The sequence below is a fragment of the Hemitrygon akajei genome, chromosome 11 (genome assembly GCF_048418815.1).
Source record: "Hemitrygon akajei chromosome 11, sHemAka1.3, whole genome shotgun sequence".
NCBI classification, from domain to species: Eukaryota; Metazoa; Chordata; class Chondrichthyes; order Myliobatiformes; family Dasyatidae; genus Hemitrygon; species Hemitrygon akajei.
The window spans coordinates 84345228-84417316 of NC_133134.1; the positions used below are offsets into that span (position 1 = coordinate 84345228).

A 72089-nucleotide genomic window follows, 5' to 3' on the forward strand; every position below is an offset into this window, starting at 1 on the left:
AAAACATAAGGTTGTGATAGTAGGTGATTTTAACTTTTCACATATTGACTGGGACACCCATACTGCAAAAGAGCTGGATGGGAAATACCTTGTCAAATGTGTTTAGGAAATCCCAACTAGAGAGAGTGATACTTGATCTCCTATTAGGGAATGAGACAGGGCAGGTGACAGAAGTATGTGTAGGGGAACACATTTGCATCCAGTGCCATTAGTTTCAAGGTAATTAATTGTGGTAAAGGCGAGGTTTGGTTCTCAGGTTGAGATTCTAAAATGGAGAAAAGCCAGTTTTTTTTGGGCATCAGAAAGGATTGGACAGGCTGTTTTCTGGCAAAGATGTAATTGGTAAGTGGGGGGCCTTCAAAAGTGATGTTCTGAGAGTTTAAAGTTTGTATGTTCCTGTCAGAATAAAAGACAAGGATAACAGGTTTAAGGGACCTTGGTTTTTGAGGGATATTGAGGCCCTGATTAAGAATACAGGTCCATGATTCCTTGAAAGTGGCATCACAGGTAGTTAGGGTCATAAAGAGAGCTTTTGGCACATGGGCCTTTATAAATCATTGTATTGAGTACAGGAGATGGGATGTTACGTTGAAATTGTGTAAGATATTGGTGAGGCCTAATCTGGAGTATTGTGTCCAATTTTGGTCGTCTACCTACAGGAAAGGTGTAAATAAGATTGAAAGAAGAATGCAGAGGAAAATTACCAGGATGTTGCGGAGACAAGGACCTGAGTTACAGGGAAAGGTTGAATAGGTCAGGACTTTATTCCCTAGAACATAGAAGACTGAGGGGAGATTTGATAGCGCTATACAAAACTATGAAGGGTACAGATAGGGTAAATGTAAGCAGGCTTTCCCATTGAGATTGAGTGACATTACAACAAGAGGTCATGGGTTGAAGGTGAAATGCCAATGTCAAACAGGCTCTGGATGATCTGAGCAACGTGCATGAATCAGCACACCCTGACACCTTCTCCGTCATTTTGGGGGATTTTAACCAGGCCAGCCTAAAAAAGTCAATAATTACCATCAACTCGTACCAGAGGAAACAACACACTGGACCACCACCATGCTATTCCACGCCCCCTCACTTCGGGAAGTCTGATCACCTGGCTGTACGTCTACTCCCTGAGTACAGGCAGAGACTGAAGACTGCAGTGCCAGTAGTGAGGATCAAGAAGGTATTGATAAGGAGCGCCTACAGGACTGCTTTGAATCAGTGGACTAGAGTGTATTCATCTTCAGATCTGGATTGGTATGCTGCAATTGTTATCAACTTCATTAAAACCTGTGTGGATGAGTGTGTGCCTATGAAACCTTGCTGTACATTCCTAAACCAAAACCCATGGATGAACCAGGAGGTACGTCGTCTGCTGAAGGCAAAACCTGTGGCATTTAAATCTGGTGACCCAAGTCTGTACAAGAAAACCAGATATGACTTGCGGAGGGCTATTTCAAGAGCCAAGAAACAATTTTGGGAGGGGTTCCAGCGTCCACTCTGGCAGGGTCTGCAAAGCGAAACCCAATAGCATGAATGGTAGCAATGCTTCACTACCAGATGCCTTCTGTGCTTGCTTTGAAAGGGAGAATATCGCTACAGCTGTGAAGATCCCTGCAGCACCCGGTGACCCTGGATCTCTGTGTTGGAGGCTGAGGTTAGGCTGGCTTTAAGGAGAGTGTATCCTGCAAGGCAACAGGACCCCATGGAGTACCTGGTAAGGCTCTAAAAACTTGTGCCAACCAGCTGGCGGAAGTATTCAAAGACATTTTCAACTTCTCACTGCTACAGTCAGAAGTTCCCACTTGCTTCAAAAAGGCAACAATTATACCAGTGCCAAAGAAGAATAATGTGGGCTGCCTTAATGACTATCGCCCGGTAGCACTCACATCGACAGTGATGAAATGCTTTGAGGGGTTGGTCATGACTAGACTGAACTCCTGCCTCAGCAAGGACCTGGACCTATTGCAATTTGCCTGTCACCACAATAGGTCAACAGCAGACGCAATCTCCACGGCTCTCCACACGGCTTTAGACCACCTGGACAACACAAACACCTACGTCAGGATACTGTTGATCGACTATAGCTCAGCATTTAACACCATCATTCCCTCAATCCTGATTGAGAAGTTACAGAACCTGGGCCTCTGTACCTCCCTCTGCAATTGGATCCTCAACTTCCTAACCGGAAGACCACAGTCTGTGCAGGTTGGTGATAACATATCCTCCTCGCTGATGATCAACATTGGCGCACCTCAGGGGTGTGTGCTTAGCCCACTGCTCTACTCTCTCTATACCCATGACTGTGTGGCTAGGCATAGCCCAAATACCATCTATAAATTTGCTGATGATACAACCATTGTTGGTATAATCTCAGGTGGTGACGAGAGGGCGTACAGGATTGAGATATGCCAACTAGTGGAATGGTGCCACAGCAACAACCTGGCACTCAACGTCAGTAAGATGAAAGAGCTGATTGTGGGCTTCAGGAAGGGTAAGGCGAAGGAACACATACCAATCCTCACAGAGGGATCAGAAGTGGAGAGAGTGAGCAGTTTCAAGTTCCTGGGTGTCAAGATCTCTGAGGATCTAACCTGGTCCCAACGTATCGATGTAGTTATAAAGAAGGCAAGACAGCGGCTATACTTTATTAGGAGTTTGAAGAGATTTGGCATGTCAACAAATACACTCAAAAACTTCTATAGATGTACTGTGGAGAGCATTCTGACAGGCTGCATCACTGTCTGGTGTGGAGGGGCTACTGCACAGGACCGAAAGAAGCTGCAGAGGGTTATAAATCTAGTCAGCTCCATCTTGGGCACTAGCCTACAAAGTACCCAGGACATCTTCAGGGAGCAGTGTCTCAGAAAGGCAACGTCCATTATTAAGGCTCCCTAGCACCCAGGGCATGCCCTTTTCTCACTGTTACCATCAGGTAGGAGGTACAAAAGTTTGAAGACACACACTCAGCGATTCAAGAACAGCTTCTTCCCCTCTGCCAACCGATTCCTAAATAGACATTGAATCTTTGGACACTACCTCACTTTTTAAAAAATATACTATACAGATCTCTGTTTTTGTATATTTAAAAAAATCTATTCAATATACGTAATTGATTTACTTGTTTGTTTACTATTGTTTTATTCTATTTATTTTTTTCTCTCTGCTAGATTATGTATTGTATTGAACACACACACGCACACACACACAGACACACACACGCACATGCACACGCGCGCGCACACACACAGACAGACACACACATACAGACACACACCAAGTTACAGAGGTACACAATTAGAAACATGCAGTTACACATGCACACATACAGTTACAAACAGATACAGATACACAAACAGACACACACACATACAGTTACAGACACAGTTACCCAGACACACACATATAGTTACATACGCTTTGAAACTACAGCTGTGAAGATCCCTGCTGCATCTGATGACTCTGTGATCTGTGTTTCAGAGGCCGATGTTAGGCTGTCTGTAAAGAGAGTGAACCCTCGCAAGGCGGAAGGTCCCGATGGAGTACCTGGTAAGGCTTGAAAACCTGTGCCAACCAACTAGCATAAATATTCAAGGACATTTTCAACCTCTCACTGCTACGGGTGGAAGTTCCCACTTGCTTCAAAAAGGCAACAATTATACCAGTGCCAAAGAAGAATAATGTGGGCTGCCTTAATGACTAACGCCCGGTAGCACTCACATCGACAGTGATGAAATGCTTTGAGGGGTTGGTCATGACTAGACTGAACTCCTGCCTCAGCAAGGACCTGGACCCATTGCAATTTGCCTGTCACCACAATAGGTCAACAGCAGACGCAATCTCCACGGCTCTTCACACGGCCTTAGACCACCTGGACAACACAAACACCAATGCAAGGATGCTGTTCATTGACTATAGCTCAGCATTTAACACCATCATTTCCACAATCCTGATTGATAATTACAGAACCTGGGCCTCTGTACCTCCCTCTGCAATTGGATCCTCAACTTCCTCACCAGAAGACCACAATCTGTGTGGTTTGGTGATAACTCCTCGCTTACGATCAACACTGGTGCACCTCAGGGGTGTGTGCTTAGCCCACTGCTCTACTCTCTATATACCCAAGATTGGGTGGCTAGGCATAGCTCAAATACCATCTATAAATTTGCTGATGATACAACCATTGTTGGTATAATCTCGGATGAAGACAAGATGGTGTACAGGAGTGAGATATATCAACTAATGGAATGGTGCCACAGCAACAGCCTTGCACTCAATGTCAGTAAGACGAAAGAGCTGATTGTGGGCTTCAGGAAGGGTAAGGCGAAGGAACACATACCAATCCTCACAGAGGGATCAGAAGTGGAGAGAGTGAGCAGCTTCAAGTTCCTGGGTGTCAAGATCTAATCAAGAACTAAAACAAGCAAAAACTTCTATAGATGTGCTGCAGAGAGCATTCTGACAGGCTGCATCACCATCTGGAATGGGGGGTGGGGGGGGGAGGCTACTGCACAGGACCAAAATAACCTACAGAAAGTTGTAAAATTAGTCAGCTCCATCTTGGGTACGAGCCTCCATAATATCCAAGACATCTTCAAGGAGCAGTGCCTCAGAAAGGCAACGTCCATTGTTAAGGACCCCCCCATCTTAATTCAGTGGTTGGTTAGTAAGTTGATGGTCTTACCTCAGTGGTTGGTAAGTTGTTGGAGAAGATCCTGGGAGGCAGGATTTATGAACATTTGGAGAGGCAGAATATGATTAGGAATAGTCAGCATGGCTTTGTGAAAGGCAGGTCATGCCTTACGAGCCTGATTGAATTTTTTGAGGATGTGACTAAATACATTGATGAAGATAGAGCAGTAGATGTAGTGTGTATGGATTTCAGCAAGGCATTTGATAAGGTACCCCAGGCAAGGCTTATTGAGAAAGTAAGGAGGCATGGGATCCAAGGGGACATTGCTTTGTGGATCCAGAACTGGTTTGCCCACAGAAGGCAAAGAGTGGTTGTAGATGGATCATATTCTGCATGGAGGCCGGTGACCAGTGGTGTGCCTCAGGGATCTGTTCTGGGACCCCTACTCTTTGTGATTTTTATAAATGACCTGGATGAGGAAGTGGAGGGATGGGTTAATAAATTTGCTGATGACACAAAGGTTGGAGGTGTTGTGGATAGTGTGGAGGGCTGTCAGAGGTTACAGCGGGGCATTGATAGGATGCAAAACTGGGCTGAGACGTGGCAGATGGAGTTCAACCCAGATAGGTGTGAAGTGGTTCACTTTGGTAGGTCAAATATGATGGCAGAATGGTAAGACTCTTGGCAGTGTGGAGGATCAGAGGGATCTTGGGGTTCGAGTCCATAGGACACTCAAAGCAGCTGCGCAGGTTGACTCTGTGGTTAAGAAGGCATATGGTGCATTGGCCTTCATCAATCATGGGATTGAGTTTAAGGGCCGAGAGGTAATGTTGCAGCTATATAGGACCCTGGTCAGACCCCACTTGGAGTAATGTGCTCAGTTCTGGTCACCCCACTACAGGAAGGACGTAGAAACCACAGAAGAGATTTACAAGGATGTTGCTTGTATTGGGGAGCATGCCTTATGAGAATATGTTGAGTGAACTCGGCCTTTTCTCCTTGGAGCAATGGAGGATGAGAGGTGACCTGATAGAAGTGTACAAGATGATGAGAGGCATTGATCGTGTGGATAGTCAGAGGCTTTTTCCCAGGGCTGAAATGGCTAGCATGAGAGGGCATAGTTTTAAGGTGCTTGGAAGTAGGTACAGAGGAGATGTCAGGGGTAAGATTTTTACACAGAGTGGTGAGTGCATGGAATGTGCTGCCAGCAGCCGTGGTGGAGACAGAAACGATAGAGTCTTTTAAGAGACTCCTGGATGGCTACATGGAGCTTAGAAGAGAAGAGGGCTACGGGTAAAGCCTAGGTAGTTCTAAGGTAAGGACATGTTCGGCACAGCTTTGTGGGCCAAAGGGCCTGTATTGTGCTAATACGAGGAAATCTGCAGATGCTGGAAATTCAAACAACACACACAAAATGCTGGTGGAACACAGCAGGCCAGGCAGCATCTATAAGGAGAAGCACTGTCGACGTTTCGTCAGGATGAAGGGTCTCGTATTCCTGTGCTCCTGTATTGTGCTGTATGTTTTCTGTGTTTCTATCACCCAGGACATGCCCTCTTCTCATCACTACCGTCAGGTAGGAGGTACAGAAGCCTGATGGCACACACTCAGCCATTCAGTGCCTCTTCCCCTTTGTCAATCGATTCCTAAATGGACATTGAACCCATGAACACTACCTCACTTTTAAAAAAATAGATATTACTTCTGTTTTTGCACTATTTTAATGTATTCAATATACATATATATATTTACTGTAACTGATTATTTATATATATGTTTCTATATTATCATGTATTGCATTGAACTGCTGCTGCTAAGTTAACCAAAATTCATGAGACATGCCGGTGATAATAAACCTGATTCTGAAATGTCTAAGGCGAGCTTTTTCACTGTGGTGTGTGTTTGGAACAAGCTGCAGGCTCAATTCCACCATTTAAGAGAAGCTTGGATAGGTACGTGGATGGGAGATTATGGTCCGGGTGCAGGTTGATGGGACTAGGCAGGGTAATAGCTCAGCACAGACTAGATGGGCGGTAGTTTTCTGTGACTGACCATTAACCTACCGACCTCCATTTCTCTGGAACATGGGAGGAGACCCTTCAGGTGGTGGGGAGTGAACTTGGGTCGCCAGCACTGCCAAGTGTTACACTAACCACTATGCAACCGTGCCATCCTCCGGTGATGAGAAGGCAGGCATTTAAGGCAAGAGTAAAGTTCTGAGAAGATATGTCCATTTTTTTAAAATGCAGATAATGGTGGGTGCTTGGAGTGCACTGCCAGAAGTGACGGTGGTAGAGGCAGGTACGATAGAGGTGTTCGAGAGGCCCTTAGACAGACACGTGAATGGAGGGATACGGACATAGTGTAGGGAGAAGAGATTTGTTTAGTTGGACATTTAATTAGTAGTTTAATTAGTTCTGTACAACATTGTGGGCCGAAGAGGCTGTTCCTGTGCAGTACAAGATGCTATGATAGACCGTGTACACACAAGTATATCAAGGTAGTACAAAGGAAAAGCAATAACAGAACACAGAATACAGTATATTTACTTGTTTATTTATACATTCACTGTGGAACTGGCCCTTCGAGCCATGCAGCCTAGCAATGCCCCGATTTAACCCTAGCCTAATTACAGAACAACTTACAATCGCCCGGTACATCGTTGGACCAGGGGAGGAAACCAGAGCACCTAGAGGAAACCACTTTCTTACAGAGGACTCCGGAATTAAACTCCAAACCTTGACGCCCGGAGCTGTAATAGTGTCGCGTTAACCACTACAGTAGCATGTTGTCTTTCTTAGTGTCTCTGCTACAGAGAAAGTGCCATGCAGTCAGTAGGGTGCAAAGACCACAGTGGGATAGATAGATTGGGAGAAAAATATATTTAATATATATCCGCTACATTTTGTGTGCATAACCACAAGCTAAAAGTTCAGCATTCCCAGCAATACATATTGCTAATACCCAACAATTACTTCTAAATCAAGTTATTTCTTTATGTGAATAATGCTATCATTGCTTTGGAGATTCTAGGAAAAGATGGAATTAAAACAAATAGCAGCAGTGCCACCTCAAGCTCAACGGTATTCCAAACCCTCACTGGCAGGGACGAATAAAAATAATTACTCCCCCCCGCCCCCTACACATGATGCAAACAGCATTTGTTCAGCTCTGCCTTTGTTAAAAAATAAAAACAAGGATCAAGCTAGTTGCAAGACACATACAGTATTAGGAAGAAAATGAACTTCGTTCGGTTTCTACGTATGTTCCAAGTATCGAACATAGTCATTGACATCGAGCAGGAAGGCTTCCTTCTCTAGACGCACGGCTTCACTATTCAGCTCGCTCACTGTGTCCCTAAAGACCCTCAAAGTGAGCATTAAATACTGGGCAAAAGTCTTGTACAGAGCTAGGGTGCCTAAGACTTTTGCACAGTACTGTAGTAATTTTATGTATTGCACTGTAGTGCTGCGAAAACCCCCCACAAATTTCATGACATGTGTGAGTGATGATAAACCCGATTCTGATATGGGTCTCCATTGTGGGACTAAGAGTGGGAAGGGGGCAGGGAGAGGGGAATCATGGTCGAAAAAAGGGGAAGAGAGAGGGGAGGGAGCGGGAAGCATCAGAGAAGCATTTTGCAATGCTCAATAAACCAATTGTTTGGAATTAAATGACCTTGCCTGGTGTCTCAGGGCTGGGTGAGTCTTCACCCTTCCTCTGCCATCTGTCCACAGCATTCCACCCTCGCCGTTCCCAAAATCCTTTGCTCCCACTAAATTTACAAACTCACTCTTGTATCACTCTATGGGTCTAAATACATCAAGTTTTTAAAAATCCTTAACATATGAGATCATTTGATGTCTCCAGTCCTGTACACGAAGGACTGAATGATGGATGGGGGTGCGGAGGGTGTGGATCCCATTGAAAGCTTCCAGATACTGATGTTTCCATCAGTTGGCAAGTCTAAAACCAGAGGGTGCAGCCTCATAATAAAGAGATGCCCCTTTACAACAGAGATGGGGAGGAATCTCCAGCCTGAGGCTGCTGAATCTGTGCAATTCGTTGCCACGGCTGGCTCTGGAGGCCAAATCATTAAGCCTTGATTGGTGGGGGGGGGGGGGGGGGGAGAAGAATGAGGTTGAGGAAAATAATCAGCCATGTCTGAATGGCAGAGCAGGCCACTCAGCCCCTCAATCCTGTACCACCATTCAACATAATTGTGGCTGATCTGCCACAGGACCGAACTTTTGTGTCAACTTAAAAAAATCACCACCTTACATAGCTCCAGATTCCACAGATCTCCAGGGTAGGGAGATATTCACCACCCTCTCCCAAGAAGAAAATTTCTGCATACCTCTGTTTTAAATGACTGACCCCAACTACGAGATCATATCCCTTCATTGGAGACTCTCCCACTGGTGTACACATTTCCACATCTCCCCTGTCATGTCCTCCACAGGCTCTGAGATTTCAATAATCCTTCTAAACTCCAAGGACTTCTGATTCACTCTGTCATCCCAGGGACCGGGCAGTACAGCAGCTAGCGGTCAGCATAACGCTTTACTGTGACAGACGTAAGATGGCATTCAATTCCCACAGCTGTCTGTAAGGGGTTTGCATACCGTGTGGGTTTTCCCTGGGTGCTCTGGGTTGATGTATAGGTTAGTAAGTTGTAGGTATGCTATACTGGTGCTGATAGCATGCGCTCCCCCAGCAAAGGGTCTCCGTCCAAAATGTCGACCGTTAATTTCCCTCCATGGATGCTGCCTGACTCCCAGAATTTCTCCTGCATTTTAAAGTGGGGTGTTAATACAGCTCAATTTGTAAAGCTGCCCTTTCCTTTTCTAAATTTGTAGAATATTAATATGGTCAGTTAGTTCAATTGGCTAGAGTGTGGCGTTAATACACTAAGGTCCAGTGTTTGATCTCCCGTAAGTGTTAGGGCATATTTTGGAATTAGGGTAAATAGCAAATATTAACTTCAGCAACCTATTTATTTTTTGAGATATGGTGTGGATCAGGCCCTAACAGCAACCCACTGATTTAACCCTAGCCTAATCATGGGATAATTTACAATGACCAACTAACCTTTGGACTGTGGGATGAAACTGGAGCACCCGGAGGAAACCCACAGGGTTACAGTGACAACTTACATTCTCCTTACAGGCAGCGTCAGAAATTGAACCTGTGTCACCTGTACTCTAAATGTTGTGCTGATCACTACAGTACTGTGCCATCCCAAATCTTTACACCTGAACATGGATTGCAGATGAAATTTAAAATGCAGCCCTGGACAATAATCAGCTGGAGTTGTGAACATCATTTAGTTGAAAAACCAGACAACACTGATTAGCATTCAGTTTGGGTGTCTGGAGTGTGGGTGCGAAGAAGGTGGTGTGAAAATTAAGTAATTCAGAGGAAGCATTGTAGATACATTGTAACTACAGAATTGTCCTTTGATCTTTAGCAAAATATCATGTAATATTGAGTCAGACAGACCTCTTCTTCCGGAGAGTGTCTCATTTTGTTGAATAAAGGACTACTTTATATTTACTAGCTGGGTTTCTTTGGTTCACATTACAACAGTGAGGGCCACTGCTTTGGATGTTTGGTGGGTACATTTTTTACGTAGAGGTTGGTTTTATCAATGCAACAGAGCCCGGGTCTTGGAGTGAGGAACAACCGATGTTTGGATGATTTAAATGCTGGACTGGATGGATTGAAAAGGCAGGGTGTCAGGATCGGAGGTGAGGGTCAGGCCGGTTCTGCTCTTTGTTGTACTAAGGCTGAGAACTTGGACCTTTTCTATGGCTTCGTGTCTATGAACTCACTTTCATTCTGAATGCTATTGCTTGCAAGATTTGTTTTTTTCCCCACTATTTTTTGTTGGGTCTTCTAATGGGTTCTTTTAGGTTTCTTGTTTTGTGGCTGGCTGTAAGTTGACAAATCTCAAGGTTGTATAATGTATACATACTTTGAACTTTGGTTACCTGGACTGAGTAGAGGCAATTGCAACATCTAAAAGGCATTACTCCAGATTTGGAGAGGTAGAGGCACATGGGTTTAATTAACTGTAGGTAAATATGATTAGCATAGGCATCAGAGTCAGCAGGAACGGGCTGGGTTACAGACTTGTTTGTCACACAAAATGCTGGAGGAACTCAGCAGGCCAGCAGCATCTATGGAGAGGAATAAACAGTTAATTTTCAGGCAGAGTTGCTCTGAATTTACAGCATCTGCGTTGTTGATGGCATCTGACGCACAAGAGGCGCAGTAAAGAAACTCCCATCACTTCAAGATTTAAGGACTTACCTGCTAACATCACTCCCAGCTCTATCACAGAGCTTCCATTCAGGAATGTTGGCTGGTTTCCCTCGGGATCAATAAAGTATGTCTGTCTGGTTTCCAGAACAAAATAGCCTCCACTTAGACAATTCTGTTCAAAAAGTTAGCATCAGTTATTAGAGACCCCCATCATATATTCTCTCCTTATTGCTACCATTAGGGAGGAGTTAAATCTGCACAGTTTTAGTAAGTCTTGCCCCACTGCCATCAGTTTTCTGAATGGACAATGATTTCAAATATCTCATTTTATTCCTTGGGTATTCTCTTTTTGCACTACTAATTTAATATGTACATTACTTATTGTAATTTATAGTGTTTAATGTATTGCAACATCCTGCTACTGCAAAACAATATATGCCAGTGATAGTAAACCTGATTCTGATTCCTTTTCAAGGAACATTGCAGTAGGTAGAGATGCTGCCAGAGACCTGGGTTTAATCCCGGATTTTGGCAGAGTATGTTTGTGTGTCCCAATGAAGTCTTGGCCCAAAAATGCTCTTTTCCATAGATGCTGCCTGCTGAGTTAGGAAATACAGCAAATATTAATTTCACCAGCAACCAATCTTCAGATTATAAAACGTGGATTGCAGATTGGATTTAAAACGCAACTCAGAACAATTAGGCCTCAGATGTGCATGAATGCAGCCTAGAAACAGTGGGGTGTCTGGAGTGTGGGTGTGAAGGTGTCTAAAACCTATACGTAATTCAAAGGAAGCACTGTAGATACATGGTAAATATAGAATTGTCCTGCTGTTACCTTTGACCTAAAGCACATAAAAATGCCATGTGATATCAGGTCGAGCAGTCCTCTTCTTCCAAGAATGTCTCAGTACGATGCCTGTGGTTCACTTTTGATGAACACATCCACTCGTTCCAGTTTCTCTGGTGACTTTGTTCACATCACAGCGGAGTCTGGGGAGGGAGGTGGACGTACACGGAGAATGAGACAAAGGAAACTAGGGAGACATGCAGAGAGGAAAAGTCAGAAAGAAATGAAAGACAAATAGACAGAGGAGAATAGAGTAGGAAAAACCGAACTGATTCATCAAGGAAATGAAAACAGCCCTGCACAGAAACTGACTTTGAAACATATGGGCATGATTTGAGACAGATGGTAGTCAGGAACCCTTTATATTGGGTAAGGGCAACTGAAGTGAACTTTGCAGTAACTGTCTTTGAATTCCTTATGTCCAGGTTTTCATCAGGCACTTTATGTATTCTAGTTGATTACACAAGAAATCAGGGAAGGAAGTGACTAATTTAGGATCTGGCCCACGCCCATAGTGAATGCTATTGATGTGGTTGACTATTATAATGGTTCTGGTTTTAATTTTTCGGCAACTAACACTTTTTTGCACTACTTATTTTAAGTATGACAGATATACAGTACCTACTATAATTGTTTTTCCCTCTATTTAGAATGTATTTCATAGTTCTGTTGCTGTAAACACGTTTCATGACATATGCTGGTAATATGAAATCTGATTTTGATTCATGTCTCAATGTGCAGCTTAATATTGTCTCAATACTGAGCTTAAATCCAGTGGAAAAATAAACTGCTAGCAATCACCATTAGCTGGTTTATATTAGGAAATTGTTTAGAATCAAATGATCCATAGCAACACACTCAAAATTCTAGAGAAATCAGCAGGTCTGGCATCATCTATGGAAAGAAATAAACTGTTGATATTTTCCAGTGAGACCCTTCATCAAGACTGAAAAGGAAGGGGGCTCATGTAGATTCATTCTCGGGTGGTGGCGCTGTGTGTGCAGGAATTCACATGGACAGGATCGTGGAAGTATCCTCTTTGATGCACTTGGTTAAAGGCCTGGAAAACTACTGCCATGGAAGATTACCAATCAGAGGTTTGGTCTGGCTTATACAGTTATACAGCACGGAGACAGGCCGAGCAGTGCAGTGATGCAGATGGTGAGGAATCAGAAAAAGTCACTTAGATAGGCACGACCATAGAAGAATATTGTCCTATTACAGGCAAAAGGGTCAGCATGGATGTAGTGGGCTGAAGGGCCTGTAGCTGTTCATAAAATCAGTTATACAGTACACAAAAAGGCCCTTCAGTCCAAGTTAAGGTGTCTGAGGTAGTCCCACTTGCCTGTGTTTAGTTCAAATCCCTCTGAACCTTTCCTATTCTTTGTACCTGTCCAAGTGTCTTTTAAATGTTGCTAATGTACCTGCTAGAATCACTTCCACTGGCAGCTCGTTCCATATACTGACCAACCTCTGGGTGAAAAACATTTCCCCCACTCTCACCTTAAAACTACACCCTTTAGTTTCAGACTCCCCTACCATGGGGCAAAAGTTATGACCAACCACCTTTATCTATACCCCCCCCCCCCACCAAGTTAAATGTTATAACTCAGGCTCTGCAGTCCAGGAAACAGTCTCATTACTCTTTTTGTGTGTTGTATGTTGCTGCTGGCCAGCACAATCCTTGCTGATTTGATCTGACACAAAATGATGCATTTCCTGTTTGTCTCGAAGATGTGACACGTAAAGCTAATCTTATCAAGACCTGATAACTCCTGACCTTCATTCATTTGGGATTATATAAAGGCAACCGGGGGAGGAAATGGGGTAAACTCCCTCTCCCAATTAAATGCTTCCAAGGGTGTGCATCTCAAAATAGCCTCTGACAACAAAGTTCAGCTCCTGGTCTTACATGAGTCTTAGCTACTAAGTCCAGCATAACCATTTCTACTGACAAGGGGAAGACAGGTCACTGGTGCCTTAAAGCCAGTCAACTTCAGGCAAATGGGCCTGTCAGCCATGATTGGCAGCTCATCTAGAAGCCTCCACTGCTTTACGGCTATACCCACTCACGGGGAAGGCTTCGGGAGTAAACACTGTGGAGAAATTCAGAGCTGGGGTCCCTAAGGCACACCTCTGCTGAGTTCAACGGGCAACTCTTGCAAACTGTGCTGGTGTCTGCTGTTCCTTTGGTGTGCCTGATGAATGGACGCAGGATGCAGTATTCACGGTCACCCCTGACCAGTGGAGGGCCTCAACTGTCCCGAGAATCCAACAGTCTAGACCATAGTGAAGAAAACACAGCTGGGAACTGAATACTCAGTGAGCAGTACAGTCAGAACCCACGGCAATGGAGACTGAGGGTAAAGAGCAAAAATCCACCCCAGCAGTTTGCTTCAGAAAGTACAAGCAGCCCAGTGGTTGCTACGCGTACAGCTTCTGCCTCACAGCTCGAGACCAGAGCTCGGTCCCGACCTCAGGTGCTGTGGGTGGGGGGGGGAGGGTATTTGTCGGCGTAACATCCCAGTTCTACCACCACTCCGGCAGTGCACTCCACGCAGCCACCACTCTGTGTGAAGAATCCTGCTCTGACATTGCCCTTATACCGTAAATTTTTGCACCCTCCCATTAGCTGCTTCCACCATGGAAAAACTCATTGGCTTTTCACTCTACCAATGCCTCTTAACATTTTACACACCTCCAAGAGGTCACTTCCCATTCTCCCTTCTTCCAGTATCAAAAGCCCCATCTCCTCAACCTTTCCTCATAAGCCATGCTTTCTAATCCAAACAGCTTCCTGGTAAACCTCCTCTGCACCCTCCCTAAAGTTTCCACATCCTTCCTATGAGTCAACCAGAACTGAACACAATATTTCAAAAGTGTGGCTTTTCAACCAGATCTCAATACAATACTCCAAGAGTGGTCCAAATGGAATTTTATAGAGTTGCAACATTAACTTGCAGCTCTTGAACTCAATCCCCGACTAATGACAACTCTATCGACTTGCACGGCAACTTTTGAGGATTCTGTGGATCCCTCTGCTGGGATGTGGGAGCAAACTAGGGCATCCGTACTACTTGCAGAAGTTGAATACCTACAAGGGAGAAGCTTTGCAAGCACAATTCCCATAATCCTCAGGCTCTGGCCAGGCTCACGGGCAGGGTTACATTCCAACATTCCTCTCTGCTGCCATCACGAGGCCACTGTCAGGTTGGAGGAGCAAAACTTCATATTCTGTCTGGGTATTTCAAGTATTTCAGTTCATTTATTATCAACCAATGTATAAATTAATTATACAACCTTGAGATTCCCTTGCTCACAAAGCACGAAACCCGAAAGAATCCAATTAAAGAAAAACAAGAATAAAAATAAAAAGACCAACACTCAATGTGCAAGAGAAAGGAAGAAAAAACAAATCATGCAAACAGCAGCAACCCAAACCAAAGCTGAGTCCTCAGATCCTAACCCCAGAGCAGTCTGGAGCAGGCCCAAAGCCTCACTTATCAGTTCATTATAGTGCTGGGCCTGGAGCACAGCAGCCAGGGCAGTCTTCACAGCCTCAGTGACCATCACGGAGAACGTGCAAAATTGGCTCTTGTCCCAACCGTCAGCCTGTCTTTTCATTCTACCTGGGCCGGCATTGAAATTGAACCAACGATGGAACAGTGAAAGGCTCTGTGACCTGGACAGGGCAGTGAACATTGTGGGGAGCAAGTGAAATCTGCTCTCGCCTTCGATCGGGGCCGGCATTTAAATAGTCTAAACAGTGTATTGAGCCTCACTCTAGAACCCAGACAGCACGGCTGCGATAGGCCCCAGGCCTAGATCACGCTGCCCAGTGACTTGCTCCAGGCCTAGATTTAGTCGCGTGGCCCAAATCCATTCTTAACTTCCTCAAATCAGCTTGGTGCCTAGAGTGAACCAACCTCACACCCGAGCATCAAAATAGTATTTCCACCACCCAGGCCCTGCCTTCTCCTTATGGCGCCCAGAGAAATCCAACTTTACTCCCAGGCCAGTTGTACAGGCATCGGAAGTCCATCTGCATCAACTCATTCCCCGAACTTCCCTCGCCACCACTCGCCCCTTCACTGCTCACGGCGATAATGTAACACAATTTACCTCAGAAAAAGTGTCTCAGTGGTATTTAGTTTGATTTCTTAGCTTTCTGACTACCAGGAAGCTGTCGCACAGGTTGTGGCACCATCTTAACCGAAAGCCTCCAACCTGATGGTATGAATGTCGACTTCTAACTTACAATAATTTCTCCCCCCCCCCATTCCAGCACTCCTCTTACCCCTTCTTTTCTCACCTGCAAATCACCTCCCTCTGATGCCCCTCTTCCTTCCCTGTCTCCCATGGTCCACTGGTAACAGATGCTTTCTTCTTTAGCTCTTTATCCCTTCCAACTCTTAGACCCCAGCTTCATTTCATCCACCCCCCCACCCCCCATTCCCACCCACCTGAAGCCTGCCAGCTTGTACTCCTTCCCTTCCACCCACCTCCTTATTCTGGCTTCTTTCCCCCAACCTTCATTTTCAGTCCTGAAGGTCTAGGCCCGATATGTCGACTGTTTATCCCTCTCCACAGATGCTGCCTGACCCGCTGAGTTCCTCCAGTGTTTTGTGTTTGCTGAGCTTCTTCTGCTCGTTAACCCGCGGCGTGGGAGAGGGTGGAGGCAGACTGGGTCGAGTTTAAATAAAAGATTTATTTCTGAGAAACCACAGCATTGCTTTTGCATGCTGACCCCACTCCTTTCCCCATTCCTCTGACTCCTGGTCCACTACAACTCAGCCTGGACAAAACAGATCACTGGCAGCTCTCCACCACAGGAGTTTCATCCCATCGGATCCCGGTCCACTCCAGGGTCAATGACGCTTCCTATCCGGACTCCGGCTTCTCCTTCGTCCACTCCTACAGACATTGGAACAGAGAGGGGTGATAGATGTTTCCTTATTTGGGAGTTGGAGAGGGGTAGGAATGCAAGGAGGGTCAGAGGAGATGGTGGAGAGACTACGGTGGACCTCTTCACGGAAAGCTGGGGTGAGTAGGGAGGGGGAACGGGGGTGGGTCGGGCTGGTGAAAGGGTTTAGTGTCAGAAGGGGGATGGCGTGGGATTCAGAGCAAGAGCAATGAGGGACACATCTTCCCAGGAAACTGGTGTCAGGAGAGGGGGAAGAGGGAATTGACAGAGGGAGAGAGGGAGGCAGGAGAAGTGGTGTGGGGTTCAGACAAAGGATGATGGGAAATGGGTTGGAGGGGAGGGACATGGACGGAGACACCACTTGCTAGAAAATGGTCCCACGCTTCAACCGATACTCACCGTCTCTTGCTCCGGGGAGGCCCTCTGACGAAGCCCCAGTCTACACTGATGGGCTGTCCCGCGAGCTCTGAACCATTTAATCCCTCCATTGCTGCCTGGGCCTCCTTGTACGTCTCGTATTCCACCAGAGCGTAACCCTGGGGGTGGGATTGAGAGACACGAACTTCAGGACCATGGCACCACCTTGTCTCACAGAAATCCCTGTCAATTTGTTTGGCATCACCCTCACCTCACCATCCCCCAACACATGCCTCCCCCTCACCTCACGATCCCCCTCACCTCACCATCCCCCAACACATGCCTCCCCCTCACCTCACCATCCCCCTCACCTCACCATCCCCAACACATGCCTCCCCCTCACCTCACCATCCCCCTCACCATACCATCCCCCTCACCTCACCATCTCCCTCACCATACCATCCCCCTCACCTCACCATCCCCCTCACCTCACCCTCCCCCTCACCTCACCATCCCCTCACCTCTCCATCCCCAACACATGCCTCCCCCTCACCTCACCATCCCCCAACACATGCCTCCCCCTCACCTCACCATCCCCCTCACCTCACCCTCCCCCTCACCTCACCATCCCCCTCACCTCACCATCCCCCTCACCTCACCATCCCCCAACACATGCCTCCCCCTCACCTCACCATCCCCCTCACCTCACCCTCCCCTCACCTCACCATCCCCCTCACCTCACCATCCCCCTCACCTCTCCATCCCCAACACATGCCTCCCCCTCACCTCACCATCCCCCAACACATGCCTCCTCCTCACCTCACCATCCCCCTCACCTCTCCATCGCCCTCACCTCACCATCCCCCTCACCTCACCATCCCCCAACACATGCCTCCCCCTCACCTCTCCATCCCCCTCACCTCACCATCCCCCTCACCTCACCATCCCCCAACACATGCCTCCCCCTCACCTCACCATCCCCCTCACCTCACCATCCCCCAACACATGCCTCCCCCTCACCTCTCCATCCCCCTCACCTCTACAGCCCCCTCACCTCACCATCCCCCAACACATGCCTCCCCCTCACCTCACCATCCCCCTCACCTCTCCATCGCCCTCACCTCACCATCCCCCTCACCTCACCATCCCCCAACACATGCCTCCCCCTCACCTCACCATCCCCCAACACATGCCTCCCCCTCACCTCTCCATCCCCCTCACCTCACCATCCCCCAACACATGCCTCCCCCTCACCTCACCATCCCCCTCACCTCACCATCCCCCTCACCTCACCATCCCCCTCACCTCTCCATCCCCCTCACCTCTCCATCCCCCTCACCTCACCATCCCCCTCACCTCTCCATCCCCCTCACCTCACCATCCCCCTCACCTCACCATCCCCCTCACCTCTCCATCCCCCTCACCTCTCCATCCCCCAACACATGCCTCCCCCTCACCTCTCCATCCCCCTCACCTCACCATCCCCCAACACATGCCTCCCCCTCACCTCACCATCCCCCTCACCTCTCCATCCCCCTCACCTCACCATCCCCCAACACATGCCTCCCCCTCACCTCTCCATCCCCCTCACCTCACCATCCCCCAACACATGCCTCCCCCTCACCTCTCCATCCCCCTCACCTCTCCATCCCCCAACACATGCCTCCCCCTCACCTCTCCATCCCCCTCACCTCACCATCCCCCTCACCTCACCATCCCCCAACACATGCCTCCCCCTCACCTCACCATCCCCCTCACCTCTCCATCCCCCTCACCTCACCCTCCCCTTCACCTCACCATCCCCCTCACCTCTCCATCCCCAACACATGCCTCCCCCTCACCTCACCATCCCCCAACACATGCCTCCCCCTCACCATACCATCACCCTCACCATACCATCCCCCTCACCTCACCATCGCCCTCACCTCACCATCCCCCAACACATGCCTCCCCCTCACCTCACCATCCCCCAACACATGCCTCCCCCTCACCATACCATCACCCTCACCATACCATCCCCCTCACCTCACCATCGCCCTCACCTCACCATCCCCCAACACATGCCTCCCCCTCACCTCACCATCCCCCTCACCTCACCATCCCCCAACACATGCCTCCCCCTCACCTCACCATCCCCCAACACATGCCTCCCCCTCACCTCACCATCCCCCTCACCATACCATCCCCCTCACCTCACCATCCCCCTCACCTCACCCTCCCCCTCACCTCACCCTCCCCCTCACCTCTCCATCCCCAACACATGCCTCCCCCTCACCTCACCATCCCCCTCACCTCACCATCTCCCTCACCATACCATCCCCCTCACCTCACCATCCCCCTCACCTCACCATCACCCTCACCATCCCCCAACACATGCCTCCCCCTCACCTCACCATCCCCCTCACCATACCATCCCCCTCACCTCACCATCCCCCTCACCATACCATCCCCCTCACCTCACCATCCCCCTCACCTCACCATCCCCCTCACCTCACCCTCCCCCTCACCTCACCATCCCCCTCACCTCACCATCCCCCAACACATGCCTCCCCCTCACCATACCATCCCCCTCACCTCACCATCGCCCTCACCTCACCATCCCCCAACACATGCCTCCCCCTCACCTCACCATCACCCTCACCTCACCATCCCCCTCACCTCACCATCCCCCAACACATGCCTCCCCCTCACCTCACCATCCCCCTCACCATACCATCCCCCTCACCTCACCATCCCCCTCACCATACCATCCCCCTCACCTCACCATCCCCCACACCTCACCACCCCCCTCACCATACCATCCCCCTCACCTCACCATCCCCCTCACCTCTCCATCCCCCTCACCTCACCATCCCCCTCACCTCACCATCCCCCTCACCTCTCCATCCCCCTCACCTCACCATCCCCCTCACCTCACCATCCCCCTCACCTCTCCATCCCCCTCACCTCACCATCCCCCTCACCTCACCATCCCCCTCACCTCACCATCCCCAACACATGCCTCCCCCTCACCTCACCATCCCCCTCACCTCACCATCCCCAACACATGCCTCCCCCTCACCTCACCATCCCCCTCACCTCACCATCCCCAACACATGCCTCCCCCTCACCTCACCATCCCCCTCACCATACCATCCCCCTCACCTCACCATCTCCCTCACCATACCATCCCCCTCACCTCACCATCCCCCTCACCTCACCCTCCCCCTCACCTCACCATCCCCCTCACCTCTCCATCCCCAACACATGCCTCCCCCTCACCTCACCATCCCCCAACACATGCCTCCCCCTCACCTCACCATCCCCCTCACCTCACCCTCCCCCTCACCTCACCATCCCCCTCACCTCACCATCCCCCTCACCTCTCCATCCCCAACACATGCCTCCCCCTCACCTCACCATCCCCCAACACATGCCTCCTCCTCACCTCACCATCCCCCTCACCTCTCCATCGCCCTCACCTCACCATCCCCCTCACCTCACCATCCCCCAACACATGCCTCCCCCTCACCTCACCATCCCCCAACACATGCCTCCCCCTCACCTCTCCATCCCCCTCACCTCACCATCCCCCTCACCTCACCATCCCCCAACACATGCCTCCCCCTCACCTCACCATCCCCCTCACCTCACCATCCCCCAACACATGCCTCCCCCTCACCTCTCCATCCCCCTCACCTCTACAGCCCCCTCACCTCACCATCCCCCAACACATGCCTCCCCCTCACCTCACCATCCCCCTCACCTCTCCATCGCCCTCACCTCACCATCCCCCAACACATGCCTCCCCCTCACCTCACCATCCCCCAACACATGCCTCCCCCTCACCTCTCCATCCCCCTCACCTCACCATCCCCCAACACATGCCTCCCCCTCACCTCACCATCCCCCTCACCTCACCATCCCCCTCACCTCTCCATCCCCCTCACCTCTCCATCCCCCTCACCTCACCATCCCCCTCACCTCTCCATCCCCCTCACCTCACCATCCCCCTCACCTCACCATCCCCCTCACCTCACCATCCCCCTCACCTCTCCATCCCCCTCACCTCTCCATCCCCCAACACATGCCTCCCCCTCACCTCTCCATCCCCCTCACCTCACCATCCCCCAACACATGCCTCCCCCTCACCTCACCATCCCCCTCACCTCTCCATCCCCCTCACCTCACCATCCCCCAACACATGCCTCCCCCTCACCTCTCCATCCCCCTCACCTCACCATCCCCCAACACATGCCTCCCCCTCACCTCTCCATCCCCCTCACCTCTCCATCCCCCAACACATGCCTCCCCCTCACCTCTCCATCCCCCTCACCTCACCATCCCCCTCACCTCACCATCCCCCAACACATGCCTCCCCCTCACCTCACCATCCCCCTCACCTCTCCATCCCCCTCACCTCACCCTCCCCTTCACCTCACCATCCCCCTCACCTCTCCATCCCCAACACATGCCTCCCCCTCACCTCACCATCCCCCAACACATGCCTCCCCCTCACCATACCATCACCCTCACCATACCATCCCCCTCACCTCACCATCCCCCTCACCATACCATCGCCCTCACCTCACCATCCCCCAACACATGCCTCCCCCTCACCTCACCATCCCCCAACACATGCCTCCCCCTCACCATACCATCACCCTCACCATACCATCCCCCTCACCTCACCATCGCCCTCACCTCACCATCCCCCAACACATGCCTCCCCCTCACCTCACCCTTCCCCTCACCTCACCATCCCCCTCACCATACCATCCCCCTCACCTCACCATCCCCCTCACCTCACCCTCCCCCTCACCTCACCCTCCCCCTCACCTCTCCATCCCCAACACATGCCTCCCCCTCACCTCACCATCCCCCTCACCTCACCATCTCCCTCACCATACCATCCCCCTCACCTCACCATCCCCCTCACCTCACCATCACCCTCACCATCCCCCAACACATGCCTCCCCCTCACCTCACCATCCCCCTCACCATACCATCCCCCTCACCTCACCATCCCCCTCACCATACCATCCCCCTCACCTCACCATCCCCCTCACCTCACCATCCCCCTCACCTCACCCTCCCCCTCACCTCACCATCCCCCTCACCTCACCATCCCCCTCACCTCACCATCCCCCAACACATGCCTCCCCCTCACCTCACCATACCATCCCCCTCACCTCACCATCGCCCTCACCTCACCATCCCCCAACACATGCCTCCCCCTCACCTCACCATCACCCTCACCTCACCATCCCCCTCACCTCACCATCCCCCAACACATGCCTCCCCCTCACCTCACCATCCCCCTCACCATACCATCCCCCTCACCTCACCATCCCCCTCACCATACCATCCCCCTCACCTCACCATCCCCCTCACCTCACCATCCCCCTCACCATACCATCCCCCTCACCATACCATCCCCCTCACCTCTCCATCCCCCTCACCTCACCATCCCCCTCACCTCACCATCCCCCTCACCTCTCCATCCCCCTCACCTCTCCATCCCCCTCACCTCACCATCCCCCTCACCTCACCATCCCCCTCACCTCTCCATCCCCCTCACCTCACCATCCCCCTCACCTCACCATCCCCCTCACCTCTCCATCCCCCTCACCTCACCATCCCCCTCACCTCACCATCACCCTCACCTCACCATCCCCCTCACCTCACCATCCCCCTCACCTCTCCATCCCCCTCACCTCACCATCCCCCTCACCTCACCATCACCCTCACCTCACCATCCCCCAACACATGCCTCCCCCTCACCTCACCATCCCCCTCACCTCTCCATCCCCCTCACCTCACCATCCCCCTCACCTCACCATCACCTCACCCTCCCCTTCACCTCACCATCCCCCTCACCTCACCATCCCCCAACACGCCTCCCCCTCACCTCACCATCCCCCTCACCATACCATCCCCCTCACCTCACCATCCCCCTCACCTCACCCTTCCCCTCACCTCACCATCCCCCTCACCTCTCCATCACCCTCACCTCACCATCCCCCAACACATGCCTCCCCCTCACCATCACCTCACCCTCCCCCTCACCTCACCATCACCCTCACCTCACCATCCCCCAACACATGCCTCCCCCTCACCTCTCCATCCCCCTCACACCATCCCCCTCACCTCACCATCCCCCTCACCTCTCCATCCCCCTCACCTCACCATCCCCCTCACCTCTCCATCCCCCTCACCTCTCCATCCCCCTCACCTCACCATCCCCCTCACCTCTCCATCCCCCTCACCTCACCCTCACCTCACCATCCCCCTCACCTCACCATCCCCCTCACCTCTCCATCCCCCTCACCTCACCCTCCCCCTCACCTCACCATCCCCCTCACCTCTCCATCCCCCTCACCTCACCATCCCCCAACACATGCCTCCCCCTCACCTCACCATCCCCCTCACCTCTCCATCCCCCAACACATGCCTCCCCCTCTCCATCCCCCTCACCTCACCATCCCTCACCTCTCCATCCCCTCACCATACCATCCCCCTCACCTCACCATCCCCCTCACCTCACCATCCCCCTCACCTCACCATCACCCTCACCTCACCATCACCCTCACCTCACCATCCCCCAACACATGCCTCCTCCTCAACACGATTTTCCAGAATCCAAAGCTCACCCCTTTCCTCCTTACCCCCACCCCACCCTACCAACTACTGTGCCCCCTCCAAACCCACCCACAAGCCAACACCAGCCCTGGTTCCTCACCCCTCCCACCTCCTGGACCTCTTGCCCTCACTCTGCCACCTAGCCTGCCCCAATCCCATCCTTTCAACCCTTCTCACCACCGCCAACCAACTCTCTTCCTGTCCCACACACCCCTTCCCACTTTCATCCATCCCACTTCGTTTGAGATCCAGCTCCTTACTTCTTCCCCACATAACCCAACCCCTCACCCCTGACTGCCCCTACATCCCAGTTCCAGCTCTTTACACCTCTTCCTACCATATCACCTCACTTTCCGCATAGCTACACTCCAAAGCCCAACACACGGTCATTCCTCCTGCCCCCAACCTCTACAAAGAGCCCACTCCCGAAGCCACATGCCGAGACCATCTCCCACCTTCAGGTAGCCCGTCCGCCGGTCCAAGTTCAAGTGGAGGTTCTTTATTTCGCCGTATTCTGCAAATTTGTCGTGGATGTCCTCCTCTGTTGCCTCCTCGTGGACGCCAGTCACAAACAGGATCCAGCCTTCGACCGCTGTGTGGAGGGAGAGAGCGTCAGCTCCACACGCACACCAGGCTTGATAGGCTCAGGCCCTTTGGCCCAATATGTCCCTGCTGACCATGAATTAGCCACTTACACTAAAGCCATTTACAGCCATATAGCCAAGATATCCATCTGATAGTCCCATTTGTCCGCTATAACTTTAAACCTTTCCAATCTGTGTACCTGTCCATATCCCTCTAAACCTTTCCTATCCGTGTACCTGTCCATATCCCTCTAAACCTTTCCTATCCGTGTACCTGTCCATATCCCTCTAAACCTTTCCTATCCGTGTACCTGTCCATATCCCTCTAAACCTTTCCTATCTGTGTACCTGTCTGTATCCCTCTAAACCTTTCCTATCCGTGTACCTGTCCGTATCCCTCTAAACCTTTCCTATCCGTGTACCTGTCCGTATCCCTCTAAACCTTTCCTATCCGTGTACCTGTCCGTATCCCTCTAAACCTTTCCTATCTGTGTACCTGTCCATATCCCTCTAAACCTTTCCTATCTGTGTACCTGTCCATATCCCTCTAAACCTTTCCTATCCGTGTACCTGTCCGTATCCCTCTAAACCTTTCCTATCTGTGTACCTGTCCATATCCCTCTAAACCTTTCCTATCTGTGTACCTGTCCATATCCCTCTAAACCTTTCCCATCCATGTACCTGTCCGTATCCATCTAAACCTTTCCTATCCGTGTACCCGTCCATATCCCTCTAAACCTTTCCTACCGTGTACCTGTCTATATCCCTCTAAACCTTTCCTATCCGTGTACCTGTCTATATCCCTTTAAACCTTTCCTATCCGTGTGCTTGTCCATATCCATCTAAACCTTTCCTATCCGTGTACCTGTCCATATCCCTCTAAACCTTTCCTATCCGTGTATCTGTTCATGTATGTTTAAGCGTTGTAACTGCACCTGTCTCTGCAGCTTACAGAAAGACTGGATCAGCTGTGTCTGATTTATTTTGTTTATCTTTTATCTTAGCGGTACAACACGGAGTCGGCCCTTCTGGCGCCTGAACAGTAAGCTTTCCCTGGCAAAGGGGGCTGAGGGGTGAACTTGTAGAGATTTATCAAAATATGATGGGCATGGAGACAAGATGTATGGTCACAGTTGCTTTCACAGGTTTGGAGTGTCTAAAATGAGAGGGCAGAATTTTAATGTAAGAGTGGGGAGGTTTAAAGGGGTATGTTTATATTACAGAGCATTATCAGAACATGGAACAGCTACTGGGGCAGGTACAATTACAATATATGTAATGGATAAATTTATGGATGGAAGACGTTTAGATATGACTCAAATGTAGACGAGGACTACCTCAGGTCAGCATGCATGTGATGGGCCAAAGGGCCACCTTCCAATCTCTGTCACTTCAAGATTACTGTTCGAATTTAGCTACCACTTCCATGCGGAATAGTTTCCACCTTATCTATCACACTCCTCACATTGTATACCCCCTGCCCTTAAACCTCCTCTGTAGTAACCCAGCCCCTGCTAACTGAACCACACCGTCCTTGTCCGTCAGCCAGACGAGGAATCGGGTCTCTGTACTCACAGCGCTGGGGACCCGGCTCATCGCCATCCTGCTCCACGGAGTCATAGTCCTCACGCAGTCTGGAGCGAGCGCCTTCCTCTGCAACGAAAAAGTCACACCATTAATGGAAACACAGGAGAATCCCAGTCAGCACCCAAAACAAACACAAAGACAACGGCAGGCACCCACATCCCAAAGGCAGAGTCATGAATCGGGGGAGCACGAGAAGGATGGAAGAGGGCCAGAGGTAGTGGAAAGGATACGGAAAGTGGTGGGGTGGCATATGCAAAGGGAAGATGGGAGGAAGAGGTGTGTTTGGGGGGCAAGAGCAGGAGGGTGATGTGATTCAGAGACAGAGTGGGGCTTTGGTCTCGATGTGACTCGGCAGACCTTAACTGAGACTTTGAAAGATGATAGATTAGTATTATTTGTCACTTGTGCATGGAAACATAAGGAAATACATCACTTGCATCACAGTCAGAGGATGTGCTGGGGATGTCACCAAATGCCCACAACTAACCCTGACATGTACGTCTTTAGAATGCAGGAGGAACTGTTAACTTTTCCAGTGAACAGAGGGATCTGAAAGGGAGTACGGTGAGTGAAAAGACACAGGAGAGCAGCGGTTGAGGGTGAGAGGGGAAAGATTTAAATACAAACTGAGAGGCAATGCATCTCACAGATTGAGGTGATACGGAACAGGCTGCCAAGGGAAGTTGAGGCAGGTACTTATTTCAGAAACACTTGAATCGGTACATGGAGGGGGCAGAGATATAGACCAAACACAGGAAAATAGGACTGGCTGGGTGGCACAGTGGTCAGAATGGACAGGTTGGACCGAAGGGCCTGGATCCATGTTGCATTTTCTCTCTGACTCTGCCCCCCAATGAGATGCACAAATTGTCCAAAGGCTGATAATGGGAGTTCAACTGTATAATGTGTAGAGGTTAGGGAGCCACAGTAACGCACCGGCTGACACAACACTATTACAGCCCAGTGTGTCAAGAGTTCGTACATTCCTCCCCGTGACCGTGTGGGTGGCCTCCGGGTATTCCTGTTTCTTCACACATTTCACAGAGACGCGCCAGTTAGTTGGTCAATAGGTCATTGAAAACTGTCCAGTCAGTAGGCTAGGGTTAACAGGCAGGTTGGGCACAGCAGCTTGTTGGGCCAGAATGGCCTGTTCTGCACCGTATCTCAATAATAAAAATAAAATAATAAACCCCACTCGGAGAGTCTGTAAAGCAGGATGTGGTTTAAATGGATTCAGCTGCTGTCCAGAAGGACTTGCATGTGAAATACAAAATATGGACATAGAGTCAATAGCCAGGAGGACACAAGATTCCAAGGAGGCCTTTTCAGGGTGAACACTGGGAGAATGGTTCCACTTAAAGTGTACGGTGTGTTGGCCTTCATCAATCGTGGAATTGAACTTAGGAGCAGAGAGGTAATGTTGCAGCTATATAGGACCCTGGTCAGGCCCCACTTGGAGTACTGTGCTCATTTCCAGTCGCCTCACTACAGGAAGGATGTGGAAACCATAGAAAGGGTGCAGAGGAGATTTACAAGGATGCTACCTGGATTGGGGAGCATGCCTTATGAGAATAGGTTGAGTGAACTTGGCCTTTTCTCCTTGGAGCGACGGAGGATGAGTGGTGACCTGATAGAGATGTACAAGATGATGAGAGGCATTGATCATGTGGATAGTCAGAGGCTTTTTTCCCAGGGCTGAAATGGTTGCCACAAGAGGGCACAGGTTTAAGGTGCTGGGGAGTAGGTACAGAGGAGACGTCAGGTGTGAGTTTCTTTATTCAGAGAGTGGTGAGTGTGTGGAATGGGTTGCCAGCAATGGTGGTGGAGGCGGATACGATAGGGTCTTTTAAGAGTCTTTTGGATAGGTACATGGAGCTTAGAAAAATAGAGGGCTATGGGTAACACTAGTAATTTCTAAGGTAGGGACATGTTTGGCACAACTTGTGGGCCGAAGGGCCTGTATTGTGCTGTAGGTTTTCTATGTTTTCAAAGATAAGGGAAAGATTGACCTATTTGTCACTTGTAAATTGAAACATAGTTAAACGTTAAAAGCAGCATCCATCATCAAGAACCTGCACAATGCAAGCCATGCTCTCTTCTCACTGCCACCATCAGATAACAGGATCCTCAGGACTCACACCACCAAGTTCGGGAACAGTTACTATCCCTCAACCATCAGGCTCTTGAATCAGTGGGGTTAACTTCACTCGCCCGTCACTGAACTGTTCCCACAATCTATAGACTCACTTTCAAAGATGCTTCATCTCACTTCCTTATTGTTATTCACTATTACTACTATTTTTGTCTTTTACACACTGGTTGGTTGTTTGGGTGCGGTCTTTCATTGATTCTATTACGGTTTTGGATTCACTGTGCATGCCCGCAAGAAAACAGACCTCAGGGTTGTGACTGCTGACATACGTGTACTTTGATAGCAAATCAACAAGCACAAAGGTATCTCTCCAATCCACACGTGACCTGGAGGCATACTGGCCACTCCTCCATTGCTACGGGTCTAAATGTTGGGACCAGCTTCTCCACAAGATTCCGGGAGGCTTAGAGCTACCCTCCTGAGCAGGAGTCTCTCAGCTCCAGAGACCTGGGTTCATTCTCAGCCTCCAGCCCTCTTCCCATGTCGATTTCTCCCAGATGCTCCGGTTTCCACCCACATCCCAAATCAGGCCAACTGGTTGCTGTAAACTGCTTCCTCAGTGCATGGGTGAGGTGTGACGATAAAGTGAAAGGATAAACTGGGTAGTTGATGGTCAGCACAGATTTGTTGGGCCAAAGGGCCTGTTTTCCTAGTAGCAGTGAATTTTACAGGAGCACCAGTGAGAGTAATCCGACAAGCTGCATCTCCATAGCCAAGCATCGGACACAAGTCCCTGCAAAGGACTGAGAGCAGCTCAGAGGATCATGGGGTCTCCCTACCATCCATCGAGGACATTGATCAGAAGTGTTGCATACGTAGGGCCTTTAGTATTATTAAGGATCCCACCCATCCATCCAGCATCCCCTTTGACTTTCCACCATCAAGCAGGAAAACTCCAAAGTACAAAAACAAGAACGGTCAGGATGGGAAACGGTTTCTTCCCTCAGAGCATTCAGCTTCTGAACTCCCTACCACAACGCATTCGAAGTGTCACTGGTTAATCTGTTCTGTACCCTACAATATTTAATGTAAACATTTCACTTACTTTATTTGTGTAAATCATTTGCAGATTTTATTCTTACTATCATAAGTTAATGTGTTATGTACTGTGCTTTACACCCTGGATCGGAGAAATTGTGTCTCCTTTGACAGTATACAGTTAAATGACAATAAGCTGGATTTGAAAGATATCTTTTGGGACCATCACGCAGACGGAACCCACTGCTCACCCGATCCAAAGCCTCGACCCTTCCTCTTCTTTGCCTTCTCCTTCAGTTTGTGGATGCTTTCTGTGGGGGGAAAAACACAAGCATCTTAAATACACGCAGACAGGAGGGAGAATGGGGCGTCATCAAAATGACAACTAACTTCTATCAGGTTACCCCTCAGCTTCGGGGATTCAGAGAGAACAATCCAAGTTTGTCCAGGCAGAATGTTTCTCCCTAGAATAGAAATGTCAAGTACTGAAAGACATGTATTCAGGTGGGGAGGGGATAAGCTCACAGGACATATCCGGGCCAAACTTACCAAATGCCTACAAAAGATGCCTGGAACAGGCTTCAGGATTGGTGGAGAAAGGAGATTCCAGCTGCTTAAGAAGCTGTTGGTGAGACGTGCGCAGGGCATGAAGGGATTAACAAACAAGGAGAGTCAATGAATGCTTTTTATGTAGATTTTCCAAAGGCCTTTGACGAGGTGCCACACAAGTCTGTTAAAGAGGACAGGAACCCATCACGTTCTGCCCACACACGGTGGATCAAATGGCCTGTTCCTGAGCTGTACTGTTGTGTTGTAAGCGATATTTAAAATTATATAAATAATACAGAGTGGTGGTGGAGGGAGGAAGAAGAGTGTGCGGGGGACGTAACGGGGACAGATTACCCCGGGGTCCGCAGACGTTGTCCAGGTAACATCACCGGACTTTGTCGGATGAAGGGGCTCAGATTCGGGGGAAAGGAGGGTAGGAGAAGTTAACGAAAGGGGTAGGGAGGAGTCCCTCACCGTCACCCTCATCGTCCATGGCGAAATCCTCGCCGCCCGCCTCATGAAGATCCAGTACGTCCGCCATCTTCCCGCCGCCCAGAGCTCCGGTCAGACCAACTCAACGTCACTTCCACCCAGCCCGGCGCAGGCGCAGAGCCGGCGGGCTGGGCCACGGCAGCCGGGGTGGGGCTTCGGGGAGGGGTGGGGCTTTGGGGAGGCGGGGCTAAGGGGAGGGGTGGGGCTTCGGGGAGGCGGGGTTTCAGGGAAGAGGAGATACCGGCGTGTGGGGCTAAAACTGAGTGAACGGAAAGTTTGTCATCGTTGCTATAGCAAAGTGTGTAAATGCCTTAAAAACCAGCATTGGGAAGGGGCATGGCATATTACAGACATAGGTTAACGTAAGCAACACACTCAAAATGCTGGAGGAACTCAGCGGGCCAGGCAGCATCTGTGGAAAAAGAACAAACAGTCGACGTTTCGGGCCGAGACCCTTCATCAGGACCGAAGAAAAATGATGAGAAGTCAGAGTATGGAGGAGGAGGGAGGGGGGGAAGAAGTGGTAAGTGGTAGGTGAAACTGGGAGAGGTGGAGGAGTGAGGGAAAGAGTTGGGAAGCTGAGTGGTGAAAGAGATAAGGAACTGGAGGAAGGAGAGTCTTATAGGGGAGGATAGAAGGCCGTGGAAGAAAGGGAAGGGGGAGGAGCACCAGAGGGAGGTATTGGGCAGGTAAGAAGCTGAGGTGAGAGAGGGAAATGGGAATGGGGAATAGTGAAGGAGAGGGGAGGAAGTTCATGCCAACAGGTTGGAGGCTACCCAGACGGAATATAAGGTGTTGCTCCTCCAACCTGAGTGTGGCTTCATCACGACCGTAGACTGACGTGTGGGAATGGGAGTGGGAAGTAGAACTGAAATGGGTGGCCACAGGGAGATCCCGCTCTTTCTTGCAGGTGACGTGTAGGTGCTCGGCGAAGTGGTCTATGTTGGGTCTCGCCAATATACAGGAGGTCAAAATAGGATCACCAGATACAGTAGATCACAGGTGAAGTGTCGCCTCACCTGAAAGGACTGTTTGGAGCCCTGAATGTTAATGAGGGAGGAGGCTAGGGGTAGGTGAAGCTCTTGTTCCACTTCCAGGGATGAGCACCAGAAGGGAGATCAGTGTGGAGGGAGTGATCCCTGTGGAAAGCAGAGAGTGGGGGGAGGGAAAGATGCGCTTGGTGATGGGATCCCGTTGGAGATGGGGGGAAGTTATGGAGAATTACATGCTGGACACAGAGGTGAGCACAAGATGAACCCAAGTGGGGTGGTGGGCAGATAGGGTGAGGGCAAAATGGAAGAGATCCGGATGAGGGCAGCGTTGACAGAGGAAATAAAGCCCCTTTCTTTGAACACCTGACTGTCTGTCCAGGTAGACCCATTGTTTCTGCTTTTCCTGCCCCACCAAACTCATTTCTGCAGACCTCTTCTCAGTTTTATCCCACCTCCTACCTACGTCTGTGACACTTCACACGCCGTGGATCTTTTCAGTAACTTTAAGTTCCCTGGCCCTGATCACCCCATTTTCACCATGGATATCCAGTCCCTATACACCTCAACCCCCATCAGGAGGGCCTTACAGCTCTCTGCTTCTTTCTAGATAACAAACCCAACTGTTCCTCTTCACCACCACTCTCCTCCGTCTGGTGCAACAGGTCCTCACTCTCAATAATTTCCCCTTCAGCTCCTCCCGCTTCCTTCAAACTAAAAGGTTTAGCCATGGGCACTCGCTGTGTCCCAGCTATGGCTGTCTGTTTGTCGGCTAGGTGAAACAGTCTATGTTCTCTAAGCCTACTCCAGTATCACTCCCCAACTTTTCCTACGCTACGTCAACAATTGCACTGGGGTTGCTTCCTGCACCCATGCTGAGTCGTCAACTTAATCAACTTTGCCTCCAACTTTCACCCTTCCCTCAAATGTACCTGGTCCATTTCCAACGCCTCCCTCCCCTTTCTCTGTCTCTATCTCTGGAGACTGTTTATCTACTAATATCTTTTACAAACCCACTGATTCCCACAGCTACCTGGACCATACCCCTTCCCACTCTGTCACTTGTAAAAATGCCACCCCCCCCCCCAATTCCTCCCTTTGCTGCAACTACTCCCAGGGTGAGGTTTTTCATTCAGGAACTAATAAAATGTCCTCCTTCTTCAAAGAAAAAGGCTTTCTTTCCTCCACCATCAACACTGTCCTCATTGTGCACATCTGCCCTCACCCCATACCAGGGATATGTCTTGTCCTTGCCTACCATCTCACCAGCCTCCACGTATAGTGCATAATTCTCCGTAACTTCTGCCATCTCCAGTGTGTTCTCATCACCTAGCACATCTTTCCTTCCCTCCCCCCCCAGTTCCTGCTTTTCGCAGGGATCAATCCCCATGTTATTCCTTCCTACTGATCTCCCTCCTGGCACTTATCCCTGCAAGAGGAACATGTGCCACACCTGCCCCTACACCTCCTCCCTCGCTCTTATTCAGGGCCCAAACAGTCCACAGCAGATGTCATTTCAATGGCTCCTCACTAAAACTTGGAACATCGGGACAGCAAAAATACACACACCAGGATGCTCTTTATCAATAACAGTTCGGCAATCAATACTATCATCCCTTCAAAGCTAATCGATAAGCTTCAAGACCTTGGCCTCAATACCTTCTTGAACAATTGGATCCTCGATATCCTCACTTGCAGGCCCCAGTCAGTTTGGATTGGTAAGAACCGTCTCCGTCAGCATCAGTGCACCACAATGGTGTGTAAGTAGATCAGGGGGCTCCCGCATCTATTTATGACTGTGAGGCTAAGCACAGCTCCAGTGTCATATCTAAGTTTGGTGTTGACACCACTGTTGTTAGCCGAATGGGAGGGTATGGAGTCTCTCACTCAGTGTCAGCAAGGCCGAGGAGCTGATTATTGATTTCAGGAGAGGAAACCAGAGGTCCATGAGCCTGACCTCATCAGGGGATCAGAGGTGGAGAGGGTCGGCAACTTTAAATTCCTCCATAGTATCACTTCAGAGGACCTGCCCTGGACCCAGCACGTAAGTACACTTATGAAGGAAGCACAGTAGTGCCTCCACTTCTTTAGAATTTTGCAAAGATTCGGCAAAACTTTGACCAACTTCTATGGATGTGTGGTGGAGACGTGCATTGGTTGTATCATGGCCTGGTCTGGAAATTGCTGTAAGAAGTCGCAGGTACGACCTGTCCATGACAGGTAAAGCCTCCCCACTGTTGAGCACATCTTCATGGAGTGCTGATGCAGGAAAGTAGCGTCCATCATCAGGGACCTCCACCACCCAGGCCAAGCTCTCTTCTCGCTGCTGCCATCAAGGAGGTGGTACAGAAGCCTCAGTACCCACACCACCAGGTTCAGGAACAGTTATTACCCCTCGACTATCAGGCTATCGAACCAGAGGGGAGAACTTCACTCACCCCATCACTGAACTGTTCCCACAACCTGTGGACTCACTGTTAAGGACTCTTCATCTCATGTTCTCCATATTTATTGTTTGTTTATTTATTTTATTTTATTTTATTTTTTCACTTTTGTATTTGCTCATTTGTCCTTCAAACATTGTTTTTGTCCATCCGGCTGAATGCAGTCTTTCATTGATCCTTGAATTTACTGTGAATGCCCACAAGAAAATGAATCTCAGGGTTGTATATGGTGACATATATGTACTTTGATAATAAATTCACTTTGTGCCTTTGGTGACGTACCAAATTTCAAACTCCTTCATCGATGAGTATGGAATTGTCACTCTGCATGTGAGTTGGCATTGTGGAGATCGTACCTGGGCCTCTCGTGTTTTACTTGGTTGCCAGACCTGAATGCCACTGACCTGGCTCTCGGCAGATGTCGTTCATTCAGAAAGACTCTGAATGATTTTGTGACATTGTTCACAACTGTTTTAAAAATGTCCATGACAACCATCATTCAGATCCTCTGACGAGTCTTTGACCACGGCCCCCAGTCCACCGACTCAAAATAATCCCGTAGCCACTCCTCTGCCTCCTTTGTTGTCCTGATGTCTGGGGCTTTGCTCTCAGCCTCTGCCTGTGTGCGGGTAGGAGGACAGCCAAGTGATCCAACTTTCCCAAATGCAGCCCAAGCATGGAATGGTAGGCATTCCTTATCTTAGTATCACAGTGGCCATGTGGGTTGGGACCCCTGCTGCTGCAGGTTATACGCTGTTGATAACTGGGCAGAGATTTCTTCAAACAAGTCTGACTGAAGTCTCCAATGTCTCAGGGTGGGCTGTTTCTTATTTAATGATAGCAACATTCAGAATCTCAGGTATCTGATTAACATTGCCTTTTGGCGGTGTGTAAACTGCGGTCAGGATCACGGAGGAGAACTCGCTTAGTACGTAGACCGATCGGTCCTTACTCGGTCAGTGTTCCAGGTTGGGGGCACAAGACCAAAACCGTTGTGTCCAAGCAGTGAGTTTACCGTGAAACACAGACTCTTCCAAGTACAGAGGAGAGGAGAGCATCACTGTCTGGTGTGGAGGCTCCAACGCTCAGGATCGCAGGAGGCTGCAGATTCAGCCAGCTCCATCACTACCATGGAGGGTGTCTTCAATAGGCAATGCCTCAAGAAGGCAGCGTCCACAAAGAGACACGGCCTCTTCTTGTAACCAGCATCAGGGAGCAGATAAGGGCGCCCAAAGAATCACACCCGACGATTCAGAAGAAGCTTCTTCCCTTCTAAAAGCTTCTGCTACCCCTCCCTGCCAGTCCCAATGAAGGCTTTTTGTTCTCACCCCCATAGATGCTGCCTGACCTGCTGAGTTACTCCAGCACTTTGCGAGTGTTGCTCAAAATGTCCAGCATCTGCAGCATCTCTTGTGTTTATCCCTTGTGGTTTTTTTTGACTATTTGTTTATTTTGGAATTTATAGTAATGTGATATCTTTGCACTGCAATGTTACTGCAAATCAACAAATTTCACATCAGATAAGACAGTGATAACAGATTCTGAGTTTGTGAGTGAGAAGACAATAGACCAACTTCAGCAAAACAGTCAGACTGGCGTGAACTTTTGCAGACTGGGCTGCACCCTGGAGTTCTCCTGCTGTTGGAAAATACGGCCGTGTGCACAAAACCTCAAGTCATTGGGTATATTTAAAGGGGAGGTTGATAGGCTCTTGATTAGTCGGGGTATCAAAGTTTATGCAGAGAAGGCAGGAGAAAGGGGTTGAGAGGGGTAATAAATTAGCCATGGTGAAATGGCAGAGCAGACTCGATGGGCCGAATGCCCTTTTCTGCTCCTATGTCCTATGCCTTAAAATCTTTCATCTAAACTAGTTTGGCTTCCAAGCACTCAGCAGATCATAGCCGTCTGTCATCCTCAAACTATTCCTTTTAAGATACTCCTTTATTCTTTATAATTGTTAAATGTTGCTTTTTGCTGCATGTTATGCCCTGACCAACACACAGCAAATTCTGAATACACGTAAACGTATACTCAGTGGCCACTTTATTAGGTACTCCTGCTTGTTAATGCATATATCTAATCAGCCAATCACATGGCAGGAACTCAGTGCATAAAAGCATGCAGACATGGTCAAGAGGTTCATGTGTTGTTCAGCCCAAACTTCAGAATGGGGAAGAAATGTGATCTAACCAACTTTGACCTTGGAATGATTGTTGGTGCCAGATGGGGTGGTTTGAGTATTTCAGAAACTACTGACCTCCTGGGATTTTCACACACAACAGTCTGTTGTTTACAGAGATTGGTGCAAAAAACAATCATGAGAAAATTTGATTCTTGATCCTTGTTGGAGGGAAAGTCAGGACTTGCTTCTGTCACTTGAGAAATTTAACATTCAGTAATACACAAGCTTTAAATATCATCTGTCAGATCGCGACTTGAAATGTCAGCAGTCCATCTCCCCTCAGCAGCTTTCCTCCAACTAAGGAAAGTTAAGCTGCAAGCGACTCTGTTTCCCTCTGGAGATGCCTGAGTTCCTCCAGACCCCGGCATCCATGGTCTCATGTCTGTAATTAAACTGAAACGTGGGGTGTAGATTGTGTTGAAATAGAGCTCAGCAGGGCAGTGAAATAACACTGTTGGGGAGTGTTGCAAATGGGTGGAGATCTGTGACAAATGGTGTCCTGTAGGATTCCATACTGCTGTTAGTAAACACACGAGATTCTGTAACACACACACAAAACACTGGAGGAACTCAGCAGGTCAGGCAGCATCTCGGACGGGAATAAAGAGTCAATACTTTGGGGCTGTGACCCTTCATCAGAAGTGTGTGTTACTCTGCATTTAGTGATATATCAAAGTTCAAAATAAATTTATTATTAAATTATACTATCTTGCAGGCATTCACAGGAAAAATAAAAACATTCAATTGAATCTACAAAAAACAGAAAGACTGACAACACCAATGTGCAGAAGGAGACAAACTGTGCAGATAAAACATGAGTGGTAAAGAGTCCTTGGAAGAGAGTCAGCTGGCCATGGATTCAGTTCAGAGTAGTGGTGAGTGAAGTAATCCCTGGTGGTTGAAAGTAACTGCACAGGTTAATCGAGTGGACAAGGAGGTTGCTTTTATCAGCTGAGGCAGATAGTTACGTTGCAACTTTATCAAACTCTTGTCAGGCTGCACTTAAAGCATTGCAGTCCTGATTGTCCCATTACAGGAAGGGTGCAGAAAAGATTCGTCGGGATGCTGCCTGGATTAGAGAGTGCGAGATAGCAGGAGAGGTTGGACAAACCTGGGCTGTTTTCTCTGGAGCGTCAGAGGCTTAGGAGAGAACAGACATAAGTCTGAACATTTATGAAAGGCACAGACAGACAGCTGATATCTTTCTCCCAGGGTAGAAAGGTCAAAATTTAGAGGGCTTGCTCTTAAGGTGGGGGTGGGTGAGTAGTAGTTGTGCAGGCCAAGTATTTTTTTCCACAGAGGGTGGTGGGTGCTTGGAATGTGCTGCCAGGGGTGGTGGTGGAGGCAGATATGATCGAGGGCTCTACGGTACGTGAACGTGCAGAGAGTTAATTTGGATTGGCATTTAATCACTAATCAGTTCAGCACACGAGCCCGTGCTGTTTTAAAATAAAAAGAACTGAAACATGAGCAGCTTATCCTCTCCATAGATGTTGTCTGATTTGCTGAGTTTCTCCAGCATTTTGTGTACATAGTTCAACATTACCAGCGTCTGCAGAATCCCTTCTGTCTAAAAGCAGGACGGTGTTGAGAGTGACTTCTGTAAAACTGACACACAGCTAGGCCAGTTAGTTCAGTGGGTTAGAGCATGCAAAACCTATGGGTTTGATCCCCTTATGGGCCAATGTACAACCTGATAAATTCTGACCAAAGCCACAATCCCCCCACACTGACCGTCAGCAGACGACTGACCAAAGCCACAATCCCCCCACACTGACCGTCAGCAGACGACTGACCAAAGCCACAATCCCCCCACACTGACCGTCAGCAGACGACTGACCAAAGCCACAATCCCCCCACACTGACCGTCAGCAGACGACTGACCAAAGCCACAATCCCCCCACACTGACCGTCAGCAGACGACTGACCAAAGCCACAATCCCCCCACACTGACCGTCAGCAGACGACTGACCAAAGCCACAATCCCCCCACACTGACCGTCAGCAGACGACTGACCAAAGCCACAATCCCCCCCACACTGACCATCGACGTTTCAGGCCGGAACCCTTCATCAGGACTGGAAAGTAAGACGCAAGAAGCCAGAATAACGGGGTGCTGGCAGGTGATAGATGAAAGAGCTCCTCCTATTCCAGCTGGGTCGACTCGGTGACAGCGTTGGCTGGTGTGAGACTCTCTGGGAGACCAACGGATGAACTCTTCATCTCCCAGTCCAGCTCATTGTGACTGTTGCACTGCACTGCCCTTTCTCTGTAACTGGAACACTCTATTCTGCATTCTGTTCTGTTTTCACTTCTTCGATGTGTGAGTGTCTGGCTTTTCACCGCATCTCAGTACACGTGACGGTAATGAACTTGTCACATTCATGAAAGCCTCCCTGGACATATAGGAATCCAGTTTCTCTGCCACTCAACTCAGTTCACATCACCCAGATCAACCCTCCCCTATCCCCAAGTCCGTGTTACCCAGACCAAACCCTCCCCTATCCCCACGTCTGTGTTACCCAGACCAAACCCTCCCCTACCCCCACGTCCGTGTTACCCAGACCAAACCCTCCCCTACCCCCACGTCTGTGTTACCCAGACCAAACCCTCCCCTATCCCCACGTCCGTGTTACCCAGACCAAACCCTCCCCTACCCCCACGTCCGTGTTACCCAGACCAAACCCTCCCCTACCCCCACGTCCATGTTACCCAGACCAAACCCTCCCCTATCCCCACGTCTGTGTTACCCAGACCAAACCCTCCCCTACCCCCACGACCGTGTTACCCAGACCAAACCCTCCCCTACCCCCACGTCCGTGTTACCCAGACCAAACCCTCCCCTACCCCCACGTCCGTGTTACCCAGACCAAACCCTCCCCTACCCCCACGTCCGTGTTACCCAGACCAAACCCTCCCCTACCCCCACGTCCGTGTTACCCAGACCAAACCCTCCCCTACCCCCACGTCCGTGTTACCCAGACCAAACCCTCCCCTATCCCCACGTCCGTGTTACCCAGACCAAACCCTCCCCTACCCCCACGTCCGTGTTACCCAGACCAAACCCTCCCCTACCCCCACGTCCGTGTTACCCAGACCAAACCCTCCCCTACCCCCACGTCCGTGTTACCCAGACCAAACCCTCCCCTATCCCCACGTCCGTGTCACCCAGACCAAACCCTCCCCTATCCCCACGTCCGTGTTACCCAGACCAAACCCTCCCCTATCCCCACGTCCGTGTTACCCAGACCAAACCCTCCCCTATCCCCACGTCTGTGTTACCCAGATCAAACCCTCCCCTACCCCCACGTCCGTGTTACCCAGACCAAACCCTCCCCTACCCCCACGTCCGTGTTACCCAGACCAAACCCTCCCCTACCCCCACGTCCATGTAGCTGAGAGTTATGTCTCTTCATGTCCACCTGTAGCAGTGAGTTCTAGAGATCCGGATAAACAAGCGGAGAGGTGGAATGGGGCTGGGGGGGGGGGGGGAGGTGGTCACTCCCCTAGATGCCAGAAGAGGTGGATGGGCCAAATGTCCTCGTCATGTGTGGTTATGTCATCGAGGCCGCGGTATGAACAGTGGGAACAGTCGACCTCACCACTGTCCTGTCAGTGTTTGTGTGTGGTTGGGTGTCTCAGAATAACCTGTATGCTTCTGTCCTGCGGTTACAGACTACTGGACGGTCCACTATACGGTCAGATGGACTCACTACCTACCTTGGTTTTGTACTTTATCGCCTGGCTGCACTGACTCTGGAGCTGTTACACTTTATTCAATATTCTGTTACTGCCTTGACGGACGGACGGATGTGATGAAATGATCTGTCTGGATGGGATGCAAAACAAACTTTTCACAGTTCCTCGGTACATGTGACAATAATAAACCTTTAATTACCATTACCTCTTTCCCAGTAGACCCCAAGTCTTGGCACCTGTGGTCTTCAAGCACTCTTTTCTCCCCTCGAGGTCATGCATTGAAGGTGACAGGGGGAAGTGAGGGGTACGAGTGGTGGATGCCTGGAATGGTGGCAAGAATATCAGAGGCTTTTAAGAGATGTTTGGATGTGAGGAGGATGGAGGGATATGGACATGGTGTAGGTAGGAGGGATTAGTGTTTGGGTGTTTTTGATTTGCTTTTTAGCTGGTTCAGCACAGACACTGTGGGCCGAATGGCCTGTCCCTGACCTGTACTCTTCTGTGTTCTAAATGCCCAAAAGCGGAATTGGTACATGGAGGCAGGGGAAAATGATTATTGACCAGAATTGAATTTCCTTAAAAGATGCAATGAATGTCAAAATTCGAATTAAATTTATCACGAAAGTCAAAGCATGTCTATGTCACCATGTACTCTGAAATTCATTTTCTTGTAGGCATTCACAGTGGAACAGAGAAATACAATGGAATCAATGAAAAACTAGACACAAAGACTGACAAACAACCAATGTGCAAAAGACAAACTGTGCACATACCAAAAATAAATCAAATAATACTAACAACAGTAAATGCATAAATAAACAATACTGAGGACAGTGAGTTACAGAGTCCATAGGTTGTGGAATCAGTTCAGTGTTAAGGTGAGTGAAGTTATCCACGTTGATTCAGGAGCCTGATGGTTGTAGGGTGATTACTGTTCCTGAACCTGCTGGTGTGGGACCTGAGGCTCCTGTACCTCCTTCCCGATGGCAGCAGTGAGAGAGAGCCTGGCCTGGGAGGTGGGGGGGGGGGTGGGGGGTGGCCTGAGGCTCCTGTACCTCCTGCCCGATGGCAGCAGTGAGAGAGAGCCTGGCCTGGGAGGTGGGGGGGGGGGTGGGGGGTGGCCTGAGGCTCCTGTACCTCCTGCCCGATGGCAGCAGTGAGAGAGAGCCTGGCCTGGGAGGTGGGGGGCGGGGGGGCTGAGGCTCCTGTACCTCCTGCCCGATGGCAGCAGCATGAAGAGAGCCTGGTCTGGGTCCTTGAAGAGGGACACTGCTTTCCTGGGGCAGCACTTCCATTAGATGTGCTCAGTGGTGGGGAGGGCTTGACCGGAACTTCACTATAACAGCCCTGGATAAAACCCAGCCTGACGATCACCCTTTCAATGACTGGTTGTTGTTGCAAACAGTCTGCTGGGGGAACTGGGTGGTTGAGCAGCACCTGTGTCGGGAGGGTGGAATAAACTGTCGATATTTCAGGTTGGGAATGAGAGCGGGGAGGGGAGGGGAGAGTTCCACATTCCTGTCCCTTCCGCCAGTGCTGTTCCACCCCACCCCCCCCCGAGTTCTTCCAGCAGATGGTCTGTTTCGCTCCAGATTCAAGTTGAAGTTTATTGCCATGGGCACACATACCCCTCATGTAAATGATATGTAACAGTTTCTTCCGCCAAGCCATCAGACTCCTCAATACCCAGAGCCTGGATTGACACCAATTTACTGCCCTCTACTGGGCCTATTGTCTTGTTTATTATTTATTGTAATGCCTGCACTGTTTTGTGCACATTATGCAGTCCTGGGCAGGTCTGTAGTCTAGTGTAGTTTTTTTTATGTATTGTTTTTACAGACAGACAGACGTACTTTATTGATCCCGAGGGAAATTGGGTTTCGTTACAGCCGCACCAACCAAGAATAGTGAAGAAATATAGCAATATAAAACCATAAATAGTTAAATAATAAGTCAATCATGCCAAATAAATAATTAAATAATGCTAATCATGCCAAGTAAGTAGTTTTATGTAGTTCAGTGTAGTTTTTGGACTGTTTCATGTAGCAGCATGGTCCTGAAAAGCATTGTCTCATTTTAAATGTGTACTGTACCAGCAATTGTGGTCGAAATAATAAAAAGTGACTTGATTTGAAAGTTAGCTGTCTGTAGCATCAGACAGTACACTGCAAACATGTTAATATAACTTTCCTGTAACCACAGGAAAATACAGAACAGCACTAGTACAGAAGGGAGAACATTAATTATAGTTGTTCCAGGCTCTAAAAATATAGAATCTAGAACATAGAGCAGTTCAACACTGGACAGGCCATTCAGCCCGTTATATACTGATCTTGATGGACTCCTTCACTCCCCTCACATTCATGTATCTAAAGGCCTCCTAAACTCCACCTGACAGCCTGCCATGGTACCCCATACAATCCAGTTCCCTGCAACTCTCTACGTTAAAAAAAACTTGTCCCTCATGTCACCTTTAAACCTGCCCTCTCTAGTCTTAAAAGCATGTGCTGTGGGGTACGACATTTCGATCCTGGGGTAAAGGACTTTGAATGGACCCGGTCTATGCCTCTCATAAGTTAAAAACCTCTGTCAGGTCTCCCCTCGGCCTCCAATCCTCAGCCTCCTATCAGTTCTACGATGGTAGAACAACCCAAGTATTTTCTCTTAGTACAAGGGTATCAACTCTTGAAACGAGTGCCAAACTTACTTAGAAAGTCTGTACTTCCTTCTGAAATTATTTTTGGCCTGTAAACGAAACAAAATGGATTTCAAACCATTGAGTTCAAGAGCCATGAAGTAACGTTACAGCTACACAAGACCTTGGTCAGACCCCACTAGGAGTACTATGCTCAGTTCTGGTTGTCTCATTATCGGAAGGATGTAGATTCTATAGAGAGAGTGCAGAGATTTACAAGGATGTTGCCCGGATTGGGGAGCATACCTTATGAGAATAGATGAGTGAACTCGGCCTTTTCTCCTTGGAGCGACGGAGGATGAGAGGTGACCTGATAGAGGTGTATCAGATGATGAGAGGCCTTGATTGTGTGGATAGCCAGGGCTGAAATGGCTAACACAAGTGGGCATAGTTTTAAGGTGCTTGTAAATAGGTCAGAGGTCTTTCCACACAGGGAGTGGTGGGTGGAATGCACAGCCAGTGACGGTGAAGGCGACTACAACAAGGTCTTTTAAGAGATTCTTAAATAGGTACATGGAGCTTAGAAAAATAGAGAGCTATGCGGTAGGGAAATCCTAGTCAGTGTCTCGAGTAGGTTACATGACCGGCACAACATTGTGCTGCAGATGTCTAGGTTCAAAAGTAACATTTAAAATAATTGCTCATGTTATATTTTTTAAATCCTCCGTTATTGTGTTTACAGGCCGAAACGGATATTGTTTTTAAAATGCGCGCTTTCGGAATACGTAAGCGCATAATTCCGCAAGCAGCAAGAAACAGCTGGCCCGTACGGGGATCGAACCCGCGACCTTGGCGTTATTAGCACCACGCTCTAACCAACTGAGCTAACCGGCCGGGCTGAGGGAGCGGATGTGCGGCGGAGCGCCCAGAAGGGAAGGTTCGTACGCGGCTTCCTGCAGCTGGCGGCTTGATTCGGGCCGGGCGGGAAACGCTGCCTGTGTGCGGCTGCGATGGCCGAGTGGTTAAGGCGTTGGACTCGAAATCCAATGGGGTTTCCCCGCGCAGGTTCGAACCCTGCTCGCAGCGACTCTACACGAATCATTTTCTCAGCAGCATCTCCCAAATTTATTTTATTGCGTGAGCTAGCAGAGAAAAATCCTTTTGGAAACTGAGTTAATATCCAGATAATAGCACCAGAGTTAATATCACTCGCCTATGCTGCGAAATATCAATTCAGCATTGCAATATTGCACGCAACTAAAACGTTCTTACAGAGAAAGTGCATATTAATTCAGATGGTGCAACATTTTTTTATTAAGCAAAATATACTTTATTCAAAAAAAATTATATACAATAAACCATTCAATGACTTTCAATCCTTTACAACTGTTTCCTTTGCTGTCGTTACATTTTTACTCCCGCGGGAGAAGAACCCTAGACTGTGGTCCTTCGCACAGATGGTGCAAAATACCATTTTTATAGCATCCAGCTTACACGACCTCCTTGCAGCGAGGAATGCGTTCCAATTCAGACGGCAAGACTGAAAAAACTCGAGAGTTAGACCGCGAAACAAACTGCTGAGCGGGTCAGGCCGGCATTAATCTAAATGTTCTCTTTGTTGCTTTGATTTAAGCCCCTTCAGAGAGGGAAGTTCCACCCGGCGATGCGTTGCTGCATTAGAAAGTAGTTTCTGTAATTCGCCTGGAAATTAACTCCACTGGACTGCAAACTAAATCTTAGCCACAGGTTCCGTAAGTCCCTGCAATTATGTATTAAAATTACCAACTGGATACAAATTGTTAGTGAAACATTGGAAATGCTGTTAAAGTAAATTGTGGGCTGAAAGATTAATCTGCAGCAGCGATGTCGGTCAGATATGCATTCCTACAGCAGTCTTCATCCCAGTTTGTAAAATGTGGAGTTGCTGAACCGCACACAGTAGGGAACATTTCTGGGTTCCGTGAGCAAAACAGCTGGCCCGTACGGGGATCGAACCCGCGACCTTGGCGTTATTAGCACCACGCTCTAACCAACTGAGCTAACCGGCCACGTTATACATCCATCTATTCTATAAGATGAATTATCCTACTCTCTATCCAAAACCGGCCACCAGGAATAGTTATTGTGGGATGAATTACTGTAGTACATGTCCAGGTCTTTAACAGATCACCACTGAATGCAGAATTCGAAGACAGCTAAGCTGAAAGGACAATAGAGAAATTAATTCAAAATAAAAAGCAAACCCAGATATTGCGTATGCAGGGACAGGGGTATTACCTATCAGGCGCAATCAAAGACATAGAACCACAAAACATAGGAGCAGAATTAGGCCATTCGGCCCATCGGGTCTGCCCCGCCATTCCATCGTGGCTGATTTACTTTCCTTTCCCTCTCAAATCCATTCGCCTGTCACCTTTGACTCCCTGACTAATCAAGAACCGACGCAGCTCCCGTCTACATATACTTAATAACTTCCCCATAGTCGAGTTTAGGGTTAAATATCTGTACAAGTACGTGTAGGCACCAGTGCACTGAAAAATCTTGCAGCGGCCTCTCTGGTACATTGCATCATATAAGCAGCATTCACAATTTAAAAAAATTAAGTATGAACTATCACATTTTTACAAGAAATAATACAATTAGAACAAAAATGAAAGTGCATTGTAGTGCAAAGTGATCACAGTGTTTCTGTACTGAGATGGTGATCGGGGTTGTGCCGGTCAGTTCAGGAACCGAATGGTTGAAGAGAAGTCACTGTTCCTGACCCTGGTGGTGTGGGGCTTCAGGCTTCTGTACCTCCTGCCCGATGGGAGCTGTGAGAAGATGGCCTGGCCCTCTCCAGTTTCTCACTTCATCCACATTTGCTTACCTGGTCTCACCTGTCACCGTGTATGACTGCCTCTCCATAGGTGTTGTCTGACCTGCCGAGCTCCTCCAGCTTTTTATTTGTGCTAATTCGTGACCAACACACCTCTGCAGATTCCTAATGCGTATAATTGTACACTTAGTGGACACTTTATTAGGTACACCTCATTAATGCAAATATCTAATTAGCCAATCACGCGGCAGCATCTCTCAATCCATAAACACATCAGAATTGGGAAGAAATGTGATCGGGATATAGTAGAAGAGATTGATAGCGAGGGCTCCATAGACGAGGAGAATGACTCCCTCTGTTCTATAATTCATAAAGTTGCTCTGTTGGCTATTCCGCTACGAAATGTTCCTAAGGCTCGAGATCAGTTCCATTGTGGAATAAAAATTGTGATATAGCAGTAAGAAACAGAAATAGAGCTTACAGGAAATTGAGGAAGTACCCAGTGTTAGATAATGTTATGGAGTATAGAAAGGAAAGAGCAGTGGCAAGGAGAGTAATTAAAAATGCAAAGAGGGGTAGTTGGAGAACCCTGGGCCCTGAGACACCTATAAAGCAGCTATGGAGGATCGTTCACAGAATGTCAGGGATATATAGAAAACCATCTATCCCAGCTTTGCAGGAAGGAGATATTGAAGCTGTAACCAAGGCTGATAGGTTTGTAGAGGCGTTCCAAGCGTTACACAGTTCTGGAGAGTCAGGTGATTTGAGAAAGGAAATTATGTTAAAGGAAGGTTGGAAATTGGACAGGAGCTTGGATGATAACAGCTCCGTGAATTTGTTTTTCTCCCTTCAGGAATTGCAGGAAGCTGTCCAATCAGGTTCAAACACTTCTCCTAGTAGGGATGGACTGTGTTATGAATTGCTTAAGCATTTGCATGACTCTGTATTAATAGAAATGCTAGCTTTGTTTAATTCAGTGTGGAAAGAAGGAAAATTACCAGTAGAATGGAAGCATGCGGTGGTAGTTCCAGTTTTAAAGCCAGGTAAAGACGCGTCTAGTCCTAGTTCGTATTGGCCTATAGCTTTTACATCAGTGCTTTGTAAAACTATGGAATGGATGGTCATCAACAGACTTGTTTATTTTTTAGAAAATAAGGGACACTTTGCTGCCTATCAAAATGGTTTTAGAACTGGAAGATCAACAGTGGAATCTTTTGCCCTTTTAGATCATAATATTAAAAAGGTGTTTCAAAATAGAGAAGTAATGGTAGCTGTATTTCTAGATATTGAAAGAGCATATGACTCACTATGGAAGGATGGTTTATTAATTAAACTCTATGATGCGGGAATTAGAGGTAGAATGTTTAATTGGATCAAAGATTTTCTTAAGGAAAGGACAATTCAAGTAAGGATAGGTGGAAGAAGCTCCAAGTCAGTTAAAATAGATAATGGTACCCCTGAAGGAAGCGTCATTAGTCCAGTTCTTTTTAATGTCATGATAAACGATATCTTTGAGCAGGTAGGGACAGGATTTGGCAAATCGTTGTTTGAAGACGATGGTGCGATCTGGAAAAGAGGAAGAAACGTCAATTAAAGCAGGTACAAAAGGCTTTAAGATCAGTTGAAAACTGGGCAAACAAATGGGGTTTCAGGATTTCCGCTTCTAAGTATTCTAAGCTTCTAAGCTCTATAAATCTCTGGTTAGGCCACACTTGGAGTACTGTGTCCAGTTCTGGTCGCCTCACTATAGGAAGGATGTGGAAGCATTGGAAAGGGTACAGAGGAGATTTACCACGATGCTGCCTGGTTTAGAGAGTATGCATTGTGCTCAGAGATTAAGGGAGCTAGGGCTTTACTCTTTGGAGAGAAGGAGGATGAGAGGAGACACGATAGAGGTATACAGGAATGGATAGAGTAGACAGCCAGCGCCTCTTCCCCAGGGCACCACTGCTCAATACAAGAGGACATGGCTTTAAGGTAAGGGGAGGGAAGTTCAAGGGGGATATTAGAGGAAGGTTTTTCACTCAGAGAGTGGTTGGTGTGTGGACTGCACTGCCTGAGTCAGTGGTGGAGGCAGATACACTAGTGAAGTTTAAGAGACTACTAGACAGGTATATGGAGGAATTTAAGGTGGGGGGTTATATGAGAGGCAGGGTTTGAGGGTCGGCACAACATTGTGGGCCGAAGGGCCTGTAATGTGCTGTACTATTCTATGTTCTATGTTCTAAGTCCAAGTATATGATTTTTGGCTTTAGAAGAAAGATTCTTGTTTGTGAATTGTGTCTATATGATTCTCCATTAGAAAGAGTCAAGGTATTCAAGTTCTTAGGTGTCTGGTTTGATGAAAGACTTACTTGGAGGGTTCATATAGATAAAACAATTGGAAAGTGTGAGAAAGTTTTAAATGTTATGAGAAGTATTGCTGGATGTGACTGGGGAGCAGGGCGCGAAACTATGTATCTAGCTATGATTAGATCAGTAATTGATTATGGTTGTATTGTTTATGGTTCCGCTGCTATGGCAGTGCTTGGAAAATTAGACACTGTGACTCTGCTGTGGAGCTTTCAGAACAACATCAGTCCCTGCATTATGTGTGGAGATGGGAGAAGCGCCTCTACATTTAAGACGAGTTCAGTGGGGCCTGCAGAATTGGGTAAAACTAAATGACTTCAATCACAGCTGTCCATCAAAATGTCTTTTGCAGGAGACATCGGAGTGCCAAAGTAAAATTAAAAGATATCCATTTTTAGATTTGGTTAATATCTGGGCTGTGAAATTGAAACTGATTGAGGAAGACTTAGCTGACCAAATTTACTTGCCACCCATTCCGTTTTGGCTTTTGCCAGAACCAGAAGTAGACCTATTCCTCCTTTCTCAGCTTCAAGGAAGCAGAGCAATTTCAACAGCGTCGATCGTAAATGAATATTTAAATAATAAATGGGGATCTTATCTGAAGATTTTTACTGATGGCTCAGTGGACCCAGAGAGCAGTACGGCAGGATCTGGGATGTACGTGTCTCAGCTTAGAGTTGAGATTGGTCAGCGGGTTTCAGATGGTGTTTCTGTCTTTACAACAGAATTATTAGCAATCCTCTGGGCCTTATGGTGGATAGAAGACTCTCGACCATGCAGGGTTATCATCTGTTCGGATTCTGCTGCTGCCTTAGAGGCTATAAAAGGGAATAAATCAAAAGCTCGTCCTGACATAGTTATTGAGATTCTCTTAGTTTTGTTTAGAGTAGGAAAGATGGGTTGTGAAGTCAGATTTACATGGATACCTGGGCATGCTGGGGTGGAAGGAAATGAAATTGTGGATGGCATTGAAAAGTCTTCCTTACAGAGTGGGCAAGTAGGAATTAGAATACCCCTAGGCAGAGCAGAATTGAGAAGTAGGATAAAAAAATGTATAGAGAAGAAATGGCAAGAGGATTGGAAAAATGAATTAAAGGGAAGGCATTTCTTTTCTAGTCACCCTCTAGTTAAAATGGTCTCAGACTGTTACTCTTTAAATCATAGAGATATGGTGAAATTAACAAGACAAGTTGGGGCATTGTGGGCTAAACTATTACTTAAAGAAAATAGGAAAACATCCGACTGGATAATGTGACTGTGGTAGTCCAGAGACAGTTCAGCATGTTTTGCTGAGTTGTAATCGATATAAAATTGAAAGGAGAATATTGTTCAAGAGGCTGTCTGACTTGAATGTATTTTGTTTTTTCTATTAAATCTTTGTTTGGCCACCAAGAGAACCACCATCTGATTGAAAAGTTTATCATTCTGTTTCTACGTGCGACTGGTTTATATCTGAGAATCTGAGTTTCTTGAAATTCAGTAATTAATTGTACATCCTGCCGAGGGCGGTAATACGCCTCGATGCGTCCGAACTGCCGGAAATAGAAATGTGATCCAAGTGTCTTTGATCGCAGATGAGGTGATTTGAATATCTCAGGAACTGCTGATCTCCTGGGAGTTTCACGCCCAACAGTCTCTAGAGTTTACAGAGAAAGTTGCAAAGATTTTTTTTTAAAAAGACCATCCAGTGAGAAGCAGTTCTGTGGGACAATATATTACGGTGACAAGAAAGGAGAATTGGGCTTGGGGGGGGGGGGGGCAGTAATAAATCGGCCATGATGGAATGGCTGAGCAGACTCGATGGGCTGATTGGCCTGATTCTGCTCCTGTGTCTTGTATTCCAAGAGCCCGATAATGCGGTAGCACCGCTGGGAAGGAATGCGAGGATGGTGATTGGTTCAGCAGTGGGGAAGAAGCTGTTACTGAGGTTAGTTGTCTGGCCCCTGTATCTCCCCCCAGACGGCAGAAGAGAGGGAAGGGAGTGTTCAGGGTGGCAGGAATCCTTGACCCTCCTGAGACAACACCGTGCAGGTAACCTGCTGATCTGGTAAACTATTTTACTATTGTCACTCGTGCCGAGGTGCAGCGAGAAACTTTGCTTCAGAGATTCAAAGTGTGTACGCAGTATGAACCCTGGCATCGGCCTCCCGACAGACAGCCACGGAAACAAAGAAACACTCAACGCACACACAAAGGACACATTGCGCAAATGGCAGAAATGAGCAAAAGACGCGATATGGAACATCAAACCACAAAGGAATGTGAATCCGGCGCTGCGTCCCGCCCCGATCAAATTACTCAAAACAGCAACGGAAAAGGAGCAGCCAGAAATGAGAACAACACACACAAATAATGCTGGAGGAACTCAGCAGGCCAGGCAGCATCTATGGAAAAGAGTACGATCGGGCCGAAACCCCTGGTCAGGGTGCGTCACATCATAACATGAATACCATCCATACACATCACATCAGTACTTCAGAAAAATGATAGAAGTGTGACAGTTAGAGAGAGAGAGCAGTGCAGGCAGGTGATCAGGTGCGAGGTCAGTGATCAGCAGGGTAGAAGCTCTCCTTGAGCCGGGAGGTACGTGCTTTATGTATCTTCTGCCTGCTGGGAGGGGGAGAAGAAGAACGTCTCGGGGTGTGACTGTGCTGGCTGCCTTACCGAGGCAACAAGAAGTATGGCGGAGTTTCTGTGATGTGCTGAGGCCGAGCGGTGTCCACAGCTCTCTGCGGTGCTTACAGTCACGGGCAGGGCAGCTGCCGGTCCCCGTTGAGATGAACCCGGTCAGCACATCTTTAGAAGTCTGAGAGAACCGTCATGGACAAGTCGAATCTCACCTGGTCCCTCAACACCAGCTCCATAGCAAAGAAAGCCCAGCAGCGTCTCTACTTTCTGCGAAGGCTGAGGAAAGTCCATCTCCCACCCCTCCATCCTCATCACATTCTACAGGGGTTGTACTGAGAGCATCCTGAGCAGCTGCATCACTGCCTGGTTCGGAAATTGCACCATCTCGGATCGCAAGACCCTGCAGCAGATAGTGAAGTCAGCTGAGAAGATCATCAGGGTCTCTCTTCCCGCCATTACAGACATTTACACTACACACTACATCCAAAAAGGAGACAGCATTATGAAGGACCCCACGCACCCCGCATACAAACTCTTCTCCCTCCTGCCGTCTGGGAAAAGGCTCCGAAGCATTCGGGCTCTCACAACCAGACTATGTAACAGTTTCTTCCCCCAAGCTATCAGACTCCTCAATAACCAGAGCCTGGACTGACACCAACTTACTGCCCTATTGTCCTGTTTATTATTTATTGTAATGCCTGCACTGTTTTTGTGCACTTTATACAGTCCAGTGTAGGTCCGTAGTCTAGTGTAGCTTACTGTGTGTTTTATTTTACGTAGTTCAGTCTAGTTTTTTGTACTGTGTCATGTAACACCATGGTCCTGAAAAACGTTGTCTCATGTTGACAATGCACTGTACCAGCAGTTATGGTCAAAATGACAATAAAAGTGACTTGACTTGACTTGACTTGAATCTTCTCAGGCACCTGAGAAAGTGAACATACTGATGAGCCTCACATCACCACATCGGTGATAGTTACAGGGAGATACAGACCAGGAAGTTTATAGTTACAGGGGGAGACTGATGGGGAGGGTTATAGTTACGGGGGAGACTGATGGGGAGGGTTATAGTTACGGGGAGACTGACGGGGAGGGTTATAGTTACAGGGGGAGACTGACGGGGAGGGTTATAGACAATAGACAATAGGTGCAGAAGTAGACCATTCGGCCCTTCGAGCCTGCACCACCATTTTGAGATCATGGCTGATCAATTCCTATCAATACCTGGTTCCTGCCTTGTCCCCATATCCCTTGATTCCCCTATCCATAAGATACCTATCTAGCTCCTTCTTGAAAGCATCCAGAGAATTGGCCTCCACTGCCTTCCGAGGCAGTGCATTCCAGACCCCCACAACTCTCTGGGAGAAGAAGTTTTTCCTTAACTCTGTCCTAAATGACCTACCCCTTATTCTCAAACCATGCCCTCTGGTACTGGACTCTTCCAGCATCTGGAACATATTTCCTGCCTCTATCTTGTCCAATCCCTTAATAATCTTATATGTTTCAGTCAGATCCCCTCTCAATCTCCTTAATTCCAGCGTGTACAAGCCCAGTCTCTGTAACCTCTCTGCGTAAGACAGTCCAGACATCCCAGGAATTAACCTCGTGAATCTACGCTGCACTTCCTCTACAGCCAGGATGTCCTTCCTTAACCCTGGAGACCAAAACTGTACACAATACTCCAGGTGTGGTCTCACCAGGGCTCTGTACAAATGCAAGAGGATTTCCTTGCTCTTGTACTCAATTTCCTTTGTAATAAAGGCCAACATTCCATTAGCCTTCTTCACTGCCTGCTGCACTTGCTCATTCACCTTCAGTGACTGATGAACAAGGACTCCGAGATCTCTTTGTATTACTCCCTTACCCAACTCTATACCGTTCAGATAATAATCTGCCTTCCTGTTCTTACTCCCAAAGTGGATAACCTCACACTTATTCACATTAAACGCCATCTGCCAAGTATCTGCCCACTCACCCAGCCTATCCAAGTCACCCTGAATTCTCCTAACATCCTCATCACATGTCACACTGCCACCCAGCTTAGTATCATCAGCAAATTTGCTGATGTTATCTTCTATGCCTTCATCCAAATCGTTAACGTAAATGGTAAACAGCTGTGGTCCCAATACCGAGCCCTGTGGCACCCCACTAGTCACCACCTGCCATTCCGAGAAACACCCATTCACCGCGACCCTTTGCTTTCTATCTGCCAACCAGTTTTCTATCCATGTCAATGTCTTCCCCTCAATGCCCTGAGCTTTGATTTTACCCACCAATCTTCTATGTGGGACCTTATCAAATGCCTTCTGAAAATCGAGGTACACTACATCCACTGGATCTCCCCTGTCTAACTTCCTGGTTACATCCTCGAAAAACTCCAACAGATTAGTCAAGCATGATTTACCCTTGGTAAATCCATGCTGGCTCGGCCCAATCCTATAACTGCTATCTAGATATGCCACTATTTCATCCTTAATAATGGACTCTAGCATCTTTCCCACCACCGATGTCAGGCTGACAGGTCGATAGTTCTCTGTTTTCTCCCTCCCTCCTTTCTTAAAAAGTGGGATAACATTAGCCATTCTCCAATCCTCAGGAACTGATCCTGAATCTAAGGAACATTGGAAAATGATTACCAATGCATCCGCAATTTCCAGGGCCACCTCCTTTAGTACCCTAGGGTGCAGACCATCTGGACCTGGGGATTTGTCAGCCTTCAGTCCCATCAGTCTACTCATCACCGTTTCCTTCCGAATGTCAATCTGTTTCATTTCCTCTGTTACCCTATGTCCTTGGCCCATCCATACATCTGGGAGATTGCTTGTGTCTTCCTTAGTGAAAACAGATCTAAAGTACTCATTAAATTCTTCTGCCATTTCTCTGTTTCCCTTAACAATAGTTACAGGGGAAGACCAACGGGGAGGGTTGTAGTTACAGGGAGAGACTGACGGGGAGGGTTATTGTTACGGGGAGACTGAAGGGGAGGGTTATAGTTATGGGGGGAGACGGGGAGGGTTATAGTTACGGGGAGACTGAAGGGGAGGGTTATAGTTACAGGGAGACTGACGTGGGGGTTATAGTTACGGGGGAGACTGACGGGGAGGGTTATAGTTACAGGGAGACTGACGGGGAGGGTTATAGTTACGGGGAGACTGACGGGGAGGTTATAGTTACGGGGAGACTGACGGGGAGGGTTATAGTTACGGGGAGACTGACGGGGAGGTTATAGTTACGGGGAGACTGACGGGGAGGGTTATAGTTACGGGGAGACTGACGGGGAGGGTTATAGTTACGGGGAGACTGACGGGGAGGGTTATAGTTACGGGGAGACTGACGGGGAGGTTATAGTTACAGGGAGACTGAAGGGGAGGGTTATAGTTACAGGGGGAGACTGACGGGGAGGGTTATAGTTACGGGAGAGAATGACAGGGTATATACAGGTCCGAATATCAGACCTGTGATTTGCAAGTCCTGGGGTCTAGGCCCGAAGGTCAAGCCCGCAATTGGTGAGATGGGGCAAAGTCCGAGGCCGGAGGCCTGATGTCTGCGGAGCGAGGACTGGAAGCCTGGGGCGGTCTGTGGTGGGCTTGGAGGCCTGACTGTGTGTGGGTGTGTGTATGGATCGTTCTGCTGATTCTCGTCAGCATGGGACCGGCTGCTGCCCGTGGGCGCCCGTGGCCTGCCCCCTTCACACGTTGATTGCTTAACACAAGCGATGCATTTCAGTGTTTGCTGTGATAAATAAAAGAATCTGGGGATGTGTACTCAGGACAATGAACTTGAACTGCTGAACGTTTAACGTCCTGATATAACTACCCCCCCCCCCCCCCACCCGAAAAACAAGCTTGTGAAGTTTTAGCGGTTTTATGTTTTGGGTGTACTGATGTGGGACAAATTCCGGAACGGTTGCAATAAAATAACGAGAGTGTTGAGTGGAATTCTGTTGGTAATTTCTTCTCGGGGATGTCCGCTTCGGTACTGACCGAATTCTAGGTTTAACAGGACATTCTTTAGAGGAAGAAAAACAGCTGGCCCGTACGGGGATCGAACCCGCGACCTTGGCGTTATTAGCACCACGCTCTAACCAACTGAGCTAACCGGCCACGCTGCTACGATATCGGGGACACCAGATGTTACACAATAATTCTGCATAGCTACATATTTCAGAATCACAGTTAGAATTCAGTTTAATATCACCGGCATTTATCGTAACATTTATTATTACAGTACAATAAATCTGTGATTACAGTTTATACGTAAAGTGAAACTAAATAAGTAGTGCAAAAAATCAGTGAGGTGCTGTTCAATGTCCATTCAGAAATCTGATGGCAGAGGAGAAGACGCTGATCTCGAATCATTGAGTGTGTGTGTTCATTGAGTGATCCTGTACCTCTTCCCTGATGTAGCATTGAGAAGAGGGCACGTCCTGGGCGATGGGATCCTGGATGCTTTGAAACATCGCTCCTTGAAGATGTTCTGGATGCCGCGGAGGGTAGTGGATGCCGGGGATGGTAGTGGATGATGGGGAGGGTAGTGGATGATGGGGAGGGTAGTGGATGCCGGGGAGGGTAGTGGATGCCGGGGAGGGTAGTGGATGATGGGGAGGGTAGTGGATGCCGGGGAGGGTAGTGGATGATGGGGAGGGTAGTGGATGCCGGGGATGGTAGTGGATGACGGTGAGGGTAGTGGATGATGGGGAGGGTAGTGGATGATGGGGATGGTAGTGGATGACGGGGAGTGTAGTGGATGATGGGGAGGGTAGTGGATGATGGGGAGGGTAGTGGATGCCGGGGATGGTAGTGGATGACGGGGAGGGTAGTGGATGCCGGGGAGGGTAGTGGATGATGGGGAGGGTAGTGGATGCCGGGGATGGTAGTGGATGACGGGGAGGGTAGTGGATGCCGGGGAGGGTAGTGGATGCCGGGGAGGGTAGTGGATGATGGGGAGGGTAGTGGATGATGGGGAGGGTAGTGGATGCCGGGGAGGGTAGTGGATGATGGGGAGGGTAGTGGATGATGGGGAGGGTAGTGGATGCCGGGGAGGGTAGGGGATGATGGGGAGTGTAGTGGATGCCGGGGAGGGTAGTGGATGCCGGGGAGGGTAGTGGATGATGGGGAGGGTAGTGGATGATGGGGAGGGTAGTGGATGCCGGGGAGGGTAGGGGATGATGGGGAGTGTAGTGGATGCCGGGGAGGGTAGTGGATGCCGGGGAGGGTAGTGGATGACGGGGAGGGTAGTGGATGATGGGGAGGGTAGTGGATGCCGGGGAGGGTAGTGGATGCCGGGGAGGGTAGTGGATGATGGGGAGGGTAGTGGATGCCGGGGAGGGTAGTGGATGATGGGGAGGGTAGTGGATGATGGGGCGAGTAGTGGATGCCGGGGAGGGTAGTGGATGATGGGGAGGGTAGTGGATGCCGGGGAGGGTAGTGGATGATGGGGAGGGTAGTGGATGATGGGGCGAGTAGTGGATGCCGGGGAGGGTAGTGGATGATGGGGAGGGTAGTGGATGATGGGGAGGGTAGTGGATGCCGGGGAGGGTAGGGGATGATGGGGAGTGTAGTGGATGCCGGGGAGGGTAGTGGATGCCGGGGAGGGTAGTGGATGATGGGGAGGGTAGTGGATGCCGGGGAGGGTTGTGGATGATGGGGAGTGTAGTGGATGATGGGGAGGGTAGTGGATGATGGGGAGGGTAGTGGATGCCGGGGAGGGTAGTGGATGATGGGGAGTGTAGTGGATGATGGGGAGGGTTGTGGATGATGGGGAGGGTAGTGGATGCTGGGGAGGGTTGTGGATGCCGGGGAGGGTAGTGGATGATGATGAGGGTTGTGGATGCCGGGGAGGGTAGTGGATGATGGGGAGGGTAGTGGATGCCGGGGAGGGTAGTGGATGCCGGGGAGGGTAGTGGATGACGGGGAGGGTAGTGGATGATGGAGAGGGTAGTGGATGCCGGGGAGGGTAGTGGATGATGGGGAGGGTAGTGGATGCCGGGGAGGGTAGTGGATGATGGGGAGTGTAGTGGATGATGGGGAGGGTAGTGGATGCCGGGGAGGGTAGTGGATGACGGGGAGGGTAGTGGATGCCGGGGAGGGTAGTGGATGATGGGGAGGGTAGTGGATGCCGGGGAGGGTAGTGGATGATGGGGAGTGTAGTGGATGATGGGGAGGGTTGTGGATGATGGGGAGGGCTGTGGATGCTGGGGAGGGTTGTGGATGCCGGGGAGGGTAGTGGATGATGATGAGGGTTGTGGATGCTGGGGAGGGTAGTGGATGATGGGGAGGGTAGTGGATGCCGGGGAGGGTAGTGGATGATGGGGAGGGTAGTGGATGATGAGGAGGGTAGTGGATGCCGGGGAGGGTAGTGGATGATGGGGAGGGTAGTGGATGATGGGGAGGGTAGTGGATGCCAGGGACAGTAGTGGATGATGGGGAGGGTAGTGGATGCCGGGGAGGGTTGTGGATGATGGGGAGGGTAGTGGATGCCGGGGAGGGTAGTGGATGATGATGAGGGTTGTGGATGCTGGGGAGGGTTGTGGATGCCGGGGAGGGTTGTGGATGATGGGGAGGGTAGTGGATGATGGGGAGGGTAGTGGATGATGAGGAGGGTAGTGGATGATGGGGAGGGTAGTGGATGATGATGAGGGTAGTGGATGATGGGGAGGGTAGTGGATGATGGGGAGGGTTGTGGATGCCGGGGAGGGTAGTGGATGATGGGGAGGGTAGTGGATGATGGGGAGGGTAGTGGATGATGGGGAGGGTAGTGGATGATGATGAGGGTAGTGGATGATGGGGAGGGTTGTGGATGCCGGGGAGGGTAGTGGATGATGATGAGGGTTGTGGATGCTGGGGAGGGTTGTGGATGCCGGGGAGGGTTGTGGATGATGGGGAGGGTAGTGGATGATGGGGAGGGTAGTGGATGATGAGGAGGGTAGTGGATGATGGGGAGGGTAGTGGATGATGGGGAGGGTTGTGGATGCCGGGGAGGGTAGTGGATGCCGGGGAGGGTTGTGGATGCCGGGGAGGGTAGTGGATGATGGGGAGGGTTGTGGATGATGGGGAGGGTAGTGGATGATGGGGAGGGTTGTGGATGCCGGGGAGGGTAGTGGATGCCGGGGAGGGTTGTGGATGCCGGGGAGGGTAGTGGATGATGGGGAGGGTAGTGGATGATGGGGAGGGTAGTGGATGACTGGGAGGGTAGTGGATGACGGGGAGGGTAGTGGATGATGAGGAGGGTAGTGGATGATGGGGAGGGTAGTGGATGATGAGGAGGGTAGTGGATGCCGGGGAGGGTAGTGGATGATGGGGAGGGTAGTGGATGCCGGGGAGGGTAGGGGATGATGGGGAGGGTAGTGGATGATGGGGAGGGTAGTGGATGCCGGGGAGGGTAGTGGATGATGGGGAGTGTAGTGGATGATGGGGAGGGTAGTGGATGATGGGGAGGGTAGTGGATGATGAGGAGAGTAGTGGATGCCGGGGAGGGTAGTGGATGATGGGGAGGGTAGTGGATGATGGGGAGGGTAGTGGATGATGGGGAGTGTTGTGGATGCCGGGGAGGGTAGTGGATGATGGGGAGGGTAGTGGATGCCGGGGAGGGTAGTGGATGATGGGGAGGGTAGTGGATGATGGGGAGTGTAGTGGATGCCGGGGAGGGTAGTGGATGCCGGGGAGTGTAGTGGATGCCGGGGAGGGTAGTGGATGCCGGGGAGGGTAGTGGATGATGGGGAGGGTAGTGGATGCCGGGGAGGGTAGTGGATGCCGGGGAGGGTAGTGGATGATGGGGAGGGTAGTGGATGATGGGGAGGGTAGTGGATGCCGGGGAGGGTAGTGGATGATGGGGAGGGTAGTGGATGATGGGGAGGGTAGTGGATGACGGGGAGGGTAGTGGATGATGGGGAGGGTAGTGGATGCCGGGGAGGGTAGTGGATGATGGGGAGGGTAGTGGATGACGGGGAGGGTAGTGGATGATGGGGAGGGTAGTGGATGACGGGGAGGGTAGTGGATGATGGGGAGGGTAGTGGATGCCGGGGAGGGTAGTGGATGATGGGGAGGGTAGTGGATGCCGGGGAGGGTAGTGGATGATGGGGAGGGTAGTGGATGATGGGGAGGGTAGTGGATGCCGGGGAGGGTAGTGGATGATGGGGATGGTAGTGGATGATGGGGAGGGTAGTGGATGATGGGGAGGGTAGTGGATGCCGGGGAGGGTAGTGGATGATGGGGATGGTAGTGGATGATGGGGAGGGTAGTGGATGCCGGGGAGGGTAGTGGATGATGGGGATGGTAGTGGATGATGGGGAGGGTAGTGGATGCCGGGGAGGGTAGTGGATGATGGGGATGGTAGTGGATGCCGGGGAGGGTAGTGGATGATGGGGAGGGTAGTGGATGATGGGGAGGGTAGTGGATGCCGGGGAGGGTAGTGGATGATGGGGAGGGTTGTGGATGATGGGGAGGGTAGTGGATGATGGGGAGGGTAGTGGATGATGAGGAGGGTAGTGGATGCCGGGGAGGGTAGTGGATGATGGGGATGGTAGTGGATGCCGGGGAGGGTAGTGGATGCCGGGGAGGGTAGTGGATGATGGGGAGGGTAGTGGATGATGGGGAGGGTAGTGGATGCCGGGGAGGGTAGTGGATGATGGGGAGGGTAGTGGATGATGGGGATGGTAGTGGATGATGGGGAGGGTAGTGGATGCCGGGGAGGGTAGTGGATGATGATGAGGGTAGTGGATGATGGGGAGGGTAGTGGATGCCGGGGAGGGTAGTGGATGATGGGGATGGTAGTGGATGATGGGGAGGGTAGTGGATGATGGGGAGTGTAGTGGATGCCGGGGAGTGTAGTGGATGCCGGGGAGGGTAGTGGATGCCGGGGAGGGTAGTGGATGATGGGGAGGGTAGTGGATGCCGGGGAGGGTAGTGGATGATGGGGAGGGTAGTGGATGCCGGGGAGGGTAGTGGATGATTGGGAGGGTAGTGGATGATGGGGAGGGTAGTGGATGCCGGGGAGGGTAGTGGATGATGGGGAGGGTAGTGGATGATGGGGAGGGTAGTGGATGCCGGGGAGGGTAGTGGATGATGGGGAGGGTTGTGGATGCCGGGGAGTGTAGTGGATGATGGGGAGGGTAGTGGATGCCGGGGAGGGTAGTGGATGACGGGGATGGTAGTGGATGATGGGGAGGGTAGTGGATGATGGGGAGGGTAGTGGATGCCGGGGAGGGTAGTGGATGATGGGGAGGGTAGTGGATGCCGGGGAGGGTAGTGGATGATTGGGAGGGTAGTGGATGATGGGGAGGGTAGTGGATGCCGGGGAGGGTAGTGGATGATGGGGAGGGTTGTGGATGCCGGGGAGTGTAGTGGATGATGGGGAGGGTTGTGGATGATGGGGAGGGTAGTGGATGCCGGGGAGGGTAGTGGATGACGGGGATGGTAGTGGATGATGGGGAGGGTAGTGGATGATGGGGAGGGTAGTGGATGCCGGGGAGGGTAGTGGATGATGGGGAGGGTAGTGGATGCCGGGGAGGGTAGTGGATGACGGGGATGGTAGTGGATGCCGGGGAGGGTTGTGGATGCCGGGGAGGGTAGTGGATGATGGGGAGGGTAGTGGATGCCGGGGAGGGTAGTGGATGATGGGGAGGGTAGTGGATGACGGGGAGGGTAGTGGATGATGAGGAGGGTAGTGGATGATGGGGAGGGTAGTGGATGACGGGGAGGGTAGTGGATGATGGGGAGGGTAGTGGATGACGGGGAGGGTAGTGGATGCCGGGGAGGGTAGTGGATGATGGGGAGGGTAGTGGATGACGGGGAGGGTAGTGGATGATGAGGAGGGTAGTGGATGATGGGGAGGGTAGTGGATGATGGGGAGGGTAGTGGATGCCGGGGAGGGTAGTGGATGCCGGGGAGGGTAGTGGATGATGGGGAGGGTAGTGGATGCCGGGGAGGGTAGTGGATGATGGGGAGGGTAGTGGAAGATGGGGAGGGTAGTGGATGCCGGGGAGGGTAGTGGATGATGGGGAGGGTAGTGGATGATGGGGAGGGTAGTGGATGATGGGGAGTGTAGTGGATGATGAGGAGGGTAGTGGAAGATGGGGAGGGTAGTGGATGATGGGGAGGGTTGTGGATGATGATGAGGGTAGTGAATGATGGGGAGGGTTGTGGATGATGGGGAGGGTAGTGGATGATGGGGAGGGTAGTGGATGATTGGGAGGGTAGTGGATGATGGGGAGGGTAGTGGATGATGGGGAGGGTAGTGGATGCCGGGGAGGGTAGTGGATGATGGGGAGGGTAGTGGATGCCGGGGAGTGTAGTGGATGATGGGGAGGGTAGTGGATGCCGGGGAGGGTAGTGGATGATGGGGAGGGTAGTGGATGATGGGGAGGGTAGTGGATGCCGGGGAGGGTAGTGGATGATGGGGAGTGTAGTGGATGATGGGGAGGGTAGTGGATGATGGGGAGGGTAGTGGATGCCGGGGAGGGTAGTGGATGCCGGGAACGGTAGTGGATGATGGGGAGGGTAGTGGATGATGGGGAGGGTAGTGGATGCCGGGGAGGGTAGTGGATGATGGGGAGGGTAGTGGATGCCGGGGAGGGTAGTGGATGATGGGGAGGGTTGTGGATGATGGGGAGGGTAGTGGATGCCGGGGAGGGTAGTGGATGATGGGGAGGGTAGTGGATGATGGGGAGGGTAGTGGATGCCGGGGAGGGTAGTGGATGATGGGGAGGGTAGTGGATGATGGGGAGGGTAGTGGATGCCGGGGAGGGTAGTGGATGATGGGGAGGGTAGTGGATGCCGGGGAGGGTAGTGGATGCCGGGGAGGGTAGTGGATGATGGGGAGGGTAGTGGATGATGGGGAGGGTAGTGGATGCCGGGGAGGGTAGTGGATGATGGGGAGGGTAGTGGATGATGGGGAGGGTAGTGGATGCCGGGGAGGGTAGTGGATGATGGGGAGGGTAGTGGATGCCGGGGAGGGTAGTGGATGCCGGGGAGGGTAGTGGATGATGGGGAGGGTAGTGGATGATGGGGAGGGTAGTGGATGATGATGAGGGTAGTGGATGATGGGGAGGGTAGTGGATGATGAGGAGGGTAGTGGATGATGGGGAGGGTAGTGGATGATGATGAGGGTAGTGGATGATGAGGAGGGTAGTGGATGATGGGGAGGGTAGTGGATGATGATGAGGGTAGTGGATGATGAGGAGGGTAGTGGATGATGGGGAGGGTAGTGGATGCCGGGGAGGGTAGTGGATGCCGGGGAGGGTAGTGGATGATGGGGAGGGTAGTGGATGCCGGGGAGGGTAGTGGATGCCGGGGAGGGTAGTGGATGATGGGGAGGGTAGTGGATGATGGGGAGGGTAGTGGATGATGATGAGGGTAGTGGATGATGAGGAGGGTAGTGGATGATGGGGAGGGTAGTGGATGATCATGAGGGTAGTGGATGATGAGGAGGGTAGTGGATGATGGGGAGGGTAGTGGATGCCGGGGAGGGTAGTGGATGCCGGGGAGGGTAGTGGATGATGGGGAGTGTAGTGGATGATGGGGAGGGTAGTGGATGATGGGGAGGGTTGTGGATGCCGGGGAGGGTAGTGGATGATGGGGAGGGTAGTGGATGCCGGGGAGGGTAGTGGATGCCGGGGAGGGTAGTGGATGATGGGGAGGGTAGTGGATGATGGGGAGGGTAGTGGATGATGATGAGGGTAGTGGATGATGAGGAGGGTAGTGGATGATGGGGAGGGTAGTGGATGATGATGAGGGTAGTGGATGATGAGGAGGGTAGTGGATGATGGGGAGGGTAGTGGATGATGGGGAGGGTTGTGGATGATGAGGAGGGTAGTGGATGATGGGGAGGGTAGTGGATGATGGGGAGGGTAGTGGATGCCGGGGTGGGTAGTGGATGATGGGGAGGGTAGTGGATGATGGGGAGGGTAGTGGATGCCGGGGAGGGTAGTGGATGATGGGGAGGGTAGTGGATGATGGGGAGGGTAGTGGATGCCGGGGAGGGTAGTGGATGATGGGGAGGGTAGTGGATGACGGGGAGTGTAGTGGATGCCGGGAACGGTAGTGGATGATGGGGAGGGTTGTGGATGATGGGGAGGGTAGTGGATGCCGGGGAGGGTAGTGGATGATGGGGAGGGTAGTGGATGATGGGGAGGGTAGTGGATGCCGGGGAGGGTAGTGGATGACGGGGAGGGTAGTGGATGATGGGGAGGGTAGTGGATGATGAGGAGTGTAGTGGATGCCGGGGAGGGTAGTGGATGATGAGGAGTGTAGTGGATGCCGGGGAGGGTAGTGGATGATGGGGAGTGTAGTGGATGACGGGGAGGGTAGTGGATGCCGGGGAGGGTAGTGGATGATGGGGAGGGTAGTGGATGATGAGGAGGGTAGTGGATGATGGGGAGGGTAGTGGATGATGGGGAGGGTAGTGGATGATGGGGAGTGTAGTGGATGATGGGGAGGGTAGTGGATGCCGGGGAGGGTAGTGGATGATGGGGAGGGTAGTGGATGATGGGGAGGGTAGTGGATGATGGGGGAGGGTAGTGGATGATGGGGAGGGTAGTGGATGCCGGGGAGGGTAGTGGATGATGGGGAGGGTAGTGGATGCCGGGGAGGGTAGTGGATGATGGGGAGGGTAGTGGATGCCGGGGAGGGTAGTGGATGCCGGGGAGGGTAGTGGATGATGGGGAGGGTAGTGGATGCCGGGGAGGGTAGTGGATGATGGGGAGGGTAGTGGATGATGGGGGGGGTAGTGGATGATGGGGAGGGTAGTGGATGATGGGGAGGGTAGTGGATGCCGGGGAGGGTAGTGGATGCCGGGGAGGGTAGTGGATGATGAGGAGGGTAGTGGATGCCGGGGAGGGTAGTGGATGATGAGGAGGGTAGTGGATGCCGGGGAGGGTAGTGGATGATGGGGAGGGTAGTGGATGCCGGGGAGGGTAGTGGATGATGGGGAGGGTAGTGGATGATGGGGAGGGTAGTGGATGCCGGGGAGGGTAGTGGATGATGGGGAGGGTAGTGGATGATGGGGAGGGTAGTGGATGCCGGGGAGGGTAGTGGATGATGGGGAGGGTAGTGGATGCCGGGGAGGGTAGTGGATGATGGGGAGGGTAGTGGATGCCGGGGAGGGTAGTGGATGATGGGGAGGGTAGTGGATAATGGGGAGGGTAGTGGATGCCGGGGAGGGTAGTGGATGATGAGGAGGGTAGTGGATGCCGGGGAGGGTAGTGGATGATGAGGAGGGTAGTGGATGCCGGGGAGGGTAGTGGATGCCGGGGAGGGTAGTGGATGATGAGGAGGGTAGTGGATGATGGGGAGGGTAGTGGATGATGAGGAGGGTAGTGGATGATGGGGACGGTAGTGGATGATGAGGAGGGTAGTGGATGATGAGGAGGGTAGTGGATGATGGGGAGGGTAGTGGATGACGGGGAGGGTAGTGGATGATGGGGAGGGTAGTGGATGATGAGGAGGGTAGTGGATGATGAGGAGCGTAGTGGATGACGGGGAGGGTAGTGGATAACGGGGAGGGTAGTGGATGATGGGGAGGGTAGTGGATGATGGGGAGTGTAGTGGATGATGGGGAGGGTAGTGGATGATGGGGAGGGTAGTGGATGCCGGGGAGGGTAGTGGATGATGGGGAGGGTTGTGGATGATGGGGAGGGTAGTGGATGCCGGGGAGGGTAGTGGATGCCGGGGAGGGTAGTGGATGATGCGGAGGGTAGTGGATGATGAGGAGGGTAGTGGATGCCGGGGAGGGTAGTGGATGATGGGGAGGGTAGTGGATGATGGGGAGTGTTGTGGATGCCGGGGAGGGTAGTGGATGCCGGGGAGGGTAGTGGATGATGGGGAGGGTAGTGGATGATGGGGAGGGTAGTGGATGATGGGGAGTGTTGTGGATGCCGGGGAGGGTAGTGGATGCCGGGGAGGGTAGTGGATGATGGGGAGGGTAGTGGATGATGGGGAGGGTAGTGGATGACGGGGAGGGTAGTGGATGATGGGGAGGGTAGTGGATGCCGGGGATGGTAGTGGATGATGGGGAGGGTAGTGGATGATGGGGATGGTAGTGGATGACGGGGAGGGTAGTGGATGATGGGGAGGGTAGTGGATGATGGGGAGGGTAGTGGATGCCGGGGAGGGTAGTGGATGATGGGGAGTGTTGTGGATGCCGGGGAGGGTAGTGGATGCCGGGGAGGGTAGTGGATGTTGGGGAGGGTAGTGGATGGTGGGGAGGGTAGTGGATGATGGGGAGGGTAGTGGATGATGATGAGGGTAGTGGATGATGGGGATGGTAGTGGATGATGGGGAGGGTAGTGGATGCCGGGGAGGGTAGTGGATGATGGGGAGTGTAGTGGATGATGGGGAGGGTAGTGGATGCCGGGGAGGGTAGTGGATGATGGGGAGTGTAGTGGATGATGGGGAGTGTAGTGGATGATGGGGAGGGTAGTGGATGATGAGGAGGGTAGTGGATGATGGGGAGGGTAGTGGATGCCGGGGAGGGTAGTGGATGATGGGGAGGGTAGTGGATGCCGGGGAGGGTAGTGGATGATGGGGAGGGTAGTGGATGCCGGGGAGGGTAGTGGATGATGGGGAGGGTAGTGGATGATGGGGAGTATAGTGGATGATGGGGAGGGTAGTGGATGATGGGGAGTGTTGTGGATGATGGGGAGGGTAGTGGATGATGGGGAGTGTTGTGGATGATGGGGAGTGTTGTGGATGATGAGGAGGGTAGTGGATGCCGGGGAGGGTAGTGGATGATGGGGAGTGTAGTGGATGATGGGGAGTGTTGTGGATGATGGGGAGTGTAGTGGATGATGGGGAGTGTTGTGGATGATGGGGAGTGTTGTGGATGATGGGGAGTGTAGTGGATGATGGGGAGTGTTGTGGATGATGGGGAGTGTAGTGGATGATGGGGAGTGTTGTGGATGATGGGGAGTGTAGTGGATGCCGGGGAGGGTAGTGGATGATGGGGAGTGTAGTGGATGATGGGGAGTGTAGTGGATGATGGGGAGTGTTGTGGATGATGAGGAGGGTAGTGGATGCCGGGGAGGGTAGTGGATGATGGGGAGTGTTGTGGATGATGGGGAGTGTAGTGGATGATGGGGAGTGTTGTGGATGATGGGGAGTGTTGTGGATGATGAGGAGGGTAGTGGATGCCGGGGAGGGTAGTGGATGATGGGGAGGGTAGTGGATGCCGGGGAGGGTAGTGGATGATGGGGAGGGTAGTGGATGATGAGGAGGGTAGTGGATGATGGGGAGGGTAGTGGATGATGGGGAGTGTTGTGGATGATGAGGAGGGTAGTGGATGATGGGGAGGGTAGTGGATGATGGGGAGGGTAGTGGATGATGGGGAGGGTAGTGGATGATGGGGAGTGTTGTGGATGATGAGGAGGGTAGTGGATGCCGGGGAGGGTAGTGGATGATGGGGAGGGTAGTGGATGCCGGGGAGGGTAGTGGATGATGGGGAGGGTAGTGGATGATGGGGAGGGTAGTGGATGCCGGGGAGGGTAGTGGATGCCGGGGAGGGTAGTGGATGATGGGGAGGGTAGTGGATGCCGGGGAGGGTAGTGGATGATGGGGAGGGTAGTGGATGCCGGGGATGGTAGTGGATGACGGTGAGGGTAGTGGATGATGGGGAGGGTAGTGGATGATGGGGAGGGTAGTGGATGCCGGGGATGGTAGTGGATGACGGGGAGGGTAGTGGATGCCGGGGAGGGTAGTGGATGATGGGGAGGGTAGTGGATGCCGGGGATGGTAGTGGATGACGGGGAGGGTAGTGGATGCCGGGGAGGGTAGTGGATGCCGGGGAGGGTAGTGGATGATGGGGAGGGTAGTGGATGCCGGGGAGGGTAGTGGATGATGGGGAGGGTAGTGGATGATGGGGAGGGTAGTGGATGCCGGGGAGGGTAGGGGATGATGGGGAGTGTAGTGGATGCCGGGGAGGGTAGTGGATGCCGGGGAGGGTAGTGGATGATGGGGAGGGTAGTGGATGATGGGGAGGGTAGTGGATGCCGGGGAGGGTAGGGGATGATGGGGAGTGTAGTGGATGCCGGGGAGGGTAGTGGATGCCGGGGAGGGTAGTGGATGACGGGGAGGGTAGTGGATGATGGGGAGGGTAGTGGATGCCGGGGAGGGTAGTGGATGCCGGGGAGGGTAGTGGATGATGGGGAGGGTAGTGGATGCCGGGGAGGGTAGTGGATGATGGGGAGGGTAGTGGATGATGGGGCGAGTAGTGGATGCCGGGGAGGGTAGTGGATGATGGGGAGGGTAGTGGATGCCGGGGAGGGTAGTGGATGATGGGGAGGGTAGTGGATGATGGGGCGAGTAGTGGATGCCGGGGAGGGTAGTGGATGATGGGGAGGGTAGTGGATGATGGGGAGGGTAGTGGATGCCGGGGAGGGTAGGGGATGATGGGGAGTGTAGTGGATGCCGGGGAGGGTAGTGGATGCCGGGGAGGGTAGTGGATGATGGGGAGGGTAGTGGATGCCGGGGAGGGTTGTGGATGATGGGGAGTGTAGTGGATGATGGGGAGGGTAGTGGATGATGGGGAGGGTAGTGGATGCCGGGGAGGGTAGTGGATGATGGGGAGTGTAGTGGATGATGGGGAGGGTTGTGGATGATGGGGAGGGTAGTGGATGCTGGGGAGGGTTGTGGATGCCGGGGAGGGTAGTGGATGATGATGAGGGTTGTGGATGCCGGGGAGGGTAGTGGATGATGGGGAGGGTAGTGGATGCCGGGGAGGGTAGTGGATGCCGGGGAGGGTAGTGGATGACGGGGAGGGTAGTGGATGATGGAGAGGGTAGTGGATGCCGGGGAGGGTAGTGGATGATGGGGAGGGTAGTGGATGCCGGGGAGGGTAGTGGATGATGGGGAGTGTAGTGGATGATGGGGAGGGTAGTGGATGATGGGGAGGGTAGTGGATGCCGGGGAGGGTAGTGGATGACGGGGAGGGTAGTGGATGCCGGGGAGGGTAGTGGATGATGGGGAGGGTAGTGGATGCCGGGGAGGGTAGTGGATGATGGGGAGTGTAGTGGATGATGGGGAGGGTTGTGGATGATGGGGAGGGTTGTGGATGCTGGGGAGGGTTGTGGATGCCGGGGAGGGTAGTGGATGATGATGAGGGTTGTGGATGCTGGGGAGGGTAGTGGATGATGGGGAGGGTAGTGGATGCCGGGGAGGGTAGTGGATGATGGGGAGGGTAGTGGATGATGAGGAGGGTAGTGGATGCCGGGGAGGGTAGTGGATGATGGGGAGGGTAGTGGATGATGGGGAGGGTAGTGGATGCCAGGGACGGTAGTGGATGATGGGGAGGGTAGTGGATGCCGGGGAGGGTTGTGGATGATGGGGAGGGTAGTGGATGCCGGGGAGGGTAGTGGATGATGATGAGGGTTGTGGATGCTGGGGAGGGTTGTGGATGCCGGGGAGGGTTGTGGATGATGGGGAGGGTAGTGGATGATGGGGAGGGTAGTGGATGATGAGGAGGGTAGTGGATGATGGGGAGGGTAGTGGATGATGATGAGGGTAGTGGATGATGGGGAGGGTAGTGGATGATGGGGAGGGTTGTGGATGCCGGGGAGGGTAGTGGATGATGGGGAGGGTAGTGGATGATGGGGAGGGTAGTGGATGATGGGGAGGGTAGTGGATGATGATGAGGGTAGTGGATGATGGGGAGGGTTGTGGATGCCGGGGAGGGTAGTGGATGATGATGAGGGTTGTGGATGCTGGGGAGGGTTGTGGATGCCGGGGAGGGTTGTGGATGATGGGGAGGGTAGTGGATGATGGGGAGGGTAGTGGATGATGAGGAGGGTAGTGGATGATGGGGAGGGTAGTGGATGATGGGGAGGGTTGTGGATGCCGGGGAGGGTAGTGGATGCCGGGGAGGGTTGTGGATGCCGGGGAGGGTAGTGGATGATGGGGAGGGTTGTGGATGATGGGGAGGGTAGTGGATGATGGGGAGGGTTGTGGATGCCGGGGAGGGTAGTGGATGCTGGGGAGGGTTGTGGATGCCGGGGAGGGTAGTGGATGATGGGGAGGGTAGTGGATGATGGGGAGGGTAGTGGATGACTGGGAGGGTAGTGGATGACGGGGAGGGTAGTGGATGATGAGGAGGGTAGTGGATGATGGGGAGGGTAGTGGATGATGAGGAGGGTAGTGGATGCCGGGGAGGGTAGTGGATGATGGGGAGGGTAGTGGATGCCGGGGAGGGTAGGGGATGATGGGGAGGGTAGTGGATGATGGGGAGGGTAGTGGATGCCGGGGAGGGTAGTGGATGATGGGGAGTGTAGTGGATGATGGGGAGGGTAGTGGATGATGGGGAGGGTAGTGGATGATGAGGAGAGTAGTGGATGCCGGGGAGGGTAGTGGATGATGGGGAGGGTAGTGGATGATGGGGAGGGTAGTGGATGATGGGGAGTGTTGTGGATGCCGGGGAGGGTAGTGGATGATGGGGAGGGTAGTGGATGCCGGGGAGGGTAGTGGATGATGGGGAGGGTAGTGGATGATGGGGAGTGTAGTGGATGCCGGGGAGGGTAGTGGATGCCGGGGAGTGTAGTGGATGCCGGGGAGGGTAGTGGATGCCGGGGAGGGTAGTGGATGATGGGGAGGGTAGTGGATGCCGGGGAGGGTAGTGGATGCCGGGGAGGGTAGTGGATGATGGGGAGGGTAGTGGATGATGGGGAGGGTAGTGGATGCCGGGGAGGGTAGTGGATGATGGGGAGGGTAGTGGATGATGGGGAGGGTAGTGGATGACGGGGAGGGTAGTGGATGATGGGGAGGGTAGTGGATGATGGGGAGGGTAGTGGATGCCGGGGAGGGTAGTGGATGATGGGGAGGGTAGTGGATGATGGGGAGGGTAGTGGATGACGGGGAGGGTAGTGGATGATGGGGAGGGTAGTGGATGACGGGGAGGGTAGTGGATGATGGGGAGGGTAGTGGATGCCGGGGAGGGTAGTGGATGCCGGGGAGGGTAGTGGATGATGGGGAGGGTAGTGGATGCCGGGGAGGGTAGTGGATGATGGGGAGGGTAGTGGATGATGGGGAGGGTAGTGGATGCCGGGGAGGGTAGTGGATGATGGGGATGGTAGTGGATGATGGGGAGGGTAGTGGATGATGGGGAGGGTAGTGGATGCCGGGGAGGGTAGTGGATGATGGGGATGGTAGTGGATGATGGGGAGGGTAGTGGATGCCGGGGAGGGTAGTGGATGATGGGGATGGTAGTGGATGATGGGGAGGGTAGTGGATGCCGGGGAGGGTAGTGGATGATGGGGATGGTAGTGGATGCCGGGGAGGGTAGTGGATGATGGGGAGGGTAGTGGATGATGGGGAGGGTAGTGGATGCCGGGGAGGGTAGTGGATGACGGGGAGGGTTGTGGATGATGGGGAGGGTAGTGGATGATGGGGAGGGTAGTGGATGATGAGGAGGGTAGTGGATGCCGGGGAGGGTAGTGGATGATGGGGATGGTAGTGGATGCCGGGGAGGGTAGTGGATGCCGGGGAGGGTAGTGGATGATGGGGAGGGTAGTGGATGATGGGGAGGGTAGTGGATGCCGGGGAGGGTAGTGGATGATGGGGAGGGTAGTGGATGATGGGGAGGGTAGTGGATGATGGGGATGGTAGTGGATGATGGGGAGGGTAGTGGATGCCGGGGAGGGTAGTGGATGATGATGAGGGTAGTGGATGATGGGGAGGGTAGTGGATGCCGGGGAGGGTAGTGGATGATGGGGATGGTAGTGGATGATGGGGAGGGTAGTGGATGATGGGGAGTGTAGTGGATGCCGGGGAGTGTAGTGGAAGCCGGGGAGGGTAGTGGATGCCGGGGAGGGTAGTGGATGATGGGGAGGGTAGTGGATGCCGGGGAGGGTAGTGGATGATGGGGAGGGTAGTGGATGCCGGGGAGGGTAGTGGATGATTGGGAGGGTAGTGGATGATGGGGAGGGTAGTGGATGCCGGGGAGGGTAGTGGATGATGGGGAGGGTAGTGGATGATGGGGAGGGTAGTGGATGCCGGGGAGGGTAGTGGATGATGGGGAGGGTTGTGGATGCCGGGGAGTGTAGTGGATGATGGGGAGGGTAGTGGATGCCGGGGAGGGTAGTGGATGACGGGGATGGTAGTGGATGATGGGGAGGGTAGTGGATGATGGGGAGGGTAGTGGATGCCGGGGAGGGTAGTGGATGATGGGGAGGGTAGTGGATGCCGGGGAGGGTAGTGGATGATTGGGAGGGTAGTGGATGATGGGGAGGGTAGTGGATGCCGGGGAGGGTAGTGGATGATGGGGAGGGTTGTGGATGCCGGGGAGTGTAGTGGATGATGGGGAGGGTTGTGGATGATGGGGAGGGTAGTGGATGCCGGGGAGGGTAGTGGATGACGGGGATGGTAGTGGATGATGGGGAGGGTAGTGGATGATGGGGAGGGTAGTGGATGCCGGGGAGGGTAGTGGATGATGGGGAGGGTAGTGGATGCCGGGGAGGGTAGTGGATGACGGGGATGGTAGTGGATGCCGGGGAGGGTTGTGGATGCCGGGGAGGGTAGTGGATGATGGGGAGGGTAGTGGATGCCGGGGAGGGTAGTGGATGATGGGGAGGGTAGTGGATGACGGGGAGGGTAGTGGATGATGAGGAGGGTAGTGGATGATGGGGAGGGTAGTGGATGACGGGGAGGGTAGTGGATGATGGGGAGGGTAGTGGATGACGGGGAGGGTAGTGGATGCCGGGGAGGGTAGTGGATGATGGGGAGGGTAGTGGATGACGGGGAGGGTAGTGGATGATGAGGAGGGTAGTGGATGATGGGGAGGGTAGTGGATGATGGGGAGGGTAGTGGATGCCGGGGAGGGTAGTGGATGCCGGGGAGGGTAGTGGATGATGGGGAGGGTAGTGGATGCCGGGGAGGGTAGTGGATGATGGGGAGGGTAGTGGAAGATGGGGAGGGTAGTGGATGCCGGGGAGGGTAGTGGATGATGGGGATGGTAGTGGATGATGGGGAGGGTAGTGGATGATGGGGAGTGTAGTGGATGATGAGGAGGGTAGTGGAAGATGGGGAGGGTAGTGGATGATGGGGAGGGTTGTGGATGATGATGAGGGTAGTGAATGATGGGGAGGGTTGTGGATGATGGGGAGGGTAGTGGATGATGGGGAGGGTAGTGGATGATGGGGAGGGTAGTGGATGATTGGGAGGGTAGTGGATGATGGGGAGGGTTGTGGATGATGATGAGGGTAGTGAATGATGGGGAGGGTTGTGGATGATGGGGAGGGTAGTGGATGATGGGGAGGGTAGTGGATGCCGGGGAGGGTAGTGGATGATGGGGAGGGTAGTGGATGCCGGGGAGTGTAGTGGATGATGGGGAGGGTAGTGGATGCCGGGGAGGGTAGTGGATGATGGGGAGGGTAGTGGATGATGGGGAGGGTAGTGGATGCCGGGGAGGGTAGTGGATGATGGGGAGTGTAGTGGATGATGGGGAGGGTAGTGGATGATGGGGAGGGTAGTGGATGCCGGGGAGGGTAGTGGATGCCGGGAACGGTAGTGGATGATGGGGAGGGTAGTGGATGATGGGGAGGGTAGTGGATGCCGGGGAGGGTAGTGGATGATGGGGAGGGTAGTGGATGCCGGGGAGGGTAGTGGATGATGGGGAGGGTTGTGGATGATGGGGAGGGTAGTGGATGCCGGGGAGGGTAGTGGATGATGGGGAGGGTAGTGGATGATGGGGAGGGTAGTGGATGCCGGGGAGGGTAGTGGATGCCGGGGAGGGTAGTGGATGATGGGGAGGGTAGTGGATGATGGGGAGGGTAGTGGATGCCGGGGAGGGTAGTGGATGATGGGGAGGGTAGTGGATGCCGGGGAGGGTAGTGGATGCCGGGGAGGGTAGTGGATGATGGGGAGGGTAGTGGATGATGGGGAGGGTAGTGGATGCCGGGGAGGGTAGTGGATGATGGGGAGGGTAGTGGATGATGGGGAGGGTAGTGGATGCCGGGGAGGGTAGTGGATGATGGGGAGGGTAGTGGATGCCGGGGAGGGTAGTGGATGCCGGGGAGGGTAGTGGATGATGGGGAGGGTAGTGGATGATGATGAGGGTAGTGGATGATGGGGAGGGTAGTGGATGATGAGGAGGGTAGTGGATGATGGGGAGGGTAGTGGATGATGATGAGGGTAGTGGATGATGAGGAGGGTAGTGGATGATGGGGAGGGTAGTGGATGATGATGAGGGTAGTGGATGATGAGGAGGGTAGTGGATGATGGGGAGGGTAGTGGATGCCGGGGAGGGTAGTGGATGCCGGGGAGGGTAGTGGATGATGGGGAGGGTAGTGGATGATGGGGAGGGTAGTGGATGCCGGGGAGGGTAGTGGATGCCGGGGAGGGTAGTGGATGATGGGGAGGGTAGTGGATGATGGGGAG

At 51.5% G+C, this 72089-nt stretch overlaps 1 protein-coding gene and 4 non-coding genes across 5 annotated transcripts; 1 reads left to right on the top strand and 4 right to left on the bottom strand.

Annotated features, from left to right (window-relative positions):
- Positions 1-16435: 16435 nt before the first annotated feature.
- rbm8a (RNA binding motif protein 8A) lies at positions 16436-30119 on the bottom strand. Its single transcript, XM_073061267.1, has 6 exons — positions 29974-30119; positions 29202-29261; positions 25809-25886; positions 24105-24241; positions 17071-17207; positions 16436-16661 (listed from the first exon to the last, which is right to left on the bottom strand). Exons 1-6 carry the CDS (start codon positions 30038-30040, stop codon positions 16616-16618), a joined length of 525 nt encoding a protein of 174 aa, XP_072917368.1. The 5' UTR covers positions 30041-30119; the 3' UTR covers positions 16436-16615.
- Positions 30120-42759: 12640 nt separating this feature from the next.
- On the bottom strand, positions 42760-42833 carry trnai-aau (transfer RNA isoleucine (anticodon AAU)). Its single transcript has one exon. It is a non-coding gene; the product is annotated as a tRNA-Ile (tRNA).
- Positions 42834-42943: 110 nt separating this feature from the next.
- trnas-cga (transfer RNA serine (anticodon CGA)) lies at positions 42944-43025 on the top strand. The gene has a single exon. It is a non-coding gene; the product is annotated as a tRNA-Ser (tRNA).
- An 888-nt stretch (positions 43026-43913) lies between these two features.
- On the bottom strand, positions 43914-43987 carry trnai-aau (transfer RNA isoleucine (anticodon AAU)). The gene has a single exon. It is a non-coding gene; the product is annotated as a tRNA-Ile (tRNA).
- A 9779-nt stretch (positions 43988-53766) lies between these two features.
- trnai-aau (transfer RNA isoleucine (anticodon AAU)) lies at positions 53767-53840 on the bottom strand. Its single transcript has one exon. It is a non-coding gene; the product is annotated as a tRNA-Ile (tRNA).
- Between the last annotated feature and the right edge of the window lie 18249 nt (positions 53841-72089).

Coding starts and splice junctions, on each gene's coding strand:
- rbm8a (XM_073061267.1), bottom strand. CDS start 30,040: ATGGCGGACGTACTGGATCTTCATGAGGCGGGCGGCGAGGATTTCGCC. Junction 25,887..29,201: donor GGGTCGAGGCTTTGGATCGG/GTGAGCAGTGGG, acceptor TTTTCGTTGCAG/AGGAAGGCGCTCGCTCCAGA. Junction 24,242..25,808: donor TGAGCCGGGTCCCCAGCGCT/GTGAGTACAGAG, acceptor CCCTCCACACAG/CGGTCGAAGGCTGGATCCTG.